Source organism: Saccopteryx bilineata, chromosome 5 (genome assembly GCF_036850765.1).
Source record: "Saccopteryx bilineata isolate mSacBil1 chromosome 5, mSacBil1_pri_phased_curated, whole genome shotgun sequence".
NCBI classification, from domain to species: domain Eukaryota; kingdom Metazoa; phylum Chordata; class Mammalia; order Chiroptera; family Emballonuridae; genus Saccopteryx; species Saccopteryx bilineata.
Window position 1 is genome coordinate 41,721,955 of NC_089494.1, and position 72,089 is coordinate 41,794,043.

Below are 72,089 nucleotides of genomic sequence, written 5' to 3' on the forward strand. Positions count from 1 at the left end.
CTTATGGCTAAGTAGTATTCCATATATATGTACTACATCTTATTTATCCAATCCTCTATTGAAGGGCTTTTTGGTTGTTTCCATGTATTGGCCATTGTGAACAATGCTGCAATGAACATGGGGCTGCATGTGTCTTTACGTACAAGTGTGTTTGAGTTTTGGGGGTATATACCAAGTAGAGGAATTGTTGGGTCATATGGTAGTCTATTTTTAATTTTTTGAGGAACCGCCATACTTTCTTCCATAATGGTTGTACTACTTTACATTCCCACCAACAGTGGATGAGGGTTTCTTTTTCTCCACAGCCTCTCCAACACTTATTATTACCTGTCTTGTTGATAATAGCTAATCTAACAGGTGAGGTGGTATTTCATTGTAGTTTTGATTTGCATTTCTCGAATAGCTAATAAAGATGAGCATCTTTTCATATCTGTTGGCCATTTGTATTTCTTCTTGGGAGAAGTGTCTGTTCATGTCCTTTTCCCATTTTTATTGGATTGTTTGCTTGTTTGTTGTTGAGTTTTATGAGTTCTTTGTATATTTTGGATATTCGGCCCTGTAAACTTTAAACCCTACAAAATGGAAAGAAAGAAAAGAACAAAATATTTTAAACTTCTTTAAAAGTGAAAGGGATAGTCAAAAGAAAAGTAGTGATAATATTGAAAGTAAGCCAAGTACTTGTGCTTCAAGTTTAAAAGAAGCAGTAAAAAAGAAATTGTTGAGATGTACAGGTTTGATAGGAGATCACACTGAGGTGGTATCTGTCCATTTCTTTGTTACTAAGGCATCAATCTGATTCTTGTCAATGAAACATTCTGATAATTCTAAGTGGGTCATGGTGATTTCCTCTGGCTTCCAGGGTCTTTTTTTCTATTTTTTATTTTTTTATTTAGATAATTAAATTTAACAGGGTGATGTTGGTCAACCCAAGTACATAGATTTTGAGAAAACATCTCCACCTCATTTGGACTGTTGATTATGCTGTATACCCACCCCTCAGTCAAATCACCTTCTGTTACCCTATATTTTATCTTTAAGCCCTTCCCCTCCCTTCTCCCCCTCCCTCTCCTCCATTCCTCTCCCCGTGGTAACTACTGTACTCTTGTCCATGTCCCTGAGTCTCATTTTTATGTCCCACCTAAGTATGGAATCATACAGTTTTTAACTTTTTCTGATTTACTTATTTCACTCAGTATAATGTTATCAAGGGCCATCCATGTTGTCATAAATGATACTATGTCATCATTTCTTATGATTGGGTAGTAATCCATTGTATATATGTACTACATCTTCTTTATCCAATCCTCTATGGAAGGGCATTTTGGCTGTTTTCATGTCTTGGCCACCTTGAACAATGCTGCAATGAACATGGAGGTACATGAGTCTTTTCATAACCATGTTTTCAAGTTGTGGGTGTATATACCTAGTAGAGGAATTGCTGGGTCATATGATAGTTCTATTATTAATTTAGTTTTGATTTGCATTTCTTGAAAAGCTAGTGATGGTGAGCATTTTTTCATATATCTGTTAGCCATTTTTATTTCTTCTTGGGAGAAGTGTATGTTCATGTTCTCTTCCCATTTTTTTTTATTGGATTGTTGCTTTGGCCCTTTTTAAAATCTCTTGATATTTTTAAATAAAAATAAATTCTGGCTTTAAAAACTTAAGAAAAAAGAAAACTACATACTACATGATCCAATTTTTAATGAAATTTCCAGAATATGCAAATCTGTATATGGAGAAAGCAGATTCCTAGTTGCCAGGGGCTGGGAGAAGAAAGGGATGGTGGGTGGGAATTACTGCTAATGGGTCCAGGGTTTCTCTTGGGAATGATGAAAATGTTCTGGATTTAGACAGTGATGATGGCTGCACCACTCTGTGACTAAACTACTGAGCTCTATTTTTGAAAGGGTGAATTTAGTGGCAGGTAAGTGTCAATAAAGCTTTTATTTAAAGTAAAAAAAAAATGAGTTGATAATTTCAAAAATGCACCAGAAAGTAAAAAACAAAAACAAAATTTGTTAGGCAGTGGTAAGAAGTATTTAAAACTTGATTTTACTGTAGCACCTGATAGTGAATTATCACCACAGACTTTGTGTCTAGTATATTTTGAAATTCTACAGTTTGACATTCTGTCAAATGATACAATAAAACCTTTTAAACATATTTATCATTTGCATTTGAAGCACAAAAATATTATTGAGAAGCCACTGGTTTTTTTGTTTTTTTTTTTCCTAAAGATTACACAACCAAATGAAAAATAAAAAAATTTCAATGTAAAAAGTGATGACTAAAGACAAATCACTGCTTTAAGTATTTTATTTCACTGCTCTTCAAATATTAAAAAAAATATATTCACTATTGATGAAGTATTACCAAAGCTCTGCAGCTTAGATGTCACTCAAGAAATATTGGGTCCTCAAGTCACACAGAAACTTGAGGTTTACTGCTTTTGGACAATACTATGCAGAGAAGAATTATTGATATGGCCAATTATATTAAAGAATGAATTATAGATGGGATAAAAAAATCAAAATGTTTTGCCATTTAACTTGATGAATTAACTGATGTGAATAACCGTGCTAGTCTATTTTGCTCCATGAGGTATATTGTTGATAAAGACGTTAGGAAAGAATTACTCTGTTGTCTTGATCCACTTGGTCAGACCACTAGGTCAGAGATATTTAATATTTTTAACGAGTACTTTCAAGCAGAGGGCTTAGACTAGGAGAAGTACATTGGAGTGTGTATGGACAATGCTGTGAGCATCATCTCAGCATTTAGTTGCAAAGATACTTTTTCCTTAATTAAACACAACAATGAACAATACAATGAAGATTGTTCATGTTATTCATAGAGTTTGAACTTCAGACTTTTCACTAGTTTATAAAAGCATGGATTCTCAATACAAACAACTCCATCTTTATATGAAAATGAGGTGTATTTCAAGAAAGGTTATGTTATTTCTTTTTAAACTGAGAGAAGTAATACAGTTCTGCAAGAGCAAAACTCTGCATTAGTAGAGATTTTTTTGGATGAAGAATGGATAAATAACCTTGCACATATAGCAGATATATTTAGCCTCTTTAATAAATTAAATATTTCTTTTCAGGGGTTTACCACAATCATTTTTCCATTATAAAATAGGATAAATTTATTCAAAAACAAACTTGATCTTTAGGAAAGTCACATACAGAAAGAAGATGTAGAAATGTTTTTACTTTTCCAATACTTTTTGATTGCTGCATATATGAATCAAAATTTATATTTAATGTAACAAGTCAACATTTAGGAGTATTAGTTAAAAACTTTGATCATTAGTACTCTGAAAATGAGGATCTCTGTAGAGGTAACCTCTGGATCAATAAGCCATTCATGGAAAATATCAACTCCTGCTCTCTTAATCATTATGGCAAAGAAAAACTGATACACTTATCCTCTGTTATCACTTTGGTGTCCAAACATAAAATGCAATTATTTCACAATTTTGGATATCACTGGAAGAATATCCTTCTCTTAGTTACAAACCTATTAAATGTTTGTTTGTTTTTTTTTGTATTTTTCTGAAGTTGGAAACGAGGAGGCAGTCAGACAGACTCCCGCATATGCCCGACCGGGATCCACCCAGCATGCCCACCAGGGGGCGATGCTCTGCCCATCTGGGGCATTGCTCTGTTGCAACCAGAGCCATTCTAGTGCCTGAGGCAGAGGTCATGGAGCCATCCTCAGCGCCCGGGGCCAATTTTGCTCCAATGGGGCCTCGGCTATGGGAGGGGAAGAGAGAGACAGAGAGGAAGGAGAGGGGAGGGGTGGAGAAGCAGATAGGCGCTTCTCCTGTGTGCCCTGTCCGGGAATCAAACCTGGGACTCCTGCACACCAGGCCGACACTCTAACACTGAGCCAACTGGCCAGGGCTTCTATTAAATTTTTAATCGTATTTTTACTGACTTGTGTGAGAAGACTTTTTTTGGCTCTAGCTCTAATATAGAACAGAAAAACTGAGTAGATGTCGATGCAGAGCTTTCTCTCTTAGAAACAAAACTGCAGCATCAGTTATCAAGTATTCTTGCAAAGAAGCAAGAGCTTATTTTGCACTAGCTTTACTTGAATTAAATATTGTTCTCTAGAAATTTTAGTTCTCTGCTATTTAAAATATATTTTTACTGTTCATCTGGTTATTTTAGAAATTTTTTTTTATTTTATAGTATCTTAATTAAAAGATAATGCACAAAATACTGATAATGGTTTTTATTTCAGTGTTAGTGGCCCCAGAAGTAATTCTGTTTTCACTGATGCTTGAATGTAAAAAGGTTTAAAACCAGTGTTTTAACCAACTGAATGACCCAGTCAGGACATAGTCCTTTGAATTTAAAGACATTATTCTTAAAAAGCACCTGTTAAGAAGCACCAGGGAAGACCCACCCTAGCAAGCCTCCCTGTGGATTTGTTATTATGACAGAATTTCCTTGGATGATTTAAAAATGTGTAACATATTGACTTTTATATATTGTTTTTGGTTTTGGTCTTGTTTAATAAAAGCTTTTGCCTAATCTGAGATTGTAATATTGGGGAATAAAATGGAGGTGAAAGGATTATATACTCAATATATTCAATAGCAAAAATGGAGGTAGAAAAATTCAAAAGTTGATACTGATTGTCTTTATATGAGAAGATTCTGGTCTGATATTGGCAGTAGTATTGATCATGAAGAAGAGAGCAGTTTGAAAAGTATATTTAACAAAGCTAATAGGACAGTATTTTCTTGCTATAGGTCAGAAAATGTTAACTAATTCAAATTGAGGCAATAATTATTTTGTGACTTGTAACAATTTACTTAGCAATTCTGTATCTAAGTTTTCTTATCTATAACATAAAAATGTTAAATTCAGTTTTTTATGAAGTCACTTTTATGTTTGAAATACTATAATTTTAAAAAAGTCTCTAAAGACTGAAAGTAATAAATCTATCCCTGTTTATTAAAAGGGAAAATATGAGAAAAAATGGGCAGACAAGTAAAAAAGGAGCACATAAATAAATAACCAGACATTACTTAATTGAAAACTCAGCTCTTTGGAATACAGACAAAATTTTAATTGAAATAAAAGTAAGGCTGAATAACCAAAATATATATTCTAATATGTATTGCATGCCACCCACAGTGGATAGTAAGTAATTAGTTGGATAAGATGAAGCATTTCCTGTCCATCAAAAGCTCTTAATCTCAGTTGTACCTGTGAACAACTTGAAATGAAAAACCCAGGGTTTGAGTTTTCTGAGAGGTGAGATTACATTCATTATTATGTTGCTCAGGAGCTATTTATTCCACAAATATACAGGCTTTCTGAATGTTTAAATTAGGGCTTTCCAGTGAATAAAGAGCTATCTTCCATTCAGCAAGTGGTGGCAGATCATATATGTCAAGGAAAGAGATGCAAAACTTTTCTCATTGCCGATACTCAATACTCAGATTTATTATTCTATCTATAATCCTCTATTTTATACTCTAAAGATTATTTCTTTTTAATAGCTATATTAGAATTAGGTGCTGAATGAATTTAGCTCTTTTATATGCTTTACCTTAACATTCAACTCATGAATATGTAAATGACTTTAGGATGGTTTCTCTGTAGATATTCCAATGAAAACTAATATGCATAAAAGTAGATAGATATTTTCTAAAAGTAAAATTAGTCTGTTAATGTTTTCATAAAATGAGAGATACTTTATTATATTATGTACTATAATGAACCAGGAAATGTGAGCTCTTATTGTGTGCTTTTCATGCATTGGAGAGTGTGCTAAGTACTTCACAGGCATTATCTCATTTTACTTGCACAGAAATTCAGTGAAACACTAGATAAGGTTATTAATACCAATTTAGAGATGTGGGACAGTCTATAAAATGGAGCAAAGAATTAAAGTTTAAAATAAGCATTTTATATTCATAGGTAGAGATAGCTCTCAAGAATTTGATTAAATATAAAGGAAAACCTAACAAAATTAACAAAATTATGATAGTGGCAATGCTTTAATTTCATTGAAAAATACTTTACTTTAGCAGAAATCTGAAAACTCATGTCAATATTAAAGAAAATCTGACCAAGTGTCATGCTTATAAAATAAAAATGAATCTATATCAATATCTGGTAAATTGTTCCACTTTTAAAATACCTATTTAATTATAATAGTCTATTTTTTCAGAGAAAAATTTGAAGTTTCATTTTTGGCAAAAAACGATTTTTATTGTCACATATTTCTTCAAAAGTATTAAGGTGAATGCTACTCTTAATCTTTTGATATTTGAATATTTTTCAAATTTCATTATGTTTCATGAAGAATACACATATATTATAAAGGTATATTTTTTCATGGAATAGTGAAGTCTCAAGTATACTTAGTACAAATTTCCACTTTATAATAATTTTAAACTATTATGGGATATTTGCTGAGCCTGTGGGCAATGAAAGGTACTAAATAAAATTACAAAATTAAGCATGTTATTCAGGACTTATCATTTGGAGCAATTTATATATAAAATGGAATGTATTTTTAGTTAAGATTGACTATTGTTTTAGATTATTTCATGCTCGTATTTTATTTTTCCTAAATATTATATTTTCTGATTTTTGTACACCATAATTTTATTAAAATTCTAAGTGACAGAAATTTATATGGAAGAATTAATTACAAGCATTCTTTAAAAATTAAAGAGCCAAAGTATATGACTGTCTTAAAAAAAAATCATTCTTAGTTCTGTTAATTCATTCTGTATTGTGAAAATATTAGACTTGGAAAACATATTTATCAAGAAGTACATAACATAACAGTGCATGCTTTTAATACAAAGGAGCTAAGAACACACAATGGAGAAAAGAAAGCCTCTTCAATTAATGGTGCTGGAAAAACTGGAAAGCTACATGCAAAAAAATGAAACTTGAATACAGTTTGTCCCTCTGTACAAAAATTAATTTAAATTGGATCAAAACCTAAATATAAGATCTGAAACAACAAATTACATAGAAAAAACCTAGTTACTAAACTCATGGATGTTGAAAGTAGAGAGTAGTTTATGAATTTGACCCATAAGAAAAGGGAAATAAAGGTAAAAATAAATGAATGGGACTATATCAAACTGAAAAGCTTCTGCACATGTAGGTAGAGCACAGAGAACATTCCTACAGCTGTGGCTGACGCAATGCTGTGGGAACACTCCAGACCTGAAACCCTCCTGGGCACACCCAGGAGGGAGCTCGCCCGCTGTAAGGAAGTGACTCAGCGCCAACCAGGCAACTCCCTGATCTTTTTATCCATTGGCTTTGAAAAACACGCTGTAACACCGTATAGGCTAAACCTGTGTATATAAGCTATCTTACTTCCTGAATAAATCAGATCTGCGTCACTGAACCTGGTCCCCAGAGTCGGGTCTCTGTGTCTCCATCATCCTCATCCCCGGTGGGCCTTGTGCACATTCTGGTGCCTCGAACAGGGACCTAACCGGCACCCAAGGGACAGATGAGTGAGCTTCTGCAATGGAAAATCTTTTCCCTTACTCCCGAGCCCCGCAAGCTCAAGCCCTCTGTGCCCTATTGCAGAGTAGGCAAGTTAGAGTTAGTGAAAAGGATCTTTGTACCTACTAAAGAATCCTCTCAGGTTTCAACCTTGGCTCCGGGATGCGCCTTTTGGGACCTCGATACTTGGGCCCAAGCTTTCCAGTGCATCTGTTCCGCCAAAGTACATGAAGGACAAACCTTCCCTCTCGGCCTCATTCCTGCCCTGTTAGTGATACATGCCTGCCTGACCAGTGCTCCTCCTGGGGACCCTCCGCCAGTGCCAAAGATATTACAGGCTACCCCTCTCTCTGGGGAGCCCCTACCTTCCTATTCACCCCCCTACACTGGGGAGGAAAGTAGTTTAGCTCCGAGTTTGATGGACTTGCAGCCAAGCATGCAGAAACGAAACTAGATATATTAGAAACCGCACCATCAGCTCTGCCACCTGAAGAAGCGGAAGTTGCTACTTCTGCATTCCCTGCCAGAGCTCAATGCCCCACCCCAGCCTCTACCCCAGCTTTAACTCTAACACATGTTCCTGCTGTAGACCCATGGGTCAGCCTATATGCCCCCATGTGTCTTTTTCTTTTCTCCCCTCATTTGTCTTTCTGTCTTGTCTATTTTTCTATATCTCTTGCTCTCTCTCTCTCCCCTTCCCTCTCTCTGAAATGACGCTGGAAGGACACAATGGCGGGGAGCACACCCTCTTCTAATGCAAGGGAGAAGTTATGCTTGTGTTTTTCAGCCAATTTGGATCCCAGGAACCCCCCAACCTGCTTGACAGGGTTTCTTAAGTGGTTCAGTCTTCACCCATCCAAAGCCACAGTCCTAGCCTCCTCCACACTGACTACGCTTGAGGGGAGGAGGTCTTCAGTGCTCCAGAAGAAGATCTTGCGGCCGGCATGCGCGCCCCATCACCTGGGGGGATGTGGAGGCTTTGGTGGAGCAGGCTCAGAGAATGGTCCCTGATGGGCCCCCAAGGCCCTGGTACTCTGTTTCTCCTCATGTGTGCCATTATCACCACAAACTCCCAGGTGCAAGGAGATCCTCACGTCTGGGCAGCTGTTCCCCACCCTGGCATAATTATGCCTGTTGAAGTTAATAGCCCAGAGTTTCCAGCAGTATATTCCAGTAACTGCTCCCTTAGTCTCCCTTGTGACAATAGTTGCCAGAAATCGCAACAGTGGAACGGCACTATATGGGGTAACCTCAGTGACCCAATGCTACTTAAGTTTACTCTGAATAATAACACCGTCCCCTCAGAGGGGTGGATCCTCCTTCGAAATCATACTACGGGAGACTTTGCTGAAAATGGTACTACCAACCAAGGCTCAGTACTTGGCCTACAAACCCTCCTCCCCCTAGCTACCAACAGCTGGGCCTGCCCCACTAACCTTGCCTTCCCAGGATCGCCTTTTGCCCGTTCCTGTATGACGAACATCTAAGAACACTCCTGACAGAAGGAATTCCCTGGAGAGACTGCCACATTGCCTCTGGCCCAGATGCGTGGACCGTCAACCTTGGAGTTTGGCCTCGGAAGCTGAAAGATGGAATACAACCATATGCAGTACGCAGCCCGCGGCAAGCCATTCGTTCTTTGTTTGGATGCTGGGACCTTTGTGAGAAGGAGGTGTGCATGGACCTACGTCAATTTGTTACAATGAAAATGGAACTGTGTTTAACAGCACCCGGAAGGTCTCTGTAACACAATGGGAGGGAAGTGACATCCCGACCCCTAGGAGGAATCCCCTGTTTAAGACCCCTGTTCTATTTCCTAACTAGTCAAACATTACAGAAGCTTGCCTCATTGTTTAATCCAGCTAATCTATTAGCATATAGTATAATAGGTATTATAGTTGTTTTAGTTCTACTAGGGTTCTGTTGCATAGTGCGTAGCATTCAGAAGGTACAACAGCAACAAGCAGTCATCAGGCAAATTCAACTGGCCTTAATTAAAAGAGAAGGAGAAGATGTAGATAGAGCACAGAACACATTCCTAGCAGCTGTGGCTGACGCAATGCTGTGAGAATACTCCAGAACTGAAACTGTCCTAGGCATACCATAGAGGGAGCTCACCCACTATAAGGAAGTAACTCAGTGCTAACCAGGCAGCTCCCTGACCTTTTTAGCCATTGACTTTGAAAAACACACTGTAACACCCTATAGGCTAAACCTGTGTATATAATCTAGCTTACTTCCTGAATAAATCAGATCTGCATCACTGAACCTGGTCCCCGGAGTCGGGTCTCTGCGTCTCCGTTGTCCTCACCCCTGGTGGGCCTTGTCCACATGCACAGCAAAAGAAACTGACATCAAAACAAATAGTCAATCAAATGAAAGATGATATTTGCAAGCAACAGCTCCCATAAGGGGTAAATATCCAAAATATATGAAGAACTCACAAAGCTCAGTAACAATCAAGCAAACAATCCATTTTAAAAATGGGGAGATGAACTGAAGAGACACTTCTCCCAAGAAGTCATACAAATGACCAACAGATATATGAAAAGATGCTCATCTTCACTAGCTATCAGAGAAATGCAAACCAAAACTACAACATGGTACCACCTCACACTAGTTAAGATTGGCTATTATCAACAAGATAGGTAATAACAAGTGTTGGAGAGGCTGTGGAAAAAAAGGAAACCCTCATTCACCACTCGTGAGAACGTAAACTAGTACAAGTATAACGATTATGTAAGAAAGTATAGTGGTTCCTTAAAAAAATTAATAATAAACTGCTATATAACCTAACAATCCCTCTAACTGGGTATCTGCCTCCAAAACTCAAAAACATTGATATGTAAAGACATTTACATCCCCAAAATATACACTAATTAAAAGTGATTTGACTTTGGGTGATGGGTATACAACATAATCAACAATTCAAATGCTATAGAAAAGTTTGGCTGAAATCTATTACTCTTATTGATCAATGTCACCCCATTAAATTTGATTTTCTAAAAATAAGCACTTAAAAAAGTAACTGTTTCTACCTATGTATTAAGTGACTTAAAAGGTTATTAGCATATGACCTCACTCATTTGAGAAATCCAATGAACAGTGTGAACTGAGCAATGAACAGAGGCAGAGGCTGGATCAAAGGGACCAGAGGGGAAGTGGACAGAGGGAAAGTGGAAGAGAAGATGGGATCAGAGAAGGGAAAGAGATTAATGAAATTATATATAGATAACACACCATTATAGTGAACAGGACAGCAAATTCTGGAGGGAATGGGGGAGGATATTAGGGGGAGGGGGTATGGGGGTGAGGGGAATGAAAGGATGGGGGAAGATATATTCAGCAGGACACTTGTATCTATGTATACACAAATTAAAATCATCAATACAAATAATCACAAGAAGTATCACATCTGTCAGAATGACTATTATCAATAAATCAACAAACAAGTGCTAGCAAAAAAAAAAAGGCTATTAACAAATACTTCAGTTGGAAAAAAAAAGCAGTGTTTTGATGACTTAATAATATCTTTTTTCAAATGACTGTAATCCAAAAATACTATTTAACATTCTACATCTGTTTTTCCAATAAAAGTAAATATGAATCACATATTAATTTAGATTTTCTACATGCTGCATTAGAAAAGTAAAATTTAATACCTTTTATTTTAACCCAATATATTAAAAATATAATCATTTCAATATTTATTCAATATAAAATTTAATGAGATATTTATCTTATAAGAGGGGACAAAGGCTTGAAATTTAATGAACATTTGACACTTACAACATACCTTAGTTGGAACTAGTCACATTTTAAGAGTTCAATAGTCCCATGTGGCTACTGCCTACCGTAAAAACTGTTCAGTTTTAGAAAACAGTCTGCAGAACCCAAATCCTCATTTGCTTTACTTTTAAGTAATAATATTATTTACACTAACAGTTTTCCTCTTAAACTTCTGCTTCATTATTTACTTTTTATAATTAATATTTATTTCAGTAGCTTGATGTGACAAAAGTATTCTCAGAGTGACATAAAAAATGAAGTGAATAAGATGTTTATTTTGTAAGGACATGATATAGAAAGGAAAGTAGGAGAGTTTGAAAGGGCAGGGGTCAATACTAGAGCTGGAGAACAATACAGAAAAATATTTCTCAATTATTTTATAAGATTATTCAGTATTGATACAAGATGAAGGGAGGAATGTAATAGTAATATTCATAAATGTTATACTTGAAAGTTTACTTGAAAATATAATTTCTTAATTATTTCACAAGAAAATAATTTATTAAGAATAAAATTTGTATTTTATTATTAGTGGTAATTATCACTGCATCATACAAATTAAAATTCAACTGATGCTTATATTGCCTAATTGGTGTTTAGTTACTGTATCTATTTTATTCATACTTTTCAAATCAATTTATTCAGACAATTAGTTTGACTAAGGTTTAAAGCTAACTAAAACAATTTGATAAATTTTTATTTTTGCTTCTAATAGACAGGAATAACATTTATCACTTTAAGTACCCAGAGTCTTTTTTTTCCCCTAATACTTGTAGAATCTTTGACATGAAATGAATTTTAGAGATAATTGAATTCAACAATTTTATTTAGTAGGTAAGAAAACTGAGAAACAGAGAGGTTAAGTGACTTGCCATAGGTCACAAAACTAATTAGTGCTCAGTTTAAACTAGTTTCTATTTTCTGTTTTACAGCTTACTGTACAACTTTGCTCCTTACGTTCTCTGCAAAGTACTCAATAAACCACAGTGAACTGTGACATCTTTCAAACACTAGTCTTGCATGATCTGTAGAAAGAAAATTTTCTAATATACAGATTAATTTTTTCTGTATTACTATATTTTACCCTATTACTCTCTGTCACATCTTGATTAAAATAAGGCCAATTCATCTAGCTGGTGTAATTCATATTTAAATAAGAAGTGACCTGAGAGAAAAATAGTCTTTAATTGGAAACTTGAGAATAAGCTATTTAAAAATGAAAGGTCCTTGCTAGAATAAGTATATAGAAAAAATATTTGGTTTTAGTCCAATAATACTTTTCTTCCACTTCTTACCATTACCACTCTATTCAGGCATGACTTCTGAAAGCTATAGGTCAGATACATATCATATAAAGGCACAAAGCATATAATATTGTGAAACAATACATATATCACATTGAGAGTTGGTATGCTATTTTCTGGGAGATACATGATATTTTGAAAGTAATTTAACCATTTGCTTTATATTTTTGGCTAATATTGTATCTTTTGAGTTATCCATCCTTTTATTCCTTTCTTAATTTAACAAATATTTTGTAAAGATTTACTATGTGCATGTTGGTAAAAATGTTTGTAATATATGCTTTTTATGTTTGCTCGCTTACATAAAAAGCGCCAGGTATATGTGGTCTGTGAAATTGCCAATTACCTTCTTGCTTGGGAAAGGCCATTGTTTTGCTAATGTTTGCTGGGGGAGGGATTTTTTTTTTTTTTTTTTTTTTTTGTATTTTTCTGAAGCTGGAAATGGGGAGAGACAGTCAGACAGACTCCCGCATGTGCCCGACTGGGATCCACCCGGCACGCCCACCAGGGGCAATGCTCTGCCCCTCCAGGGCGTCGCTCTGTCGCGACCAGAGCCACTCTAGCACCTGGGGCAGAGGCCAAGGAGCCATCCCCAGCGCCCAGGCCGTCTTTGCTCCAATGGAGCCTCGGCTGCGGGAGGGGAAGACAGAGACAGAGAGGAAGGAGAGGGGGAGAGGTGGAGAAGCAAATGGGCGCTTCTCCTGTGTGCCCTGGCCGGGAATCGAACCCGGGACTTCTGCACGCCAGGCCGAGGCTCTACCACTGAGCCAACCAGCCAGGGCCTGGGGGAGGGATTTTGATTGCGCCAGCCTTTTTCAAAAAGAGGCAGAAAAAAGCCATGTTTGCAGAGTGAGATCAGAGAGAACACAGAATGCTGTGGAAGAAGCCATGATGGCAGGGAAAGAGAAGGTCTACAAATGGGGAACCAGAGCTGAGGGGTTTTGCTAGCTCCACTAAGACTGGTGGGGCCTTTGAGTCTAGGAGAAACCGAAAAAGATTCTCCTGGCTGTGGAACCAGAGAATGTGTCAGGGCTTTGAGAGCCACTGAAAGAGAGGGAAGAGGTCTTCCCTGTGTGTTTGATTGTCAGCCGATGCGAGACTTTAATAAAGGAATGGCCCACCATTTTTCGGCTCCACTGTTTTTTTACCAAGTGTCTGAATTCAATGAGAACCTGCACCTGAATGGCCATGACGAAAGTGACCCCTGGCCCTTACAGTGCCGCACAAACATATGAGTTCCCGAAGGTGAATTTTAGTTACTGAAAAGAAACATAAATTACTAAATAAATATATTATTACCTGTGCGGTGAGAGTAAGGATTAGAGAGGAAAAGAAATGCATCAAATTACTTGATAAAGGTGGAGTTCTGTAAAAAATGAACAGATGCACAAAGGAAATGAGGGAGCAGACCATGCAGAACTTGTCTCCTGTTAAAGAACATGCTTTCCCTGCCGAAGGAAGGGGTGGAAGAAGAGCAGGGCAGAAATATATTGAGTGTGTGGGAAACTGATAGAATGAAAGATCAGATTTATTGAAATGTCCTCAGGTGTCATATGCTTTTATTTCTGTTTTAAAAGAATTCTTGTGGCACTCGGTTGAGATTGACAATGGATAGGAGAAGAGAGGGAGCAAAAAATTCTGGCAGTGAGCTGATGACTAGTACAGACGTGATGATGGAAGCTTGGCTAAGGCACTATCAGTGATGGAGGTGAGAAGTGGTTAGGTTTGGCATATGCTTAGGATGTTAAATATAACTCCAAATTTATGGCTGTAGTAGCTAGAAGGTCGGTGATATTCTTTGCTCATGATGGAATTCCTTGTGGTATATCATGTTCAAGGAGAAAAAGAAGTTAAGAATTAACACTTAAATGTGATAACCTTTTAATATATAGACATACAAGTGGAGAAGAAGGGTAAACAATTAAGCATGCAAGTCTGCAATACAAAAGAGATAACTGCTTAAAAGTTAGAAAAACTGTCACAGGACAACTTTCTTAGCAAAGCATTTATTTTCACCCCCATCCACAAGTTCTAACCTTGGTTCCTTTCTTGACATTATCTTTCATTATAAATAATTTATCATAAAAATGAGACCAAATTATTAGAATATCTGGTACAATAACTAAATCACTAGAAATAAAAATATGGGCATTATTAGAGGGTAATTTCTCTACTGCTTTACTTTTACATTCACTCAGAAATTCACATGTGAACTCTTTAAAGGAACTGGGACTATGAAATCTTGTATTTAAGGGTATGGTCAAATACTGAAGAATCTAACTGATAGCAGATGTTGCTAGAGGGACACTGCTACGGAAGAGCAAGCACCAATCCAGCCTGTTCCATCAACGTGAATGTACCCTTTTTCTCTCACTATTGCTCTTCCTCTTGCTCTCACTTGAACTCTCACTGTGTCACAGACATACAAATATACATGAACACAGTGGGACACATACAGTCATTAGAAAACACCACAGCTGGAGGAAAAAAGACAATTAAAATTAGCAGTTGCAACCTGGCTTTTTATTTTACACATTTAAATAAAGAAGCACTTTCAAAAACCTTCCAAAGATTAAGCAAATAAAAGCTTTCCTCACTTATTATCCATTATAAGAAGGTAATTCTTGAGTTAAACTCATAAAATTGAGCTTATGAAGGTATTTTTCTGGAAGACAGAAGGCAAAAGTCAAACTTATTTTTTAAAAACACTAGTATTTTAAGTATGAGGATTAAAAGTCTCAATCCTAAAAGAAGTTTATTTGTTTTAGTGTTCTTATTTAAACATTCAAGGGGTCTTGCTCTAGTTATTACATTTTTATATGAATGATGAGCAAATTTAGTTTATGAATGAGGCTAGCATAATTTCACTAAATGGGTTTGCATATGAGTTCTGTTTTGTACTGACATTTTCTCTAGAATCTGTGCAATTGAAATCCATACTTCCAACCGTTAAGGACTGGTTATATAACAGAATAGGCATCTTGACTTTCTAATTGTAACTGACATCTATAGAACCATAAATCCCTTGAGCACAAATGTCAAGACAGGAATGACATCCACAAAGTAAATTGCAACTTATTGTCTTATTGTCTAAGACCAAGTTCCACGTACTCATCTATTTTAATGGGTCATATAGATGTTGAATGAATTATATTTTTCTGATAAGGTATATTAAATTATTCTATTTATTTCTCATTTATATTCTGAGTTGTCAACATCAATATAAAGAACTCTACTTCCTTATGCATTCCGTATAATGTTCTAAAATAAGGTTTATTTCAAATTGCTCTGAAACATATATGTATCTTTACAATGCTATTTGGAAATCACTCATACATTATGAATAAAGCTTGTGAATGACTATATATATATATATATTTTTTTTTTTTGTATTTTTCTGAAGTTGAAGATGGGGAGGCATGCACACGACCAGGATCCACCTGGCACGCCCACCAGGGGGCGATGCTCTGCCCATCTGGGGCGTCATTCTGTTGCAACCAGAGCCATTCTAGCGCCTGAGACAGAGGCCATGGAGCCATCCTCAGCACCCAGGCCAACTTTGCTTCAATGGAGCCTTGGCTGTGGGAGGGGAAGAGAGAGACAGAGAGGAAGGAGAGGGGGAAGGATTCTTGGCCTGTGTGCCCTGGCCAAGAATCAAACCTGGGACTCCTGCACGCCAGGCCGATGCTCTACCGCTGAGCCAACCGGCTAGGGCCTTATATTTTATTTTTTTACCCAGCCAAATAATTTTTATTATTAGTTTTATTTAAAGTTAGATATCTCAGATTTTCTTAATGATGTAACATCTTATATGTATTATTTATAATATGTAACACACAAATATCTTAATGATATAACATGTTTTTCTTCCCCTTCACTCTCACTTTCCTTTTTCTTTTATCCCTCTTATCCTCTTTAAATTCATCCAACAAACACATATTTACTACTAGAAAGACTTCCTGAATATTAATCAGAGGGGTAAAGTTTTTAATAATTACTTGTTATTCTACTTTAAGAAGCATAAATAATAATTTTGGTAAATATTTATTTTTATGTTCTTATTTAAATGAAAGTCATGATATCCCCACTTTGGTTCTTCTGACAAAATCTCCCAGAAAGAATGTTGTGTGGAGGGTGAGGGGACTACCTGAAGACATTGGAGAATAAACAAAATGATCCTCTGGGCAGAAATGGCATTTAGAAGCGGAAGTACTGAGTGAATTTCCTGTTTTCATAATGTGTAGCCTGAGAACAAGCCTCAGTTTGCCTTTGTAAGGCAGTTAAATCTCTGAAAGAACATCTATGGTCTTGATGTTCTGAAGATCAGTAGGACAGGGTTTAGGACAATTACAAATAACAGAAAATGAAGGACAATATTTATGAAAGGAGAGACCAGACAAAAGTAGCCTGTATTTTTTTTATATATAAATTAACCCCTGAACCATGCATATGGGGCATGTATCAGGAAGTCATTAAGAGGCTAAGAGAAAAAGAATTCAATTGATACTTGAGCTATTTGTTCATCAGGCAGGATTACTATAGACAATTTACACCTAGACACATATAGCTGAAATCCAAAATAAGTAGATTTTTTAAAGAAGTCAGTGAAAAATAAAAGGCACATATCTTTTACAGAATGATAATTAGAATGATTACTGAATACTTATCAGACACAATGGATGTCAGAAAACAATGAAAAAATATACTGAAAACATTGAAAGAAAATAAAAACAACTCTTATGCCAGAATTTTATATTCAGCAAAGATATTCCTCAAGAATACAGTCAATTAAGACATTTTCTAATAATAAAAACTAAGAGAATTTGTCTCCAGCAGATTCAAATTTCTAAAACGTTAGAGGAAAATTAACCAAACAAAACTCAGAGCAGAAAGAAATGAAGTGCATTTGAAATTGAAATATTTGGCTAAATACAATTTTTTAAAATCCTCATTCATTTATAAAAGTATGTGAGAATTCAAAGAAAAGAATTATAACTTATTATGAACTGTAGGAGAATTTATATTTTTGGATTGTGGAATTTAAGCAAGATTTTAACATTATATTGTGGGATTATAACATAGTATATTTGTATTTGGCAATTCAAACAGTGAAATATGGACCTGAGAAATACTATGTCTATTATCTGAACACTAGACTGTGTAGAGCTGAGGATGTACATCATAGTTACTACAGTTGTGATCTCAACCTCAAAGAATATTTTGCAATGACTGAATATATTTTTTATTGTCACAACTGAGGGGAATGATGTCTTACTAACATTGAATGTGTAGAAAATAGGGATGCTGCTTATTTTCTTTTACAATACTCAAGAAAGCCCCACAATGGCCCAAATGTCAATCATGCCAAGATTGAGAAATCCTACTTTAAAGTAACTACTAAAATAGAAATAAAATGAAATAATGCAAAAAGGTTAAATAAGTAAAAATTGAATTATATTTTAAAAATTTAGTTATTCCAAAGGCAGACAAGGAAAGAGAAAATGACAAACATAAGAAAAAGGGCAGAATAACAGAAAACAGAAAATTATGGACATAAATCCAACCAGATAAATAATTACATTAAATATTAGTGACTGAACTCTCCAATTAAATAGGAGTTTTGAAAATTCTATGTCATCCTTATTTAACAATGTGAATGGGATTTGTATTATGTTGTGATGGGTAAATAGTGCAGGTTTATCATTTGTACTTGTGATATTTGTAGCATGTTATGTGAAGCAAACATCAGCATGTTAGACGTGTATTTGAGAAAAGAAAAATAAATATGTTTGCGAAGAAGTTAAAAATACTTACTGTTTCCTCCTCTTCTGAATTGTCCTTAGAGAAACTGCTTTAGCCATGTGATCCTGAATTTGGTCATAACTAATGGGCGCCATTAAATTCTTGATCTTAGAGGAATCAGTTTATATTTTGGATCATGCAGATCAGATAGTTTCACACAAAAATTTGAGCTAAATTCCAGAAACAGTGTGGGATTAGAACTAACTAATATTTTGTTAGAGAACTCATGAACTTGTTATTGTGTCAGGATATTCCTCCTTACTGGTTTGGGATTCTGCATCTTCATCCTTAAGTATTATCAGATTCTATTGACATACTTCTTTTAACTTGTGCTGTAATTGGTACACTTCAGATTCTTGTATGAAACATTAGAATGAGTTTCATAGTAGTTAAAAGTTGTGAATACAGGGGGTCTTTGGATTACAACAGTCTCAACATATGACATTTCAAGTTTACAATGCTCACTCACATAAAAAGGTAAAAATATTGAAACATGAGTGTTTGTTTTTTCAGAGACAGAGAGAGAGAGAGTCAGAGGGAGGGATAGACAGGGACAGACAGACAGGAATGGAGAGATGAGAAGCATCAATCAATAGTTTTCATTGCACGTTGCGACACCTTAGTTGTTCATTGATGGCTTTCTCATATGTGCCTTGACTGTGGGCTACAGCAGACTGAGTAACCCCTTGCTCAAGCCAGCGACCTTGGGTCCAAGCTGGTGAGCTTTTGCTCAAACCAGATGAGCCCACGCTCAAGCTGGTGACCTCGGGGTCTCGAACCTGAGTCCTCCGCATCCCAGTCCAATGCTCTATCCACTGTGCCACTGCCTGGTCAGGCAAAACATGAGTGTTTTAACTTATATCACTAGTGTTGTACTTACAGACTACGTGGGACAACTAGTTTGGTTGCACGCAGAGAAAGAATACAGAGTAACAGGACGTATGAGTGAGGGAGTTGGCATCCCCCAGTACACTTACCTATGCCATTTTGGACTGTTAAAAGCACAAGTGTTCCATTTGTGTTGCTTTGTTTGGTGAGATTTTGGCCCTTATCATGGCTCCTAAACAAAAGTCAGAGTCTTCAGATGGTAGTGCTTCGAAGAGGAAAGCCATCACGATGGATGTCACAAAGCTACTGGTATCACATGGAGAGGAGATGTCTGCTGAGGACTCATTCAGCTGGAGAAGTAGCTGATCAAAGAGAAAGAGACAAAAACCCCAGAACCCAAGTGATTTACTACCAAGGTTTGACAGAAGATTTTTTTCTATGGTAGAGGATGGGTTGGCAAAATTTCAGGCTGAGGACCTTAGTGATGACAGATTCAGTAAGGTCTACAGAACCATTATGGATGCCTTGCAATGCTATCAGTAGATTTTGGAAGAGAAGTCATCAACTTTCCAGACTAGCCTGGAAAAATTCTTTAAGAAGGTAGAGAGGCTTGCAACAGAACTGTACCCTCTACATCAGCTGCTTCTTGAGATGAAACACCTGTAAGTACAGGTAGAATCATCTCCAGCATCTTCTGCATGTTACTTAGGCAATCCTGATTCACCTAACCCAGTATCTCCAGCACCTTCTGCTGGTTTTCCTGCCTCTCCAGCTTCCTCCTCCCAATAAGTTACTTTCTCCCACTGCAATGCCCCTTCCAGAGTGCAAGGCAACCACGCAAATAAAGGTAAGAAATTTTTTTTGCATTCATTTTTTTTCTTTTACTACAGTACAGTGTACAGTACAATATATTTATGTCTTTTTCCTTTTTCTGTGGCTTAGTTATGTTTTAATGTTCTAGATTATAATTTTATAACTGTGTTAGAATAGGTAAGTGACTTAGGCTAAGGAGTGTTTTGACTTACACCAAAATTTGGGTTACGTCACTGTCATAGGAAGGGAACTGTGTTGTAACTTAAGGACCCCTGTATACTTTTTTATATAAAAAGTCAAAAAATGCCTTATTTTCTTGTCAAATAACTGAATGAACCACCATTAGGAAATAAGATGGATTTAAACAAAAACAACTGTGTCTTGATTCCTGAAAAACAAAATCTTTAAAATTCATATTGGAAATTATAAGCTATTGCCAATATTAAATGGGTTTACTTCTCAATATATTAAACAATTAAGCCATCTGATTTCTACAGAACGATTGTTACTTTAGTGACTTAAAAACTAGTTTATATAAAGCATATCTAGAATACAAGGGCTCTTGGTGACAATTTATTTCAAATCATCTTTTGCTGATTTGGGCTTGCAAACAGAAATGGTACTGCACTCACTGGAGAATTACACATCTTTATATAATCAATAAACTTTTTCTTAGTATACTTATTATTCTGAAAACACTCTCAGGTGGCTTTATTTTTATACCAGGGCCATGAGATAATCCTAAATTATTATAATTTGGGGGACAGATTTTCTCATGAGCTAAATATTCTAGACCAGGTGTTGTAAACTAATTTTGTTTATGCTGTTTCAACATGCAAAGGCTAAAAGAAGCCAACTTTACAAATAGAAAATTGACAAACAGTTGAGACAAGATAGAACCATCAGAGCTGTAAAACAATAACAAACACAATATTTTGTACCCTGGTGTTGTTTGCAAAATAAAACAAAAAGATTTTCATATGGTTTTATTGTTCATTAATCTAGCATAAATATAATGTATGAAATTAATTAAAATATTTGGAAGAGTTTCTTTGTTCATTTATGAGACTGAGATTTTTATCATAAGATACATATTTCAAATTGTTAGATATGTCAACTGAAGGCCATTGGTGTCCATTCAACACTAACAGGAGTCCCAATTTGAAACATGACGAAGATGGAAACTTTATTCTGTGCAAACAGCTCAATTATGATGCATCATGACTATGAATACAGCACAGCTGTTTCAAAGACCTGGGCCCAGGTGGCCCCGGCTGAAGCAAAGCCCTCTTTAAGCTAGACAGCTCTGCTCTTTGCTGGTCTGCTTGTTCTGATGAGTCATCTTCGATGTTGCTCCAGGTAGAGAAACAGTCCTCAATCTTCAGTGAAACAGAAAAGTGCTCTCTCAGAGCCAGAGGAAAGCTGACTTATATAGACAGCAGTCCCTACACCAGTCTCTGATTGCTTTGTCCTAGGCAAATGAGGACTCCAAATTATTGCAGATTTATTGGTCCAGAAGACACTGTCCTCATTGGTCAAAATAGAGTCACTCTGATTGGTCAGTGAAGAAGATGATGGCAATATAACTAGGCAGCTCCAATTGGATTGGGAAAACCTTGGTCCTATTTGTTAAAATAGGTATCCTGAAACGCTTTTGTAAGGAAAGGCTCAGATGGCAGGAACACAGTGCAGGCAGTCACAGTTCAGTGCAAAGGTAGCTAGATGAGTGCAGGCTTCTTCCTGAAATGCAGTTTGCATGAGAGGCCCTGTTGTTGTTTTCATTTGACCCCAGTTAGCCTCCATAAGCCCTTTTTAGTATGTATCTTTATTCTCAGGGTCCACAGATATATAGTTTAAATTATGAAATGTAATTGTTTTAAAATAACAATGAAGGTATTCAAATAATAGTGATTGTATGTTAAAGAAAAGTCTTAAAACTATTGTGGTCACATCTGTACCTCTCATATCATGTTGATTTATTCTTCTGTGAATTTGGAGTATTGAGTGAAAGAGATGAATGCATTCAGAAGTATGATTAGGAGTAACAGAAAAGTCATGAAGATGTAAGTACAACATAGAGAACATTGTCAATAATATTGTAATAACTATGTATGGTGCCAGGCGGGCCTGGAAATATCAGGGGAAACTTTATGAAGTATATGATTGTCTAACAGTTATTCTGTATACCTGAAACTAATATAAAATAATATTGAATGTAATCTGTTATTAAAAAATAAAATTTAAATTCAAAAAGAAACTTTTCTTTTTTTATCAAGTTGAAAATAATATTGTATTATTATCTCCTGTAATTAAACCATACTTCTTAGAGTTTATTTTGTAAGAATGATATTTTCAAAGTACGTATCACCAATAAATCATAAATGATTTTTAACCAATTATCCACCAACAGTTTTTTCCCCTCAGTTCAAATTTACAAAGCTGCTTTATGAGTATAAATTTAATAAATATGTAACTCTTTAGGGCTCATTTATAAAAGAAAATGTATTATGATTATGAGTGAAAATTAACGAATCAGTCAACAACTAAAACTAAACAACAACAACAATAAAATAAACAAAATCAAAAGAATAACAGCTTCTAGAATAGCATTAAAAAGGTGTTTCCATTGCATTCTGACATTTAGTTTAAGGTAAAACATGATTTTACACATAAAAAAATATCATTCTCATTCTAATTTCTCTTTATGCAACTAATTCTCCCAATTTGAATGTTAGCAACATTTTTAGTCTTCAACTTAGTATTTTTTTAAGTTATGATTATATTTTTATCTTTTTTCTTTCTCTGTCTCACTCTAATTCTAGCGCTAGCACTTTCTCCCTTTCCGATTAATTAACCTGGCCAGCAGGTTGGGAGTAGTAAATGGGTAATGTCTCCCATGGAAAACCACACTTCCACTGTGAGGTTATTTGGCTAGTTAATTTTAAACAGGCAAACATTAACCCTCTATTTTTTAGATAGTTTTTTATTTCTGTTACTCATATGATTATGTATTTTTACAATCTATGCCATCATCCCTTTTGTATATCCTATTATTTGTGTATGATATCTTTTGCTTCAGTCTCCATAGCATTCTTTTATACTTACAAGTACTTTTTGTTTTTGTTTTTATTAGGTCGGACTTCCTTTATTAAATATACCATATCATAAATGCGATTTTTAAGCGTGTCTTTTTTTTGTTTCCCTGTTACATTATAAATTATGGCAATTATAATTTATATTTCTAACATTTATCTATTCTATAATCAGTATTTGCAATTATATTTGCCTAATTAAATATCTTTGCATTTTTATTTTTTCTTTCAGTTGGGTCTCTCTTTACTAAGCTACCGGGTGATCTTCTACTGCCAACACACTTCAGTCAATCTCAATTCCCCCAGCTGTCACAGAACTCAGACCACTGAGAGCTACTGGCAATTATGAAATGACAGGCGATGAAAGGCAATTAAAGGTTGAGCCAAAGAAAACAGACTGGCAAGCTGTGAGTCCAGTGTTTTGAGAGAAGTGTTGGATTTCTCAGGATTCTACAGAGGTTGTGTACAGTACAGATTGGGGCACATGGACCCACAGATCTGAACTAAGTCAGCAATTTTTTCACAGATTCTAACACAGACGCTGTGCCCTTCTGGGCGTCCCTAGTATTATAATGCATGGTACACTGCTTGAAGTCTGTTGATGAAATGTTACTTCCTTTAGTTTTGAAAATAATGACTTTTTAGAAAAAGAAAAACTTTTATTAAAAAGTTAAGCAATATCTAAAGCTCAAAAACTGGAATGCTTAAAAAATTTCTTTATCATTTAGAAATATTCATTAGCATTTGATGATTATTATTATATTCAGGCCTTGCTTATGTATAGATATGATATGTATGTGTACATGTACATCTATACACACATATATGTATATATTATACATCATAAAAGTATATGAATGTATGCATGGAAATTAGGTTATGTCATTGTTAACCAACAACTCAAGAATACTAAGTTATTTCTTAGTTTACCCCTGAATCCTTACTATGGAACCAGGTTAGTTGATCAGGCTGTATCTTAACCTATTTAATTTGCTATATAAAGAAAAATATGATTATGAAATTCTCACCATTAATTTATAAAACTTGATAATTTCTTTTTGCAATTATTTATTCATTATAGACAGGGGAGAGAGAGAGAGAGAGAGAGAGAGAGAGAGAGAGAGAAGGGGGAGGAGCAGGAAGCATCAACTCCCATATGTGCCTTGACCAAGCAAGTACAGGGTTTTGAACCGGCAACCTCAGCATTTCCAGGTTGACACTTTATCCACTGCGCCACCACAGGTCAGGCCTCTTTTTGCAATTAATACAAAGGTAATTTTTCTCATTGAAGAGTCAACATTGTCTTTGATTTTTTATTATGATGTCTTAATGCAATATATATATATATATACATATATATATATATATATATATATATATATATATATATATATATCAGAAACATATTAGAGACAATCTTAGACTCATATGCCCCTGGCATTCTTTTTCTCCTTAGTTCTTCTTGTTGTTGTTGTTGTTGTTGGTAAAAGTAAGATTAAATGAAAAAGTTAAGTGATACATATTAATAAATACCAAATGGTTTTATTTACATATACAGTCATCTTGACATACATTGTCATTTTATGGAAAAGGTAAAATGGATGTCACCATGACCTTTCATTTTACATAGAAAAATGGAACTCACATTGCAAGTTGCTTTACCCCATGGCTAAATTATTATATCAGTGGAAAAGTGTATTCTGAAAAGTTTTGTAACAGGATTAACAGTTTGATGCCAGAATGTATTTGAATAATACAACTGACCAGAGGCGGATTTAACAGTAGGCACAACGGGCAGGCGCCCTGGGCCCTGACTTCTGAAGGGCCCCGAAAAATGCCAACTTTACACTTTTTTAATGAGAGCAGGTTTGGCTTCATATGTGCAATTTTAACATTAATAGAACATAATATGTTTTATTTATTTAAAAATATGGTTAACATGTATTTTTATTTTCCTTGTCTCTCTCTCTTTTTTTAAGGGCCCAATATTTTTTTCTGCTCCCAGGGCCTTAACCACCCTTAATCCACCTGTCTAACTGACTCACCTTGTTCTGATTTCATAAACAACAAATGACTTCCATATTATAACAATTTTCCTGGCAGTTTTTAATTTTTTTACTAATTCAGAGTATTTTTAGCTGAGGTTTCAATGTACTTTACTGTTGCATTGTAGATTGTGACAAAAAAATCTGACATTTTACTTCATATAATAATCTCTTTGAGTTATATACTTTCAAATCATTTCAAAGAGGTCTTTATTTACTTAACAAAAATGTTTCTGATAATGCAAAGCTAAAAGCATAACTTTAAATGATGTCCAACAAATTGTAAAAATCAACTTTGCCTGACATTTTCCTTCCTTGATGTAACCCCCTTAAACTCCTAACAATGAGAAGTAGTTTTAAATTATGATTGCTATTTACTGATTAAATAAATTAATATGGCAGTGAGAAAATTCCAGCTTAAAAAAAAAACATGGATTAGGAATTCTCTCATAATATGCATTACTGTTCACCTTATTCTTTTCATATGTTTAGATATAATTGACATATAAATTTCTACTAGTTTCAGGTGTAAAATATAGTGACTCAGTATTCATTCACTGTTATTCCTCTATGTGGAAGAGAAACTAAAATTTTGGTTGTAAGAATATCATAATCTCACATATGTTATCACCAATAGATAGCAGCCGAGCGTAGTAATGCATTCTTCATTTTTCAAATACATATCAATTGATAAGTGAAGATAATCTACATTATATTGCATAATGCACTAGGTTATGTCAGTAGTTTAAAAATAATATTTAATTGACTTCTAAAAGTATTATTTAATAAAACAAACAGGTCATTAATGGCTTCATTTCTTGCATCAAGATATTATAAAGAAAATGCAAACCTTAGTGTCATTTTTAAAGAAAAGGATATGGACCAAGAAACATTTTATTTTGCTTTGTTCAAAACAGACTTTTGGGCTATATATTTTATAATCTTCAGTAATCTTCCCTTTCTTTTACTTATGTAGTACAATTCTGCTAAAATTGACAATCTTTTCTGATAAAGAATACCAAGTGCTCCTTTCTTCCTATTTTTTTTAAGTTATGTTATGAAATATAAGCCAGATTTATAGTTGCTGATTATTTGATAGTTTGTCTGCATTAACAAATTGATTTGCCTTATTATAGGAAATCTATATGTACTTAGTTGCCTAATAAAAGTACTTCCCTCTGCTTCATTTTCCCATCAACTTTTCTGAAAAAAATATTTTAATTATGAAAATTCTCTTGCAAGAGAATATATTTCACATTTTAATGGTCATGGTACTACTGTTATAAATCTGTCAACCTGTGTTAAGTATCTAAAGGCAGAATTTAACATGAGTGAGTATTCTCTTTACAAACTCAATTTTAAACACATACATTTTATTGTGTGTGAAAATAATTTAAACAATAATTAGCCACCTGCCCATCATTTTACAAGTGAGGCTTACTGAACCTGCAATTTTCCAATTACACAAACAATTATATTGCTTGCATTTGTCAACAGTAAAACAAATTTAGGCAGATTTTTTTTTTTTATACTAAAGGAATGATATGTCAATGGCTTGTTTTTAGTTCGGTATATAAAACTCCATGTTTTATGTTTGTTACTTATTTTTTTTTACAGTAATTACTTTATAAAATAATTATTTGTTTTGTTACCATGCTTTTTGTTACCATACCCCTTAGCTGTGTATATAATGAATTTTGGTGTTATTTTTTTCTCTTTTGTTGTCTTTCCAGAGTGGAAGTTTGTCCTCTAACTCCAATTATGTAAAATAAAGATGTTATTTGTAAAAATATTTTATTTTTAGTTGATTAATAAGTATATGATAACAATTCCTTGATTTAAGAGCTCTTAAAAGGAATATATATATTTCAAATATATTTATTTCTCATTGAGTACATCAGGTGTAAAATTAAACAGTTTTCTTTAACTTTAGCTTAGAGAGCCAATTTGTTGAAAACTTAATTGTTATCCATTCTTTTAGACACACACCCTGAAGCAGGATAGCTGGATCATGTGTTAGTTCCATTTTTAGAACCTCCATAGTGTTTCCATAGCATATGTACCATCTGACATTCAATTTCTCCACATTATCATCAACATGTATTATTTGTTTAAATTTTTGTTGTTTCATAGTACTCATTTTAACAGATATAAGGTGATACGTCATTGCATTTTTAATTTTTTTATTGGTCTGACCTTTGGTGGTGCAGTGGATAAAGAGTCAACTTGGAATGCTGAGGTCACTGTGCTACTTCAAAACCCAGGGCTTGCCTGATCAGGCAGTGGCACAGCGGATAAGAGCATTGGACTGGGATGTGGAAGACCCAGGTTCGAGACCTCGAGGTTGCCAGCTTGAGCACGAGCTCATCTGGCTTGAGCAAAAAAAAAAAAAAAAAAAAAAAAAAAAAAGCTCACCAGCTTGGACCCAAAGCCCCTGGCTCGAGCAAGGGGTCACTCAGTCTGCTGAAGGCACACGGTCAAGGCACATATGATAAAGCAATCAATGAACAACTAAGGTGTCACAACGAGAAACTGATGATTGATGCTTCTCATCTCTCTCCGTTCCTGTCTGTCTGTCCCTGTCTATCCCTCTCTCTGACTCTCTCTCCGTCTCTGTAAAAAAAAAAACAAAAAACAAACAAACAAACAAAAAAACAACCCAGGGCTTGCTTGGTCATGGCACATATGAGTGTTGAAGCTTCCTGCTTCTTCCCCCATTCTTTCTCTCTCTCCTCTCTCTGTTTATCTATCTATCTATCTATCTATCTATCATCTATCATCTATCTAATCTCTTTGCTCTTCTCTAAAATGAACAAAATATTAAAAAAGAAAATAAAAAAAAGAAAATTTTAAAAAATTTATTGAAATTATTGAGGTGACACTGGTTAAAAATTTAATAGGTCTCAAGTGTACAGTTCTATAATACATCATCTGTATAAGATATTATGTGTTCATCACCCAGGGTCAAGTCTCCTTCTGGTCATTGTGGTTTTGATTTGCATTTCCCTACTAATTATGATGTTGAGCATCTTTTGATATACCTGTTGGACATTTAAGTTGTCTTTGGAAAAAATGTCTGTTAGAATCTCAGCACAGTCTTTAATTGGTTATTTGTGTTTTGCTATTGCATGATAGGAGTTTAAATATTTTTTATATTAATGTTATAAGATATATGATCAATCCCACTACTGAGTGTATATCCAAAAAAAAAATGAAATTAGAATCTCAAAGAGATACTTCACTTCCGTGTTCATTGCAGCATTTTTCAAAATAGGCACCATATGGAAACAACCCAAATAATTATCAACAGATGATAGGATAAATAAAACATAATATGTGTGCATATACTTACAATGAAATATTATTCAGCCTTAAAAAGTAGAAAATTCTGTTATTTTCAACATTTTTAATTAATTTTTAAAGATTTTATTTATTCATTTTAGAGAGAGGAAAGAGAGAGAGACAGAAAGAGAAAGGAGGGAGAAGCAGAAAGCATCAACTCCCATATGTGCCTTGACCAGGGAAGCCCGGGGTTTCGAACAGGCGACCTCAATGTTCCAGGTCGATGCTTTTACTCACTGCGCCACCGCAGGTCAGGCATTTTTCAACATTTTTGATGAACATGGAGGACGTTGTGCTAAATGAAATAAGCTGCTCAGAAAAGAACAAGTACTCCATATTCAACATTATATAAGGTATTTAAAATAGATTCAGCCCTGGCTGGTTGGCTCAGTGGTAGAACATCAGCCCAGCATGTGAAAATTCTGGGTTTGAGTCTTGGCCAGGGCACACAGGAGAAGTGTCCATCTGCTTCTCCACCCTTTCCTCTCTCCTTTCTCTCTCTCTCTCTCTCCTCTCTCTCTCTCTCTCTCTCTCTCTCTCTCTCTCTTCCCCTCCTGCACCCAAGGCTCCATTGGAACAAAGTTGGCCCAGCCACTGAGGATTTCTCCATGGCCTCTGCCTCAGGCACTAGAATGGCTTCAGTGGCAACAGAGCAATGCCCCAGATGGGCAGAGCATCATATCCTGGTGGGCATGCTGGGTGGATCCTGGTCGGGAGCATATGTGATTCTATTCTCTGCCTCCCTGCTTCTCACTTCAGAAAAATACCAAAATAATAATAATAATAATAAACAATAAAATAAAACAGATTCATAGAAGTAGAGAATAAAAAGTGTTGTTAGGGGCTGAAAGGAAAGGGAAGTGGGGGTTTATTATTCAATGGGATAAAGTTTCAGTTATACAAAAGAAGTAGGTTTTAGAGATTCAATGTACAATATAGAACTATATAGTTAACAATATTGGATTGCCCCTTTAAACTTTTGTTAAGAGGGTAGATCTCATATTATGTATTCATACCACAAACAAACACCTCTTGAAAGCCAAAGAGGCCAAAGAATTTGGAGAGGTGATGAATCTGTCTATTACTTTGATTGTGATGATGATTTCATGTTTGTATGCCTATGTCCAAACACATCAAATTGTACACATTAAGTATGTGTAGTTTTTTGGTATATCAATTATATCTCAAAAAAGCTGTTGTTGTTTTTAAAAAATATCAAACTGATCTGTACCAAGACCTGCCTCAATTTTTTTCCATCTTCTTCAAACCAACAGACAGAAACTTTGTCTGCAGCTTTTCAGAATTACAAAACTACATGACAATTTTAGAAATTTATATCTATTCAAGACAATGAAAAATCTGCTGGAGAGTATAAATTTATTTTCGTGAATATAATTCTCATTTTCATATATCATAATGTTCTTTTTAAAATGTTTTAAACTTTAAGCCTGACCAGGCGGTGGTGCAGTGATAGAGCGTCGGATTGGGATGTGAAGGACCCAGGTTTGAGACCCAGAAGGTTGCCAGCTTGAGCACGAGCTCATCTGGCTTGAGCAAAAAGCTCACCAGCTTGGACCCAAGGTCGCTGGCTCAAGCAAGGGGTTACTCGGTCTGCTGAAGGCCCACAGTCAAGGCACATATGAGAAAGCAATCAATGAACAACTAAGGTGTCCAACGAAAAACTGATGATTGATGCTTCTCATCTCTCTCTGTCCCTGTCTATTCCTCTCTCTGATTGTCTCTCTGTCCCTGTAAAAAAAATTATAAAAAAATGTTTTAAACTTGAAGTCAAATACTGTATTTTTAATACCTCAGCTCTACCTAGGCTATGTATAATGAGAAGGCTCAGTCCCTAACTGAATTTTGCTAACTTTCTTTAGTGTTAAAATCATTTTAATGAGAAAGCTGGCATTACACAAATCCATTGATATAAGAATAACTAATATGAAGAGTAAGTTGCAAATTTATAGTACCCACTCATTTTATTTTTGTGGGGAAATCATCAAATTTGCACTATTCCTATTAAAAATAAAAGCAAATGACAATAGAGAATATAGTGTTGACTTCAATATTATTTCCTGATATTATAACCTCTATCCTCTACTATCAGAAAAAATAAACTTTAAACATTTATATAAATTTCGCATATAAATTATGAACATGAAATTAAAATAAAAATAAAATTTGAAGTTTATTCATATGTTGTAGATAAATGTATATTTTTCATAGCAACATCTATTGAATATTGATATTTGAGACTTTTGAACTGTACTAAGCTAAGTTACTTTTCATTTGGGGTCTTTCTTAATCACAGGTGCAAAATATATTAAAGACAAGGAAGAATTCTCACTCTATTCTCAATAATACTTTTACATATAAACAGTAAAAACCTTGTTTGCTCTGTTTTGCTAATATTTTAAAATAACAAGAGTTACTTATTTTTTGTAAAAAGTAAAATATTTAAGTTAAATAACCGGAATGCATTTTTTTCCAATATGTCTTTTAGACAGGAGCTTTGGAAATATAAATCACATAGACATTAATTAACTAGTAATCAGTGTAATGTATTAAATTGATTACTGATCATATATGTTTGTAGTACTAAGTTTTCATTTCTACTTTTATTGTAACAGAAATACTTAATTATTTTAATTATATTAGTTGTATGCCATAGGGTGAAAAAATTAGAAAAGTAAAGCTATTTTCGAATGAGATACTAATTTATCTTGTTAAAACATTTTAGCAACAACATAAAAGTTTTATTGTTTAATTATGCATTAGGAATGGAAAATAAGGTTAAAATTATATTTGCCTTCATTAATTCATAGTACACAATAGCTAGTTGAGTTTCATCTGGAAGAGTATAAAGAAAGACACTGGAGAAGAACAGAGAAAACAAAAATTTATGAATACAAAATCATGCCTTAAATAGATCAATTCATATGCAATTAAAATATCAAAAGAGAATAACATGTGGTAAACAGAACCCAGAAACTGGAGCCTAAAAACTAAAGGGAATTGTTCTGATTTTAGTAAATTGATCCGGATAATCTCTGATCCTACTCAATATTTCTTTATTAAGTCACAAATATGAACCCTTAGAAAAAGATGAAATATTTTAATGAAATAATTTGTTTTGATGAGCCTGACAAGATGATGGTGCAGTGGATAGAATGTTGACCTGGGACTCTCTAAGGACCGAGGTTTGAAACCCAGAGGTCACTGGTTTGAGTATAAGATCATAGACATGACCACATGGCATTAGCTCAAAGATTGCTGTCTTGAATCCCAAAGGTTGCTGGCTTGTGCCCAAGGTCACTGGCTTGAGCAAGGGGTCACTGGTTCAACTGGATCTCCCCACCACGTGAAAGCACATATGAGGAATCAATCAATGAACAGCTAAAGTGCCGCTACCATGAGTAGATGCTTCTCATCTCTCTTCTTTCCTGTCTGTCTGTGCCTGTCTGCCCCTCTCTCATGCTTGCTTAAAAAAATTGTTTTGATGAAACAGTTAACTTATCAGTTATCAGTACATGTTTATGTTTTAAATACATTTTACAGTTTATATATTTAATCATTGATATTCTTTTTAATGTTTATTTAATTGCATGTTTATTTTATTTCTGTAGTTTTAATGTAATTCCAGTTAATTTCTAATATTTTTCTAATATCCAATGTATTTTAGCTGTGGAATATTATTTTAAAGAAAAATATACTATAATACTCAACATGTACTGAGCTATCTAAGGCACCACTCTTAATGATACTTCCTTAGGCCTTAAAACTCTGCCCACCAAGCCACCTCTCCTGCAGTGATGGCCCTTGAGTCAGCTTTAAAGAAATTAAAGCCTATAATTAGTATTATATTTCACACACATTTATCCCTCGTATGTTTTCTTTACTGTCAACAAGTTGGCAAGACTTCTTATCAGGGCCTGTAGTACTCAACAATAAAGGAGCTTCATAGGGAAATTCATGGTATGATTTAAAAAAAAAAAATCTGGAGAACTAGTTTTTAAATAATTCTATACTTTAATGTTAAATGTAGAATATTCCTTGGTTTGTAAGATTGTTACTATTTATTTTGCAAAACATGGATCCCCTAAAAATTTAGCACTTTCAGGCATAGGGGTATAAACAGGAAATGCTTTTGTTTTTTGCTTTTATTTTTCTCTTCCCACTGTCTTTTAACTCAGCCTTGGTAGCAGGTCCTTTTTGCCTGGTGACACATCAGTTGAAACTAATTTTCCAATTTAAACCCACAAGACTAATTTTCTTTCTCTTTTCTGCTTTATTGAGGTATAATTGAGAAATTCAAGTTATTTAAAATGTATAACATGATGATTTGATATACACGCACACAATTATGAAAGGATTCCCACCACTGTGTTAATTAATACATTCACTACCTTACATGTTTGTCTTTATTTTTTGGTAAGACATTTAAGTTCTACTCTCTCAGCAAATTTTAATTATACAAAACAGTGTTATCAACAATAGTCACCATGTTATATGTTAGATCCTCAGAATTATTTGTCTTGTAACTGAAAGGCTGTATTCTTTCCCAACTTTTCCCTATTTATTTCCTGCAATATTTGACTTTTTCTCTCTGGCTTATTTCACTTAACCAGATTTCCTCCAGGTTAATTGCATTTTTGTCGTTTCAAATGACAGAATTTCTTTCCTTTTAAGACTGAATAATGTTTTATATATTGTCTACATTTTTTTATCCATTCATCTTAGGTTGTTCGCATACCTTAGCTATTGGGAGTAATGCTGTAATGAATGTAGTAGTGCATAGTGCAGAAATTTCTTCAATATTCTCTTTCCATTTCCTTTCAATATATACGCAGAGGATAAATGCTAGATCAAATAGTAGTTCTATATTTAATTACTTCCATACTCTTTTCCATAGCAGATGCACCATTTATCATTTGCAACAACAGTGCATGAGGGTTTCCTTTTCTCCACATCCTTTTTAGCATTTAGCTCTTGTCTTTTGGCAATTGTCATCCAAACATATGTGAGGTGATGTGGCTTTGATTTGCATCTCCATGATAATTAGTGACATTAAGCACCTTTTCATGTACCTATTGGCCATTTGTATGTCTCTTTTGGAAAAATATCTATTCAGACCCTTTGCTTATTTTTTAATTGGAATTTTTTTCTATTGAGTTGTATGTGTTCCTTGTATATTTTGGATATCAACCCTTAATTGGATATGCAGTTCACAAATATACATTTTTTCTCATTTCATAGTTTGCCTTTTCTTTGATAGTTTCCTTTGTCATAACAACATTAATTTCTTATAGTTTGAAGCTTCTCCCCTCACCACATGTCAGGATTGACTTATGAACATGATGGCAGAACAAGAACTGTTGTTCATTTTGCTGTCTGCCTTTGCATCTTCAGCAAACCCTCTGGTGTTGGAAGGGTTGAAGGAGGGAACAGAAGAAAGAAGAGTAACAGGATACAATGATTTATCCTTACTTGATGCTATGTATTCCCTATTATAACAAGTACCTTAACACTAACTCTCCTGTTAAGGTAAGCATTCTCTTAGTGGGGCCTTGTCCCCGACACTTATGAGTCTTTTATATTTTGTGTGCCAGATAGTACACCTTCAGCTGTATTCTTCAGGCTGCCCCTGTCTGTCCCTATAGACAGCTTTCTTTCTTGCAGACTTTCAAGAACAACTTAATATTTATTTTCTTACAACCAAGGGTAAATTTGTGTTTCCTTTCTCTAACAGATGGCAAAGATAAACTGATGAATAACATTGAAATAGAGGCATGGACTCATGGAACAGACTGACAGCTGTCAGAGGGGAAGTGGTATATTAGATTTATGAAGGTGAAGGGATTAGCTAAAAAATATATATATATGTGTATATATATACACACATATATATACATATATATATACACATACACACAGACACACACACACATATATGTGAACACATAGACACAGACAATAGTGTGGTGAGAGCCAGAGAGAAAAGAGACTAAGGCTAGGTGGAGGCAGGAAGAGATGGGAGAAATGTGGACAGAAAGAGATTTGCTAGAAGCAGAGGGCACATTATGTGGTAGGAAGATGGTGGTTTGTTGAGTTGTGCACTTGAAACCTGTATGGTTTTACAAACCGATGTCATCGCAATAAATTCAATAAAGTAAATATAAATTATCTGACCAACGGCGCTATAATTTTTAGTTTTTAGTTTTTTGGGTTTTTTTAGTAAAAGGAGGGGAGGCAGAGAGACATACTCCCACTTGCTTACTCACCAAGATACACTCGGCAAACCCACTAGGAGGTTATGCTCTCTGCCCTTCTAGGGCCATTCCTCCCTTGCAAACAAAGTCAATTTTTTTCTTTTTTTAGTGCCTGAGGTAGAGGCAATGGAGCAATATTCAGTGTCCAAGGCCAACTCGCTCGAGCCAATGAGCCATGCCTGCAGGTAGGGGGCAGAAAGAATGAAAGAGAGAAAGAAAGAAAGGAGGAAGGGTAGGGGTATAGAAGCAGATGGTTGTTTCTCCTGAGTGTCCTGATTGGGAATAAACCCGGGACATCCACATCCACACACCGGGTGGATGCTCTACCACTGAGACAACTGGCCAGGGCTATAATTTCTTTAAAAATGTAATTGTTGCCCTGGCCCAGTAGCTCAGTTGATGAAGACATCATCCCAATACACCCAGGTTGTGAGTTCAATCTGTAGTCAGGATGCATAAGGAACAACCAGTGAATGCATGGATAAGTGGAACAACAAGTCCATGTTTCTCTTCCTCCTTCTCAAATCAATAAATTAAAAAATTATTCTTAAATTGGTAAATTACATAACTTCACTTTTTCCCCACACCCAGCTGAAATATAGCTAACGGTAACTGGGAAGATGGTAATTAAAAATGCACATATTTAACCATACCTTTTATCATTTTCTCAGCTTCCCTTGTTGCCAGTAATAACCCATCCACCATACACATAAAGATGTAGATAATGTATTTGAGTAAATTTGTAAGTAAAAATAATTAATATTTTGAAAAAAAACATAATAAATATACATTAATATAACAGTTATTTAACCACTACCTTCATTTTTTTTATTGCATGAAAGATTATTGCTTTATATTTAGAGAGAGGGATCACTGACTAAAATCCATTAAAATTATTGATGTGTCTTTTTTTTTTTTTACAAAGACAGAGAGAGGGATAGATAGGAACAGACAGACAGGTAAGAAGAGAGATGAGAAGCATTAATCATCAGTTTTTCATTGTGGCACTTTAGTTGTTCATCGATTGCTTTCTCCTATGTGCCTTGACCATGGGGCTACAGCAGACTGAGTAACCCCTTGCTCGAGCCAGAGACCTTGGGTCCAAGCTGGTGAGCTTTGCTCAAACCAGATGAGCCCATGCTCAAGCTTGCGACCTCGGGGTCTCAAACCTGGTTCCTCTGCATCCCAGTTCGACGCTCTATCTACTGTGCCACCACCTGGTCAGGCTTGATGTGTCTTTAAATACTTGTTTATTTAAGGTGCCAAAAGAACACCATAATTAGGTTAATGAGTTTTAGTATACTTGTTTTTAAGCAAACATTCTGATCTTATATTACCAAATGTTTATTTTTATATTCTGTTTAAAAATTTAAGGAGATATAAGTTCATTATGGTAGAAAAAAGTAATGAGAAGAAACTATAAATCAGTTTATATAATGGATAAGTAGATTGATAGATTCAGTTTTCTGAGGATTTTGGTAAAATTTGAAAGCAAAATGTAGTATTTCCCATAATTGAATGGTAGCAAATAAATCAAATAGAAGTGATAATATCTAATCAAATATTCAGTATATTGGCTAGAACTTTATCTAGTAACTATAATTATTCACATTTTCCTTTTGATTCTTCTTAATACCACTCATATCATTTACTAAGGATGATAAAGTTTCTTTAGTGGCTAAAATATAGAAAGCAAGTTTTATAGTGAAATATCTAAAAACAATTTAATTTTTTAGACTCTTCTAGGAAATAACAGATTCAAAGGAGATTATATATAAAGACATACATAAAACAGCAAGACAAGTATTTTTCTTACCTCTTTTTGTCAGCAACTACTATTTTATTATTCAAGTGTAGATCACTGCAGAAGAAATCCCATCAATGACATGACTTTAAAGCTTCAACATCATAGCAGGGTAGAAAAATAGTATTTCAACCCTGGAAAGAAATAATTCAATAATTCATGTAGTACTAAAAATTTTGTTACCAAACATTATATCATCCACACTAGTAAGTTGAGATGTAAGTATAGTTCATATACTTTACTTAAAATACTCATGAATATGACTTGCAGCCCACATTTTAAATTTATATTTCTTAAAACAGTAAAACATTCCAAAATAATCACTTGAATAACAAATTTGAAAATATTTTCAGCATGTATTTAATATTCTATCTAAAAAGTTTCACAGTCTTGATGAATCTGTCTTCAACTTTGCATTATATGAAAAAGCAGCACATTCTATCGTTTAACTTTATTTGCTACATATATTTTGTCCTTTCAACTGGAGTTTATATTTTTTCATGATGATGTTTTTAGTTTATACTTTTTTTTAATTATGTGAAAGCAGAAGTCCACCTTGCAAGCCCTCTATGGGGTGATGCTCTGCCCATCTGGGGCGTTGCTCGGCAACCAAGGTACACTGCTTGCAAAAATAAGGGGATAAGGAACATGCTGATTCTCTAGTACTTTGAATATTTTGTATAGTGCATTTTCACCAATGAAATAAAACTTGGTTTTGCATCTCCTTTGCATAAATCAAACAACTTTCTTTGACTTGTTGTTTGCTTTTCTGATGTTCTTGTTTAATAAAAAATATCAATTGCTTCTTTTTTTATTACTTCATATTCATTTTGTAATATCCCCTTATTTTTGTGAGCAGTATATTTTAGCACCTGAGGCAAAGGCCATGAAGCAATCATCAGCTCCCTTGTCCAACTCACTCCAATAGAACTTTGGCTGCAGGAGGAGAAGAGAGAGAGAAGGGAGGGAGGAGGTAAAGAAAAAGATGACAGCTTCTCTTGTATACCTTGATAGGAAATTGAGCCCAGGACATCCACACACCCAGCTTATGCTCTATCTACCACTGAGCCAATTGGCTAGGGCTTGGTTTGTACTGCTTTTGTGTAATTAATATTAAAATAAATAAAATTATTTTTAAAAAGTATATTGATAATAAATTTACTGATGATTTTCTCTATATACATAGGTTTCTTAATACTTTCATCAGTCTTAATAATATTAGGATAGGCTTAGTTTTATTGGAAAATAAAGATGTGCATATGACTATTACTCATTAGATCAATTGCTTCAAAACTAAGCACATATAAAGACAAAAAATTGAAAACTCACAACATTGTCATTTAAAATTTGCATTTTCATTTCCAGTCTACCTGAATCATTACCAGCTAGAAGCAGCGGTCATTGGGACTTGGACATGAGCTTCAAAGTATAGAATGGTGACAACAATTCCAATGCCATGCGGACTTTTCCTAGATGTGGACTTTTCCTGGACTCCTGCTCCCTGTGACAGCTCCTAACAGACTGAACTGTGGTTGGGTTGCATTTTTCAGGGATTTGGCATGGTGATGGGGCCAACTTGGACTTGGTGAACATGTTAAGGACACTACTCTTTTATGGATTCTTGCTGTATTGGCCAAGAGTTTGCTTAAAGGCTTTTAATCACTGTAAAAAAATAGAAAACTGGATAAAGAAGATGGGGCACATATACACCATAGTATACTATTCAGCTAGAAGAAATGATGACATCAGATCACTTACAGCAGAAAGATGGAATCTTGATAACATTATGCGGAGTGAAATAAGTGAATCAGAAAAAAACAGGAACTGCAGGATTCCATACATTGGTGGGACATAAAAGCGAGACTAAGGGACATGGACAGGAGTGTGGTGGTTATGGGGGGTGGGGGGAGGGAATGAAGGAGAGGGGGAAGGGGAGGGGTACAGAGAGAACTGGATAGAGGGTGATGGAGGATGATCTCTCTTTGGGTGATGGGTATGCAACAGAACTAAATGACAAGATAACCAGGAAATGTTTTCTTTGAATATATGTACCCTGATTTATTGATGTCACACCATTAAAATAAAAATTTATTAATAAAAAATAATAATAAATAAAATAAAATAAAATAAATAAAATTTTCATTTTTAGAATTAATACAAAATATTCACTAAATACAAACTACTTATAAAATCAGGTTCAAATATTCAATAAATCCAAGGGCAGTAATGTAACAAGGTTTCCCACAGGGGGAAAACAAAAGGAGGAAATTAAATACCTGAAAAAGTTTGTCAAAGTGATTTAATTTTTAGCTATTCTTTGCTCTGTGGTTTAACAATGGAAATTCTACTCTAAGCACAAAAATAGTTTAGTTACCACTGTGCTGGTTGTTTGTAAGGAAATTAGGTGTGATACCAATCTTTAAGATGGCCCTTAATAATCTCTTCTGACTAGTATTCACATCTATGTACAGTCTTCTTTTATAGTGAATATAAGGCTCATCTATGTAAAACATGGGTTATTGTAGAAATTATAGTATGTTAATCCCTAGTTTAGATCCTAAAAAAAAAAAACATTGCTACTTCCCTCTTGCTCTCTCTTGTATTACTAACTAATGGAAACACCAAGACATTATTTCAAGACTCCAGCAGCTCTATGGATGAATCCATATGTCAAAGGACTGAGACCTCCTGTCAACATGCAACAAAGGGGCAATGTGAGGGAAATGTCAGTCATATGACTGACCCATCCTGGAACTAGATCCTTCAGACATAGTAAGCCTTGAAATGACAGCACCCCTAACTAACATCTGGGCTATAAACTTAGGCAAGACCCTAAATAACAGCCAACCAACTAAGCTTCTGTCAAATTCCTGACCAACAGAAATTATGTAAAATAAATGTTTGTTACTGATTAAACCTGCATATTTGGTGGTGATTTTTGCATAGGAGAAGACTCATATGTTGTGATATTGCTCATCTCACTCTCCCAGAAAGTACATATCTTTCCTTTCTCCATCACAAAACAAAGGAAATAAGAAATAGAAGACTGTTAGTGGGTGGGTGTGGATTGGGGAAGTGATTTATGGACTTCATTTATAAAACAGTTTAGGGAAGGTACATAGACATCAAGTTCCATGATAACTCTATAGGCTGAAGAATGGAAATGTTCTGCATTTTATCAGTTAAAATAGTGAGTGTAATAAAAAACTATTTTGCTTTAGCTGAGGAAAACAACATAAATGAGTACCTATTAGACACAATAAGCCTGATTACAAGTGGTCTTTTGCAGTTATAGCTCTCAGAAATATCTTAGTAGATAAGGCCAAGATCCACACCATAACCTGTCTGTTGTAAAAGTATGGACAAAAATAGATCTCTATTCATAAAAAAAGAATGAAAATAGGCCAATAACAGTAATATAGGTAATATTATAAACTTTCCAGACAATAGAAATATAAAAGCTGGAAACAATTTCCAGTTCCAAAACAAAAATCAAATGTCTTATAAACTTACTCATTAATACTAAATGATAGAAGATAATTGAATACTATTTAAACTATGTTTCTTAAAAGATTGTAGGCCCTGGCCAGTTGGCTCAGTGGTAGAGTGTCGGCCTGGAGTGCAGGAGTCCTGGGTTCGATTCCCAGCCAGGGCACAAGAGGAAGTGCCCATCTGCTTCTCCACCTCTCCCACTCTCCTTCCTCTCTGTCTCTCTCTTCCCCTCCTGCAGCCAAGGCTCCATTGGAGCAAAGTTGGCCCGGGTGCTGAGGATGGCTCTGTGGCCTCTGCCTCAGGTGCTAGAATGGTTTTGATTGCAACAGAGCAATGCCCCAGATGGGTAGAGCATTGCCTCCTGGTGGGCATGCCGGGTGGATCCCAGTCAGGCACATGCGGGAATCTGTCTGACTGCCTCCCTGTTTCCAACTTCAGAAAAATACAAAAATAAAAAATAAATAAAATATTGTAGAGGGAATCCAAGATATCCACAGAGTAGGCAGACACTCCAACTCCCACTTCCCAGAACCAAGGTGGATTACAACTTAAATCTGAGAACATTCATTATGAAAGACAAATTTTGGACTAAACTAAGAGGATTCTACAGCCAAGAACCACCAAAAAACCCCATACTGAATCTGATAGAAAAGGCAGAGATTGGAAAAGGCTGCCCTGCTCCCAGGAGCGAGTGGAGCCTGGGAGTGACTTTCACCAGAGAGTTGTAGGTCCTTATGCCCAAAACTAGAATCCTAGCCTAGAGCCCTGGAGCCTGGAAGGAGCTTATAGACTATATATGTCTGAGAAAAAAGCCTAGACATGGTTTGGGAGAAGAAGGCAGGACTCTCAGACTCAGGCTCTGTATTAAAGTAACTTCATGCAGAGCCTTACTCACAGCCACTTTCCTGGAGCTCCAGGTGGACAGCCTAACCCCTGGGCTGAGTCACTCCCCAAACTTAAAGTGAACATTTTTCCTGGGAACAGCATCAACAGCAAAGAAAAGAAAGTGCCCTGTCGACCAGAGACTCCTCTACCCTAGCTAGAACAAACGTGCTTAGAGCCAGGCACCATGTTAGGGACACAAATAGGGAGTGCAGAGGTCTAAGCTATACCACCCACCACACTGCTAAGTGCTCACCTGGGGCAGGCAGGCCAGAGGCAGCAGGGCACAACTGTGGAAGTTTGAGTGAGCACACATAAGCCGTCCCTCAGAGCCGGGAACTGCCACTGCCTCTGTGGGAAGTCGAGGTTCACACACAGTCCTGCTCACTGAGTAGGCACACCCTTGGTTGGGGCAGAGTCTCAAGCATCTGTGTAGGGGGTACACGTAGGCATGCTTTAGCCCACCAGCATGGTGGCCGTGTCTGGGACCAGGGCTGGTGCACAAACCTGCTGGGGGTGGACCATGCCCTCCATGGTGATCTGAACAGGCATGTATGGCCCCTCCACTGTGCTACCGAGTCTGACCCAATACGCAGACCTCCAGAGATGAGGCAGCCCTGGAAGTGGTCCGAGTGGGTGTGCAAGGCCCCACCCACGGGGGTGAGGTCAGAGGCAGATGCCCAAGCCCATGAGAAGGGTTGCCTGTGGTGCACACCAGCTCTTGGGGGCAGCACAAGCTTGGGAGGCCACAGCAGCAGTCCAAACAGGCAAGCAGGCACACATGAGCCTGACCAGGGCAGCAGCAATCATGGAGGTGGGCTGGAGCCAGCAGCACCAGGGCCCAAATGCAGTGGGCAACAAAAGCGGTAGTGGCCTGGTAGACAGACCACACAACCAAAACACAGGGGCCACACCCACTAGACCCCTAAGACTATACCCTACTGAGTTCTGAAAAACAACAAAGAAAAAATAAAAAAATAATAAAATAAGTAAATAAAATGTCTAGATAGAATGACACCTGAGGCTAAGGAATAGGCCACATCAAATACTGTACCTAATTACTGAATTACAGTACAGAGCCCGACAAGTAGCCAGCAATAAGGGGCAACAGAGAGCAGATTTTAGGGGAACTTGAACTTTTAATGGAACTTCTTCCAGACCAAGAGTAGATAAAAGCAAACCTAGGGGTGCAGCTGATACTTACAACAGCACCTGAACCCAGCAGAGACAGCCACAGAATTTGGACCTGAAGCTCCCAAAGGTGGATAAGAACTAGTCATATGCAGTGACTGCCACTGATCTGCACCAGACCATGGCCAGGGAAGTCCAGGGCAACACAGACAAAACGGGAAGACAGAGAAGTGCAATCCAAATGAATCAATAAGAGAAACTCCCAGAAAATGAACCAAGTGAGACAGAAATAAGCAAATTACTGGATGCAGAGTTTAAAATACTGATTATTAGAATGCTGAAAGATCTTAGAACAACAGTGGATCAACCCAGTGAGTACATAAATAAAGAGATAACAAGCATCAAAAAGGACATTGAAATAATAAAGAAGAATCAGTCAGAAATGACAAATACTATATCAGAAATGAAGACTACACTAGAAGCGATTACAAGCAAGCTGGATGAAGCAGAGGATCAAATCAGCGATTTAGAAGACAGGATAAATGAAAACAAGGAAGTGGAGCAGCAAAAAGAAAAGGCTGAAAAAATCTGAGGAACCTCTAAGAGAGCTCTGTGACAACCTAAAGAGAAACAACATCCACATCATAGGAGTTCCTGAAAAAGAAGACAAAGAACAAGGGATAGAGACCTTGTTCAATCAAATCATTGCAGAAAACGTCCCTAAATTAATGCAGAAAAAAGTCACACAAGTTCAAGAAGCACAGGGAATTCCATTAAAGAGAAACCCAAAGAAATTCACACCAAGACACATCAAAATTAAAATATCAAAGCTAAGAGATAAAGAGAAAATATTAAAAGCTGATAGAGAAAAAAAAAAGACTATCACCTACAAAGGAGCCCCCATAAGGATGGTGTCCAACTTCTCAACAGAAACACTTGAGGCCAGAAGGGAATGGCAAGAAATATTCAAATGCAGAACAAGAGCCAACAACCAATATTACTTTATCTAGCAAGACTATTGTTTAAAATTGAAGGAGAAATAAAAAGCTTCCCAGACCAAAAAAAAAAACTCAAGGAATTCATTACAACCAAACCAATGATGCAATAAATGTTAAGGGGACTGTTGTAAACAGAACAAAGGGGGAAAAGTATATGCAGTGTGTCCATAAAGTAATGGTGCACTTTTTTTTTTTTTGTATTTTTCTGAAGTTGGAAACAGGGAGAGACAGTCAGACAGACTCCCACATGCGCCTGACCAGGATCCACCCAGCACGCCCGCCAGGGGCGATGCTCTGCCCACCAGGGGGCGACGCTCTGCCCCTCCGGGGCATCGCTCTGCCATGACCAGAGCCACTCTAGCGCCTGGGGCAGAGGCCAAGGAGCCATCCCCAGTGCCAGGCCATCTTTGCTCCAATGGAGCCTTGCTGCGGGAGGGGAAGAGAGAGACAGAGAGGAAGGGGGGGTGGAGAAGCAAATAGGTGCTTCTCCTATGTGCCCTGGCTGGGAATCGAACCCGGGTCCCCCACACATCAGGCCGACACTCTACCGCTGAGCCACATGGTGCACTTTTAACCGGTCACAGGAAAGCAACAAAAGATAATAGAAATGTGAAATCTGTACCAAATAAAAGGAAAACCTTTCCAGTTTCTGTTGGATGATGTAGCAGCATGTCCGCATGCACAGATGATGACATAACACCATGTATACAACGGAGCAGCTGACGGCCATGCCAGTCCAGATGTGGACGGTACAGAGGAAAGTTCAGTGTGTTCTGTGGCTCGCTAAATCTGAAACCATGACCAAAGTGCAATGTGAATATTGGCACATTTATAATGAAGCACCACTACATAGGAATAACATTACTTGGTGGGATAAGCAGTTGAAGGATACCAGCAGTTTGGTGGAGAAACCCTGTTCTGGTAGGCCATCAGTCAGTGACAAGTGTGTGGAGGCTATACAGAATAGCTACCTACGGAGTCCTAAAAAATCTGTGCATGAGCCCACATCAAACTGCACTGAATAAGTATGAAACTGGGAGAGCTTTCCTTTTATTTGGTGCAGATTTCACATTTCTATCATCTTTTGTTGCTTTCCTGTGACCAGTCAAAGTGCACCATGACTTTGCAGACACACTGTAGTTAGAGAGGAAGATAGCTTTAAAGAATAAAATGGCAATAAACAACTACATATCAATAATAAACTTAAATGTAAATGGATTAAATGAGACAATCAAAAGACATAGGGTAGCTGCGTGGATAAGAAAACAGGATCCATACACATGCTGTCTACAAGAGACATACCTCAAAACAAAAGATACACATAGACTAAGGTAAAAGGATGGAAAAAATATTTCATGCAAATGGAAATGAAAAGAAAGCTGGGGTAGCAATACTTACACAGTGATATCTTGAGATACGAGGTTAATTTATTCTGTAACCGAGCTCATAAGTCAGTCAAGTTGTATATCAAACAAATTTCTCCCATTTAAAATAACTAAAATAGATATAATCAGTTCCAGCCCTGTAAAACATTCCCAAACCATCCTAAATTATGAAAAAAGACATGTTTTTAATTAAGAAACACACATGCATACTTTACCAATGCATAAAAAAATATATGAAATAAAAAAAGAAGAGTTATTGAGTACTATATTTTTACCTGGAGACAGACAAGTGAGGCTAATGAAGGTGAATGGTGGAGGAGGAGGGAGGGAGGAAGAGATGCAGGCACTGTAGACATGTAAACTAAAACTGCACTTTCTTAACTCTAAATGTAAACTAAAACTGCATTTTCTTTTACTTTAAACAAACCTAAAACTACACTTTCTTTACTTAAAATGAAACCACAACAACTAGTGGCATCTTCCTGAATCACAACTCATATCTCAAAATTTTGCGTAGATTTTGAACAAAAATATGAACCGAATCGTAGCTCGTATCTTAAAAAAATTTGTATATTGGTCGGCTCATATCTCAAGGTACCACTGTATCAAACAAAATGGACTTTAAAACAAAGGCTATAGTAAGAGATGAAGAAGGTCACTACATAATGAAAAAGGGAGCAATCCAAAAAGAAGATAAAACCATTATAAATATCTACACACCTAATATAGGAGCATCTAAATATATAAAGCAGATTTTGATGGATATAAAGGACGAGATCAACAGCAATACTATAATAGTAGGGGATTTCAATACCCCTCTAACATCACTAGATAGATCCTCAAGAAAGAAATTAACAACAACAAAAAACTCAGCAGACTTACAGGACACACTAGATCAACTGGATTTAATAGATATTTTCAGATCCTTTCAGACTTAAAAAGCAGAATATACATTCTTTTCAAGTGCTCATGGTACAGTCTCTAAGATAGACCACATGTTAGTGCACAAAAGCAGTCTCAACAAATTTAAGAGGATTGAAATTATATCAAGCATTTTCTCTGATCACAATGGCATAAAACTAGAAATCAACCACAACAGAAAAACTGAAAAATACTCAAATACATGGTAACTAAGTAGCATGTTATTAAATAACAAATGAGTTAACAATGAGATCAAAGAAGAAATTTAAAAATTCCTAGAAACAAATGATAATGAGCATACAACATCTCAAAATTTACGGGACACAGCAAAAGCACTATTAAGAGGGAAGTTAATAACACTACAGACATACATAAGAAGCTAGAATAAGCTCAAATAAACAACCTAACCTAAAAGAACCTTAGTTCTCTTCATCTAAAAGAACTTGAAAAAGAACAGCAAGTAAAGCCCAGAGGTAGTAGAAGAAATAAATAATTTAATGACATAGAGGCTAAAGAAATAATACAGAGGATCAATGAAACCAAGAGCTGGTTCTTTGAAAGGGTAAACCAGATTGATAAACTTTTAACCAGACTCACTAAGAAAAAAAGAGAGAGAACTCAAATAAATAAAATTAGAAATGAGAGTAGAGAAATAACAACTGACACAAGAGAAATACAATAAATTATAAGAAAATACTATGAAAAACTGTATGCCAATAATTAAACAACCTGGGTGAAATGCACAAATATTTTGAAACATATAATCTTCCAAAAATCAATCTGGAAGAATCAGAAAATTGAAACTGACTGATTACAACAAATGAGATTGAAACAGTTATCAAAAAACTTCCAACAAACAAAAGCCCTGGGCCAGATGGCTTCGCTAGTGAATTCTACCAAATATTCAAAGAAGAACTAACTTCTATCCTTAAGCTATTTCAAACAATTCAAGAGAAAAAAAATACTTCCAAGCTTCTTATAAGAGGTGAACATAATTATGATTCCAAAACCAGGCAAATACAAAACAAAGCAAGAAAATTATAGGCCAATATCCCTGATGAATTTAGATGCTAAAATCCTCAACAAAATATTAGCAAACCTGATCCAGTAATACATGAAAAAAATTATACATCATGATCAAGTGGGAATTATTGTGGGGAGGCAAGGATAGTATAATATTTGTAAATCAATGTGATTCATCATACAAAAGGAAGAAGAAAAACCACATGATAATTTCAATAGATGCAGAAAAAGCATTTGATAAAATCCAGCACCCATTTATGATCAAAACTCTCAGCAAAGTGGGAATACAGGGAACATACCTCATCATGGTAAGGGCCATCTATGACAAACCCATAGCCAACATCATAATAAATGGGCAAAAATTAAAAGCAATCCCCTTAAGATCAGTAACAAGGCAGGGGTGCCCCCTTTCATCACTCTTATTTACCATAGTTCTGGAAGTCCTAGCTATAGCAATCAGACAACAAGAAGAAATAAAAGGCATCCAAATTGGAAAAGAAGAATTAAAACTATCATTATTTGTAGATGACATGATACTGTATATAGAAAACCCTAAAGTGTCAGTCAAAAAACTACTGGATCTGATAAATAAATTCATCAAGGTAGCAGGGTGTAAAATTAATACACAGAGTTTAGAGGCATTATTATATACCAACAATGAACTGCCAGAAAGAGAAATTAAGGAAACAATCCCCTTCACTATTGTAACAACAACAAAAAATGTACCTAGGAGTAAATTTAACCAAGGAGGTTAAAGACTTGTATTTGGAAAATTATAAAACATTGATAAAAGAAACCAAGGAAAATACAAACAAGTGGAAGCATATATCGTGTTCATAGATAGGAAAAATAAACATCATTAAAATGTCTGTATTACCCAAAGCAGTTTATATATTCAATGCAATACCAATTAAAATACCAATAACTTATTTCAAAGATATAGAACAAATATTTCAAAAATTTATATGGAGCCAAAAAGAATACGAATAGCCTCAGCTAGCTTGAAAAAGAAGAATAAAGTGGGAGGCATCACACACTTCCTGATATCAAGTTATACTACAGTGCCATTGTACTCAAAACAGCTTGGTACTGGCATAATAACAGGCATATAGATCAATGGAACAGAACATAGAATCCAGAAATAAACCCACATTTTTATGGACAATTGATATTTGACAAAGGATGAAAGACCATACAATGAAATAAAGACAGTCTCTTTAACAAATGGTCTTGGGAAAATTGAACAGCTACCTGCAAAAAAATAAAACTAGACCACCAACTTACACCATTCACAAAAATAAACTCAAAATGTATAAAAGACTTAATTGTTAGTTGTGAAACCATAAGCATCTTAGTAGAAAACTTAGGCAGTAAGCTTACCGACATCTCTCGCAGCAATATATTTGCTGATTTATCTCCACAGACAAGTGAAATAAAAGACAGGATAAACAAATGGGACTATATCAAACTAAAAAGATTTTATACAGCTAAAGACAATATGAACAGAATAAAAAGACAAACCATCCAATTGGAGAACATACATGACAATACATCTCATAAGGGGTTAATAACCAAAATTAATAAAGAACTTGTAAAACTCATCACCAGGAAGACAAAAATCCAATAAAAAATTGGGCACAAGAAATGAATAGACACTTCTCCAAAGAAGACATGTAGATGTCCAATAAACAAATAAAAAATGTTAAACATCATTAATCATTAGTGAAATTCAAATTAAAACCACAAGGAGATATCACCTCACATGAGTCAGAATGGCGCTCATCAACAGAACAACACATGATAGGTACTGGGGAGGATGTGGAGAAAGGTAAACCCTTCTGCACTGCTGGTGGGAATGAAGACTGTTGCAGCCACTGTGGAAAACAGTATGGAGATTCCTCAAAAAATTAAAAATGGAACTTCCCTTTGACCCAGCGATCCCACTTTTAGGAATATATCCCAAGAACACCATATCACTGATCAAAAAAAGAAATGCACCCCCAAGTTTACGGCAACATTGTTCACAACAGCAAAGATCTGGAAACAGCCCAAGTGTTGGTCAGTGGAAGAGTGGATTAAAAAGCAGTGGTACATATGTACAATGGAATACTATGGGGGCATGAAAAGGAAGGAAATATTTCCTTTTGCAACAACATGGATGGACCTAAAAACTATTATGTTAAGTGAAATAATCCTGGCAATAATCCTCACTCATTTCCAGAATCCAAGGAAAAATGTGAACTGAGGAATAGAATTGAACCTGAAGGGAAGGGGTCAGGGAGCTTTTGGGAGAGGGGTAAAGTAGATCTTGAGGGGAAAATGGGGAAGAGGAGGATGCATTCGTGGAGACACTAGAATCTATGTAAACACAATCAATCAATCAATCAATCAATCAATAAATAAAAAGATTCTCTAGAGACCAACAACATACACTTAGTCATATTGTTATTTGTTTTGGAAATTAATAATATATATATATATTTATGTATGCATTTTTGTAAGGATTCAGAAAGTATTCAGATCACCATCTTGAAATCAATAAGGACTAGTAAAATGAGCAAGAGAAACATTTAAGAACTGAAAAGCTATGACATAAAAGATTGGGAAATGAGTATTATAATCATAAAAATAAAAGTTAGTTTATATTGTATGTTTCAAATATATAACAAAATGATAGCACATGTTAAACAACCATTCTTTTAAAAGATAACATATGGTAAAAAAATAAGTTTAAAAAACTATGTCTTTAAATTATTTGCTTACATAATTGATACCGTTGATGCATGACTAAATGTCTACCAGGAAAATTGGAAGGTAGGAAAAGTGAAGAAAATTTCTTATGCTTTTGTATGTTTGTACATTGGACATGAATTTTACTAACCCTTACTTTTATTGCAACCTTCTGTTGGTAGATAGTGGTAAAGAATATTTTTAATTCCAATTTTCTCTAATCACTAAGGCAATGAATATGTATAAATATAAGTACAAATTTTGAATAGCCAAATTAGCTTAGATCATTATTTAAAGGGCCTAAGAGTTATTTTTATTTTTAAATATGTTCAGTACCAAATTGAACAAATGTCTGTTTTAGGGAGAAACTGACATACTACCTGTCTTAAAGCCTTTTTCTTTCTGTTTAAAATTATCTAGGACAATAATACCTCATCACAGCTCTACAGTTCACTTTGCATTGTGAATGATAGCCTTTTCCTAGTGATTCATTTTTTCATATTAAAAAATCAAATATTATTTAAAGTATTAATACTTTAAGTCTGGACAATGATCCTTTTACAGTGTTAAGGTTATTGAATAAAACCAACGCTTTCCCAATTGCAGGCTGGAAGAATGGGTCTTTTAATTAAATGGAAAAAAAGAAAGTATTATGAAGCAAATAACATGGACCTGGAGAGTAGATATTATTAGTGCCACTAGACATCCAGGTAATAACACACACCACAACTATATTCTTTACCAGACTGGCATTACCTTAGCATTATTCATTTATATTTTATTTTTAATTTAATTTATTATATTTTTTAATTATAGCTTACATTCAATATTATTTTGTATTTATTTCAGGTGTAAGCATAGTGGTTAGACAATTGTTTGAAGAGGGAAGACATAGAAAACTGACATATGGCAGAGTCAAATAAATTGCTTATACACTTTCATATTTTGCCATTTTAGTACTTTGAGATATATTAAAATTAAGCCTTGAAAAATTATTATTTATAAGACCATGAGCATACTTACTTCCACTTAAAACTTTGCTTTAGCAGTAACCATTAAGATTCATTTCATGATAAAAAATGTATTCACAAACCTTAAATATAGATGCATTTATCAACTCCAATGTTAAGTAACATTGCTTTTGCATAAATCTTTATGACTTATTTATAAATAATGTGAATATAAGCAAGCACAATTGAGCCACAGAAATAATCACTCTGTATGTTAATTAAAAAAAGTACCTATGCAATATTTTCTTTCTTTTTCTATTCTTAAATTTATCTTCTCAAAATTTTTACTTATACCTGTTTCTCTAATGTTTCTTATGAGAGAATCTATGAAATGCCTAGTTTGGATAAGCTTATATGATGAAAACTTGAAAATAAAGCTGAGGACTTGTTTTGAAATTTTACTTTTCTTTATTTTTAATTTTATTTAGAAAAGTAAATCTAAAGGTGTCACATTGACCAATGAGAGTACATAGGTTTCAGGTAAACATTTCTATAACATTTGAACTGTTAATTAAATTACATATCCATCACCCAAAGTCAAATAATTTTCCATCACTTTATATTTGTCCTTCTTTATTCCTTTTCTTCCACCCCTTCTTCACATTCCTCTATCCCTGGTTATTATTTCACTCTTCACTTTTATCTATGTCCATGAGTCTCAGTTTCATACCCCACCTATGTGTGAAATTGTACAGTTCTTATCTTTTTCTGATTTACTTGTTTCACTCAGTAAGATGTTTTCAAGTCCCATCTACGTTGTTGTTAATGGCAATATGTCATCATTTCTCATGGCTGAATAGTATTGAATTGTATAGATGTACCACATCTTCTTTATCCAATCCTTTATTGAAGGACACTTTGGTAGTTTCCATGTCTTGGCCACTGTAAATAATACTGCAATGTATGGGTGTGCATGTGTCTTTATGTACCAATGTTTTTGAGGGGTTTTTTTTTGGTAGATACCAAGTAGAGGAATTACTGGATCATATAGCAGTTTTCTTCTTAGTTTTGGAGGAACCATCATACTTTCTTACATAATGGTTGTACTAGTTTACATTTTCATCAGCAGTGCATAAGAGTTCCTTTTTCTCCACAGCCTCTCTAACACTTGTTACTACCTGTCTTATTGATAATATCCAATCTAACATGTGTGAGGTGATATCTTATTATTGTTTTGATTTGCATTTCTCTAATAGCTGGTGAAGATGAGCATATTTTTATATAAATATATCTGTTGGCTATTTATATTTGTTCTTGGGAGATGTGTCCACTGTTATGCAACATAGTTCTGAAAGTTTTAGCCAGAGTAATCAGGCAAGACAAAGATATAAGAGGCATCTATATCGGGAAAGAAGTAAAAATATCACATTTTGCAGATAGCATGATCCTGTATATAAAAAACCCCAAAGACTCCAAAAAAAAAAAACCTTTTAGAAACAATAAACAAATACAGTAAAGTTGCAGGATAATAAATCAATATTCAAAATTCTATTGCTATTCTATATGCCAATGGTGAAACTCCAGAAAATGAACTGAAATAAAGAATTCTTTATACAATTGCAAAAAAAATATTAATACCTATCAATAAACTTAACAAAGGATATGAAAGGCCTATATACTGAAAATCACAAAGCATTATTGAAAGAAATGAAATAAAAAATATTCCATGTTTATGGATTGGAAGAATCAACATAAATAAAATGGCCATATTATGCAAAGCAATACACAAAAATTTAATGCAATCTCCATCAAAATCCCTATGTCATTTCTTAAAAAAAATAGAACAAAAAAACCCACCAAGTTTGCATAGAACCATATAAACCCTAAAGAGCCAAAGCAATCCTGAGGAGAAAGAATGTAGCCAGAAGTATCACACTACCTAACTTCAAATTATACTACAAAGTCATGATAACCATAACTGCATGGTATTGGCAGAAAAACAAACAGACAGACCAATGGAACAGAATCAAATTCCCAGAAATAAAACCACATTTATATGAACAAGTAATCTTCAACAAAGCAGCCAAAAATACACAATGGAGAAAAGGAAGCCTCTTCAATAAATGGTGGTGGGAAAATTGGAAAGCCACATGCCAATGAATAAAACTTTACTAGGCCCCTGCACAACAATTAATTCAAAATGGATCAAAGACATAAATATAAGATCAGAAACAATAAATTATATAAAACAAAACATAGATACTAAACTCTTAGAATATAGAGGGCTGACAGATGTTCATTTCTGTCCTCTTTGAGAGACCTTAACAAACTACTGAGTATTCCTTGCACACCAAAGAGTTCACATATTAGTACTGAGTTTAAACTAGCCCTGGTATTTCCTAAACTCATCATCAGAAAGAATGAAACAAAAGTTAAATAATCAAATTGATCAGAAAGAAACTTAAATTAGTGCAAAATACAAATGTCAAATTCTTCAAAAATGGAAAACAATATTTAAACACTCTATAATGTAATTCATATTGTCCATGAACAAGCCCAAAAATTTTTATGTGAAAAAACAAAACAGGAGAGTTGAACAATATGATGAAAAACAGAGAGGGAAAAAATTATGATGGATTTTATAATCAGCATAAAAATATTTCAAAATCAAGAGGTAATAAAAATATTAAAAAAATAAAGCTAAAGTCATTGCCAGAAGATATTTTCAATAAGAAATACATAAATGAAAGTTCTTAAAATTAAAGATAGGTGACGTCACGGAAATGGCACCGTGAGAAGTGCGTCCGACAGTTCTCCCCTAAATCACAACAAATTTATCAACTAGAAACAGAAAAATTTATCCTCGGAGCATTCCGGAGTTCCACACAAACTGAAAGCAAAAGGACTGTTATCACTTGAATCTGAGAGACGAGGGTGTGGAGGAAGCTACCGCAGCGACGCTCATTCAAGCCGTGAGGGAGTGCGCCTGCGTGCTATCAATAAGACCACCCTCAGATGCTGATAAGAAAGAGGAAATCGAATATTATGGGTACAAAAGAAAGAGAAGTAACACAAATAGATGTGGAAAAATCTATGGAGAAAAGACTTAACATATTGGAAGCCTTGGAGCTAAATGACAAAGAATTTAAAATAGAAATCTTAAAAATACTCAGAGATATACAAGAAAACACAGAAAGGCAATATAGGGAGATCAGAAAACAACTCAATGAACACAAAGAATATATTACCAAGGAAATTGAAACTATAAAAACAAATCAAACAGAAATGAAAAACTCAATTCACGAGCTGAAAAACGAGGTAACAAGCTTAGCTAACAGAACAGCCCAGATTGAAGATAGGATTAGTGAAATAGAAGACAAACAACTTGAGGCACAACAGAGAGAAGAAGAAAGAGACTCAAAAATAATAAAAAAATGAGAAAGCCCTACAGGAATTGTCTGACTCCATCAGAAAGAATAACATAAGAATAATAGGTATATCAGAGGGAGAAGAGAAAGAAAATGGAATGGAGAATATACTCAAACAAATAATAGACGAGAACTTCCCAAGCCTGTGGAAGGAACTAAAGCCTCAAATTCAAGAAGCAAACAGAACACCAAGTTTTCTTAACCCCAACAAACCCACTCCAAGGCACATCATAATAAAGATGACACAAACCAATGACAAAGAAAAAATTCTCAAGGCAGCCAGGGAAAAGAAGAGTACAACATATAAAGGAAGGCCTATTAGATTATCATCAGATTTCTCAGCAGAAACTCTACAAGCTAGAAGAGAGTGGACCCCAATATTTAAAGCCCTGAAAGAGAGGAACTTTCAGCCAAGAATACTATACCCATCAAAGCTATCCTTCAAGTATGAAGGAGATATAAAAACATTCACAAATACAGAAAAGATGAGAGAATTTATCAACAGAAAGCCCCTACTCCAGGAAATACTAAGGGGGGTTTTCCAACCAGATTCAAAGAACAAAAGAAAACAACACCACAAGTAACAGCTCCACCAAGAACACAATAAAACCAAACTTAAACTGTGACAACAAAGGAAAAAAAGGGGGGAGAGGATGGAGATTAACAGTAGCAAAGGATGATGAAGTGCAGAAATACTTATAAGATAGGGTACTACAATGAATATGGTAGGTACCCTTTTCATTACTTAATGGTAACCACCCTTAAAAAAACCACCACAAAAACACTTGACTTAAAAAAGGTAGCAACAGAGGAAAGAAGTATGGAACACAAACAAACAAAAACAAATGATAGAAAAACAAAAGAGAAGAATCAAACTAGATACAAAACTAACAGAAAGCAATTTATAAAATGGCAGTAGGGAACCCACAAGTGTCAATAATGACACTAAATGTAAATGGATTAAACTTACCAATAAAAAGACACAGAGTAGCAGAATGGATTAAAAAAGAAAATCCAACTATATGCTGCCTACAAGAAACACATGTAAGCAACAAGGATAAAAACAAATTCAAAGTGAAAGGCTGGAAAACAATACTCCAAGCAAACAACACCCAAAAAAAAGCAGGCGTAGCAATACTCATATCTAATAATGCTGACTACAAGACAGAAAAAGTACTCAGAGACAAAAATGGTCATTTCATAATGATTAAGGGGAAGTTGAATCAAGAAGACATAACAATCCTTAATATATATGCACCAAACCAAGGAGCACCAAAATATATAAGACAGCTACTTATTGACCTTAAAACAAAAACTAACAAAAATACAATCATACCTGGAGACCTCAATACACTGCTGACGGCTCTAGATCGGTCATCCAAACAGAGAATCAATAAAGATATAGTGGCCTTAAACGAAATACTAGAACACCTGGATATGATAGACATCTACAGGACACTTCATCCCAAAGCGACAGAGTATACATTTTTCTCTAGTGTACATGGAACATTCTCAAGAATTGACCATATGTTGGGCCACAAAGACAATATCAGCAAATTTAGAAAAATTGAAATTGTACCAAGCATATTTTCTGATCATAAAGCCTTGAAACTAGAATTCAACTGCAAAAAAGAGGGGAAAAAACCCACAAAAATGTGGAAACTAAACAACATACTTCTAAAAAATGAATGGGTCAAAGAAGAAATAAGCGCAGAAATCAAAAGATATATACAGACAAATGAAAATGAAAATACGACATATCAGAATCTCTGGGATGCAGCAAAAGCAGTAATAAGAGGAAAGTTCATATCACTTCAGGCCTATATGAACAAACAAGAGAGAGCCGAAGTAAACCACTTAACTTCACACCTTAAGGAACTAGTAAAAGAAGAACAAAGACAACCCAAAACCAGCCGAAGAAAGGAGATAATAAAAATCAGAGCAGAAATAAATGAAATAGAGAACAGAAAAACTATAGAAAAAATCAATAAAACAAGGAGCTGGTTCTTTGAAAAGATCAACAAAATTGACAAACCCTTGGCAAGACTCACCAAGGAAAAAAGACACAGGACTCAAATAAATAAAATACAAAATGAAAGAGGAGAGATCACCACAGACATCATAGAAATACAAAGAATTATTGTAGAATACTATGAAAAATTATATGCCACCAAATACAACAATCTAGAAGAAATGGATAAATTCCTAGAACAATACAACCTTCCTAGACTGAGTCATGAAGAAGCAGAAAGCCTAAACAGACCAATCAGCAGGGAGGAAATAGAAAAAACTATTAAAAATCTCCCCAAAAATAAAAGTCCAGGCCCAGACGGTTATACTAGTGAATTCTATCAAACATTCAAAGAAGACTTGGTTCCTATTCTACTCAAAGTCTTCCAAAAAATTGAAGAAGAAGCAATACTTCCAAACACATTTTATGAGGCCAACATAACCCTCATACCAAAACCTGGCAAGGATGGTACAAAGAAAAAAAACTACAGACCAATATCTCTAATGAATACAGATGCTAAAATACTAAACAAAATACTGGCAAACCGAATACAACAACATATTAAAAAAATAATACATCATGATCAAGTGGGATTCATCCCAGAATCTCAAGGATGGTTCAACATACGCAAAACGGTTAACGTAATACACCATATCAACAAAACAAAGAACAAAAACCACATGATCTTATCAATAGATGCAGAAAAGGCTTTTGATAAAATACAACACAATTTTATGTTTAAGACTCTCAACAAAATGGGTATAGAAGAAAAATATCTCAACATGATAAAGGCCATATATGATAAACCATCAGCCAACATCCTATTAAACGGCATAAAACTGAGGACTTTCTACCTTAAATCAGGAACAAGACAGGGTTGTCCACTCTCTCCACTCTTATTCAACGTGGTGCTAGAAGTTCTGGCCAGAGCAATCAGACAAGACAAAGAAATAAAAGGCATCCATATCGGAAAAGAAGAAGTAAAGCTATCACTTTTTGCTGATGATATGATCCTATACATCGAAAACCCCAAGGACTCCACAAAAAGATTATTAGAAACAATAAACCAATACAGTAAGGTCGCAGGATACAAAATTAACATACAAAAGTCCATAGCCTTTCTATATGCCAACAATGAAATATTAGAAAACGAACTCAAAAAAATAATCCCCTTCACGATTGCAACAAAAAAAATAAAATACCTAGGAATAAACATAACAAAGAACGTAAAGGACCTATATAATGAAAATTACAAAGCATTGTTAAGGGAAATCGAAAAAGATACAATGAGATGGAAAAATATCCCTTGTTCTTGGATAGGAAGAATAAATATAATCAAAATGGCCATATTACCCAAAGCAATATACAAATTTAATGCAATTCCCATCAAAATCCCTATGAGATTTTTTAAAGAAATGGAACAAAAAATCATCAGATTTATATGGAACTATAAAAAACCCCGAATAGCCAAAACAATCCTAAGGAAAAAGAATGAAGCTGGGGGCATTACAATACCTGACTTTAAACTATATTATAGGGCCACGATAATCAAAACAGCATGGTATTGGCAAAAAAATAGACACTCAGACCAATGGAACAGAATAGAAAGCCCAGAAATAAAACCACATATATATGGTCAAATAATCTTTGATAAAGGGGCCAACAACACACAATGGAGAAAAGAAAGCCTCTTCAACAAATGGTGCTGGGAAAACTGGAAAGCCACATGTAAAAGAATGAAACTCAACTACAGCCTGTCCCCGTGTACTAAAATTAATTCAAAATGGATCAAAGACCTAAATATAAGACCTGAAACAATAAAGTACATAGAAGAAGACATAGGTACTAAACTCATGGACCTGGGTTTTAAAGAACATTTTATGAACTTGACTCCAATGGCAAGAGAAGTGAAAGCAAAGATAAATGAATGGGACTACATCAGAATTAAAAGTTTTTGCTCAGCAAGAGAAACTGATATCAAAATAAACAGACAGCCAACTATATGGGAACTGATATTTTCAAACGACAGCTCAGATAAGGGCCTAATATCCAAAATTTACAAAGAACTCATAAAACTCAACAACAAACAAACAAACAATCCAATAAGAAAATGGGAAGAGGACATGAACAGACACTTCTCCCAGGAAGAGATACAAATGGCCAACAGATATATGAAAAGATGCTCAGCTTCATTAGTTATTAGAGAAATGCAAATCAAAACTACAATGAGATACCACCTCACTCCTGTTAGATTAGCTATTATCAACAAGACAGGTAATAGCAAATGTTGGAGAGGCTGTGGAGAAAAATGAGTCCCACCTCATTCACTGTTGGTGGGACTGTGTGAATGAGTCCCACCTCATTCACTGTTGGTGGGACTGTAAAGTAGTACAACCATTATGGAGGAAAGTATGGTGGTTCCTCAAAAAACTGCAAATAGAACTACCTTATGACCCAGCAATCCCTCTACTGTGTATATACCCCAAAACCTCAGAAACATTGATACGTGAAGACACGTGTAGCCCCATGTTCATTGCAGCATTGTTCACAGTGGCCAAGACATGGAAACAACCAAAAAGCCCTTCAATAGAAGACTGGATAAAGAAGATGTGGCACATATACACTATGGAATACTACTCAGCCATAAGAAATGATGACATCAGATCATTTACAGCAAAATGGTGGGTTCTTGATAACATTATAAGGAGTGAAATAAGTAAATCAGAAAAAAACAAGAACTACATGATTCCATACATTGGTGGAACATAAAAATGAGACTAAGAGACATGGACAAGAGTGTGGTGGTTACCAAGGGTGGGGGGGGAGGGAGGACATTGGAGGGAGGGAGGGAGAGAGTTAGGGGGAGGGGGAGGGGCACAGAGAACTAGATAGAGGGTGACGGAGGACAATCTGACTTTGGGCGAGGGGTTTGCAACATAATTTGATGACAAAATAACCTAGACATGTTTTCTTTGAATATATGTACCCTGATTTATTAATGTCATCCCATTACCATTAATAAAAATTTATTACAAAAAAAAAATTAAAGATAAATGATACATAATAAAACATAAAATTTTAAAAAGAATGAACTTTCTAAAATTTTTTAAAGTAATAATTATATTGTCCAATTGGTACATATTTTGACATATTACAAAAAACATATTTTTAATATTCTATATGATAATTCTTCAAAATAAATAATGTATTGACTTAAAATATATAAAAGTAAGATATATGGCAAATATATAAAAAGTATGAGAAAAATATTAATTACTTTTGTATATTTTTGCATGAAGTGGTTAAATATTTTAGCAAAGGTGTGATAAGTTAAAGGTCTAAAATTTAGAACAACAATATACACACATGCATCTCCACAAATCAAAAAGTTTTACCCAATAATTTAATAAGATAAAATTGAATATCTAGAAAATAAACTTTTTTAAAAGAATGAGGTTAGGACAAAAAGAAGCACTTATGAATTAAATAGAGAACAAATATCGTAATAATAGAATGCTCTCCACTAAGTCAATAATTATAATAAACCAAATGGTCAAAACATCCCAATATAAAGACACCTATTTTCAGATAGAACAAAAATTAAAGATAACAAATTCAACTAAATGGTATTAAAAAAAATATATGCTCATAACACATCAAAAGCATACACAACAAAAACAATACTAAACAATTGGGATTATATCAGAGTACAAAGCTTCTTCTTAGCATAAGATACAGTCATTAAAATGAAAAGGCAATCTGCAGGATAGAAGAAAATGTTTGCAAACCATATATCTGGTAACAGGTTAATGTCTAAAAGGCATAAAGAACACATAACTCAATGGCAAAAAAAATCGGATTTAAAAATGGAAAAATAATGAAAACATGCTCAACATCACTAATCATGAGGGAAATGAAAATCAAACCCACAATGAAATATCAGTAATAAGAATGTGTATTATCAAATTAATTAATATAAATATTGGCGAGAATGTTTAGAAAAAGGAGTCCTTAAACTTTATAGGTAGGAATGTAAATTAGTACAATTATTATGGACGTCAGTATAGAAGTTCCTCAAAATATTAAAAATAGAAATACCATATGATTCAGCAATTCCACTTCAGGGTAAATATCTAAAGGAAATGAAAACAAGATACAAAAGTGATAACTGCACTTTATTGGTTATTATAGTTACTTAGAATAGCCAAGATATGGAAACAACCAAAGTGCTCATCAATAAATGAATGGATAAAGAAGATGTGGTATATATACATGTGTGTATTGAAATATTCAGCCATGAAAAAAAAGGAAATCTTATCATTTTCTCTAAAATGGTTGAACCTGGAGGAAATTAAGTGAAATAAGCCAGAGAAGATTAAAATTGTATGTTCTCACTTATATGTGTAATCTATAAAAGCTAAACTCACAAAAATCAAGAGTAGATCGGTGGTTGATGAGCTACGTTATGGGGAAAACACAGGGAGACGTTGAAAGGTAGATGTTCAACAAAGAATGTAAAGGACTTATATAATGAAAACTATAAACCACTGTTAAGGGAAATCAAAAAAGATATAATGAGATGGAAGAATATTCCTTGTTCTTGGTTAGGAAGAATAAATATAATCAAATGGCCATATTACCCAAAGCAATATACAAATTTAATGCAATTCCCATCAAAATTCCAATGACATTTTTTAAAGAAATGGAACAAAAAATCATCAGATTTATATGGAACTATTAAAAACCCCGAATAGCCAAACAATCCTAAAGAAAAAGAATGAAGCTGGGGGCATTACAATATCTGAATTCAAACTATATTATAGGGCCACGACAATCAAAACAGCATGGTATTGGCAGAAAAATAGACATTCAGACCAATGGAACAGAATAGAAAACCCAGAAATAAAACCACATATATATAGTCAAATAATTTTTGATAAAGGGGCCAACAACACACAATGGAGAAAAGAAAGCCTCTTCAATAAATGGTGCTGGGAAAACTGGAAAGCCACATGCAAAAGAATGAAACTTGACTACAGTCTGTCCCCCTGTACTAAAATTAACTCAAAATGGATCAAAGATCTAAACATAAGACCTGAAACAATTAAGTACATAGAAGAAGACATAGGTACTAAACTCATGGACCTGGGTTTTAAAGAGCATTTTATGAATTTGACTCCACAGGCAAGAGAAGTGAAGGCAAAAATTAATGAATGGGACTACATCAGACTAAGAAGTTTTTGCTCAGCAAGAGAAACTGATAACAAAATAAACAGACAGCCAACTAAATGGGAAATGATATTTTCAAACAGCAGCTCAAATAAGGGCCTAATATCCAAAATATACAAAGAACTCATAAAACTCAACAACAAACAAACAAACAATCCAATAAGAAAATGGGAAGAGGACATGAACAGACACTTCTCCCAGGAAGAGATACAAATGGCCAACAGATATATGAAAAGATGCTCATCTTCTTTAGTTATTAGAGAAATGCAAATCAAAACTGCAATGAGATACCACCTCACACCTGTTAGATTAGCTATTATTAACAAGACAGGTAATAGCAAATGTTGGAGAGGCTGTGGAGAAAAAGGAACCCTCATCCACTGTTGGTGGGAATGTAAAGTAGTACAACCATTATGGAGGAAAGTATGGTGGTTCCTCAAAAAACTGAAAATAGAACTACCTTATGGCCCAGCAATCCCTCTACTGGGTATATACCCCAAAAACTCAGAAACATTGATACGCAAAGACACATGCGGCCCCATGTTCATTGCAGCATTGTTCACAGTGGCCAGGACATGGAAACAACCAAAAAGCCCATCAATAGATGACTTGATAAAGAAGATGTGGCACATATACACTATGGAATACTACTCAGCCATAAGAAATGATGACATCGGAACATTTACAGCAAAATGGTGGGATCTTGATAACATTATATGAAGTGAAATAAGTAAATCAGAAAAAACCAGGAACTGCATTATTCCATACGTAAGTGGGACATAAAAGTGAGACTAAGAGACATTGATAAGAGTGTGGTGGTTACGGGGGGAGGGGGGAGAGGGAAAGGGGGAGGGGGAGGGGCACAAAGAAAACTAGATAGAAGGTGATAGAGGACAATCTGACTTTGGGTGATGGGTATGCAACATAATTGAACGACAATATAACCTGGACATGTTATCTTTGAATATATGTATCCTGATTTGTTGATGTCACCTCATTAAAAAAATAAAATTATAATTAAAAAAAAAGAAGAAAGGTAGATGTTCAATACAAGATGAAGCTCTGATGATCTCATATACAGCATGGCGGCTAGAGGTAATAATACTGAACTGTATATTTAAAATTTGCTAAGACAGTAAATCTTTAGCTTTCACCACACACACAAACAACAGTGGTAAGTGTGTGAGGTAACAGATGTGTTATCATAATTTTAATAATCATTTTACAATGTATATCCACCATCAAATCATCACATTATCTACTTTAACTATTAATAATATTGTCAGTTATACTGCAATAAAGCTAGAAAAAATAAAAGGATAAAGACATATAAAAGTCCAAAGCATTATTTGGCTTTTAATTGGTTCAAAAATACAAAAGTATGTAATATATTGGTGAACAATTGAAAAGACATAAATATGGGCTGAATATTGATTAATATTATTAATTAATCTTACTCTTCTCAGAAGCAATAATAAAATTATGGTTTAGTAAAAACAACTTACACTTCTAAATTCATGATTACCTAAGTCATACACTCTTGTGCTTGTTAGTTTCTTTTATCTCTTAAGACAATTCAAATGACTTACTCAAGTAAGTTTTCTCATATGCATCCAAGCTATGTCAGGGATTCTTGGCATAAATTCTCACCATCTCCCCCTTCTTTCAGATTATTATCACAATTTAGATAACATGTTTTAATGTCCTTATAAGTGTTCAAAATTGATCTCTGCACTAGGATATAAACTGTCAAAGGGAAGGTAATGCATGTTTTAGTCATCATAATGTCCCAAGAAAATATGTCACTTACATATTATATGTACTCAACATATCCTAAAGAAATAAAAAAATAGAAAAGCAGTATTATAAAGTATAGTTTTAAAGAAAATAGATTTGCCTTTATGTTTTAATTTATATAATTGATAAATTTGAAAGTCACCTTCAACTTTAAACTCCAAAACAATTAAGTAGCATGGTCTCCCATTCTTTTGTAGAGTCATTGCGAAGGATAAGATTGTGGAGTTTGGAGTAGAGAAACAATCAATTGTAAATCCTCAAATGAGGCAAACATCCAATACAGGATTGTTCCAACTGGTAAAATTCTGATGTGTTTGTTTATCTTCTTAATACCTTTAAACATACAATGCAAAGGTCTGTTGATTATATTGATCATAAAGCATCCTGTGGAGTTTTGTGTTACTCCTTACCAAATAATAGGCTCACCTTGAAAATGTAAAGGTCAAGACATGGTAAAGGTTAAAACTTCTTGACTGACAAGCATTTATTTCTTTCATGAGATTAAGGTCCCAGTAAGCCATTTTCACTGATTTTCTTCTGCTAAAAGCTATAAAACTTTTCCCAAAACCATAGCTAATAAATAAAAAATAAGGAATAGAAATAAATCAAACCAAATCATTTTAGAATTGTTAATCAAACTTCTACTAAAGGAATATTGCATGTTATGTTGGTTTTGAGAATTTTTTTACTAGACTTTTATACATTTTAACAACAATACAATAGTTAAAATGGCTTTTTTACAGTGACGTAAAATCATATAAAAACAAAAAATATATTTTGAGCATTGATTTTCTCAGTTAATTTCCCAAAGACGTTCTGGAATATGATTGTTAGATGAGCATTGACATCATTTGGAAGATTAAGAAGAGGTTTGCATCATGTGTATTTTAAGAAACTTTAATGGATATCTCTTTTATTTATGTCCTCAATTGATATTAAGAATGTCGGCCCTAACTGGTTGGCTCAGAGGATAGAGCATTGGCCCAGCATATGAAAGTCTTTGGTTTAATTCCCGGTCAGGGCACACAAGAGAAAGGATCATCTACTTCTCTCCTCCTTCTTCTTTATGCTGCAGATGACTCAGTTGATTCAAGCATTGGCCCCAGACAGAGGTTGCCGGATAGATCCCAGTCAGGGCACATGTGGCAGTCTGCCTCACTATCTCCCTCTTACTTAAAAAAAAAAAAAAGAATAAGTCAATAAAGTATAAATTAAACATGGTAATAATAAACCACAGAACTTGATTTCCATTGGAGATCCATGTAAACTGTTTTTGTTTGTTTGCTCTAATCTTTGTTGCTTTTTTTTTTTAAGATTTAGTAAATATGCTTTTTCATTATGATTTTCACTACAAATAGAATAATACATTCATGTGGCTAATTTCTATGTTCAAAGCAGACAGGACTGTGGCTCACTTCCAAAACAAATGATACTGTACATCTATTTTAACTTGATAGTTGTCATTATGGAGAAAATATATGTTTATATGTTTAGTTTATTTTGCTACAGAAGAAATGTGATTTGAAAGTATATACAAAAACATTCAACTTAATATTATGTTCCAAAGGGGCTGATTAAAGTAGTTACTTTAAAATGCAATAAACACTTCAATAACAAATATTTTGAAAGTCACAATTTCAGAAACTCAGTTGAACTATTGAAATTAAATTAATTTCAACATTGGTCAAATTAATTGACCTTAGCAAAAGGCAGCTAAATATTTAGAGGAAAATAGAAAATCATAATCTGTTTTCTTATGTATACAATTTGGCAGCTTAGTCTATTTTCTTCACATTTAAAATGGGTAATGAGAGCCTGACCTGTGGTGGCAGTGGGTAAAAGCATCATCCTGGAATGCTGAGGTTGCTGGTTCAAAACCTTGGGATTGCCCAGTCAAGGCACATATGGGAGTTGCTGCTTTCTGCTCCTCCCCCTTCTCTCTCTCTCTCTCTGTCTCTCTCTATCTTCTCTCTCTGAAATGTATAAATAAAATCTAAAAAAATAATAATAGAAATAAAATAATAAAAAAATAAAAAGGAAGATGATTTGCCCAACCTGTAGTGGCGCAGTGCATAAAGCATCAACCTGGAACATTGGGGTCGCCAGTTCAAAACCTGCACTTGTTGGATCAAGGCACATATGGGAGTTGATGCTTCCTGCTCCTCCTCCTTTTTCTCTTTCTATTTCTCCTCCCTAAAATGAATAAATAATTTTTTAAAAAAATTTTAAATAAACTAGAAAAAAATTAAAAGGGTGATGATTTTAATTCAACTCTTAAAATTAAAATATTTATGCTTACTGAATTGTATGAGATTGGTCTGTCTTATTTTAATGTAGCAATAACTTCAACATAATTTTTTTTACTAATAATTTAATGTATACTATATGGATACAGTATATTTGAATGAACCTGAGTGACTTTATGTGAGGCATTCTCATTTCTACATAATTGAACAAGGATTAATTTGACTCTGCTTCTATTGATTCATTCACTCATTCATTTATTCTTGTATGGCAAATTCCCTCAAACCAGTCAGTCTGTCTAATCTAAATTTGAAGTTTGAATTTAATTAAGTCCAGACAAGGATTTACATTTCAGAAAGATTGGCAAGAGGTACGTTAATTTTTATTTTCCCCTACTAAGTCATGGATAAGCGATTTCTCCAAAGGTTTGAGGATCAGAAAATACAAAAATCCAGGTGATGACTTGAACCCATGCAACTCCATTCTTAACCAAAAACCCATGAACAAAATTTAGAATACATAAAATAAGAATAATGTATACATATTATAAATCCATAAGCGGTATGGTGTTAAATATCTTGAATGTTATAATTAGACAGAACTAAGTTTGAAACCAGCTCTACCATTTTAACAGCCATGTCATTTCACATAAGATCCTTTATTTCTCTAGCCCCAGTTTTCCAAGTTATAAATGTAATTTTAAGTACCTTTATCACTGGGCTGTTTCAAGACCTCAAATTGATTATAGAGGCAAAAAATAAAATAGAACATTGTATCTGATATATACTAATTAATGTATCTATATTAGATGATGATAAAGATAGTGCTAATGATAATAATTGACTGATCAGAAATTTTTAAGGAAATCTGGAAAATATAAACAGAGACACAATTAAAAAAAAAACATAAGAGGAAAATTATGAAAAATGAACCTGATAGTATTTCAATTAGAATCCAGGACAGCTCCTTATTTTAGAGCAGCAGAAACTGGGGCAAGAAGGCACCACCTGACAGTCTTATTTAACACAGAATTTTTACATTTTAAAAGAATGAAGAATTTTTTTTTTTGTGCAGCTCTCAATATATATGTTAAAAATACAGATACATTCCTGACCTGTGGTGGCTCAGTGGATAAAGCGTCGACCTGGAAATGCTGAGGTTACTGGTTCAAAACCCTGGGCTTGCCTGGTCAAGGCACATATGGGAGTTGATGCTTCCAGCTCCTCCCCACCTTCTCTCTCTCTCTCCTCTCTCTCTCCCTCTCTGTCTCTCTCTCTCTCCCTTTCTCTCTCCTCTCTAAAATGAATTAAAAAATTTAAAAAAAATACAGATACACAAGAAATTTGAAAATGTTCTAAACTGATATATTAAAGTAAATGTCCTCATTACATAGTTAATTCAAACATTGAATACAACTTAAAATATCTTAATTAGAATTCTCAGTATGAATTAATAAAATGAAACTTATGCAAGCTAGAAAAATAAATATTAAGAGGTAAAATAATCAAATTAAACTTATATGCAACAAAAACACCCCATCCCATCTCCTCTTCCAAAGATTTACAAGCAGTTTTACAGTTCAAGGCACTATTTTGCAGATGAGACATTGCCTAACATTGGAATTAGTAAATTATAACATATTACCCTGTATTACCAGTATCAATATCTAATATAGTAATGTTTTTTCATTTATTCATATATTTATTTTAACAGCTTTATGAAGATAGTATTCTCCATACAAGATTCACTTTTTTTGTGTCCAGTTAATGGTTTTAGTATAGTCACAGACACATGTAACAATCAAAAGAATATAAAACTAATGCATAAATGACAGACAAAATCCATTTATAGCAATAACATTAAATATATCATATTAAGCAATTAAATAAAAAGTCAGAGATATATTCACATTTCATGTTGTTATTGATAGGGTTGTGTTTATAGCTGCCATTTTAATACTTGAATATTTCCTTTAACTGCCTCTCTGTTTATTCTTGTAGACTTGAATTATTGTCGTGTCAGTTCTTTACCTAAAGAACTTTTGTTAGTGTTTCTGTAAGATGAATTCTTCTGACAATGAATTCTGTTTATTTATCTGAGAATCTTTATTTTGCCATCAATTTTGAAAGATAATTTTTGTGAAAATAAGATTTGCAGTTCTTACTTTGTTTTATTCCCTGAATTTTCTGAGAATCTGTACAAAAGTTGGTTAAAGTGTCAAAAAGCTAAGATTATGTACAATTTACCTAAATAAATAGATGGAGTAAAAAACATTTTAATTCAAGAAAAAATATTTCCATATCAACAGATTAACTCAAATGTTTTAAAATTTATAATAATATTGAAACAAAGTAATAAAGATAAACCGTTTAGCTATAAAATCTATAGCTATAAATATATTTGGGTTCTAAAAGATTATGTCCTTCAGAATTTCAAATTATAAAAGTTGAAACTCTAAAAGATCAAAGGAAATTTTAGAAGAAATTTAAAACACTATGTAAAGAAAGCATTTCAAAGAAGCTGCTATCTTTCATACACTGTAAAACTGATTATGGCGATTGCTAAGGTACATTGTTTCCAAATCCTATGAAATAAATAGTTTTATTCATAATCTCATTTAATTTTCCAGAACTTTGACAAACACTATTTCAAATAGGTGAATATTTGAGCCATATAGAATTTGAAGAAGTTGTACAAAATCAGAAAGTACTAAATGAGGGAACTACCATCACACTCAAGAAACACATATACACTTACACACACAAAAATAACATTCAAATCTCAATAGAAAATCTATAATAAGAAAATACAGTATCTGGTATGTTTAATAAGTTTTGTTGATAATAATATTAACTAAAACCAGAAAATGGGTTAGAACACAAATAATATTCTTGAGTCTTCACCTTTAGAAGGTAATAACTTTGTGGTTCACACTCTTAAAAAAAAGCCAAGTGATAAAATTTTTTTATATCTGTCTATCTATGTATCCATCTGTGTATCTATGTATCTATGTTTGTATATATCTCTATGAATCATCTATCTATCATCTATCTATCTATCTATCTATCTATCTATCTATCTATCTATCTATCTATCTATCTATCTAATCTATCTATCTATCCACCTACTTATTCTTTCCCAAGTAAGGAAAAAAATATCTTGGCAAAGCACTCCTTTTCAATTACATTAATGTCATTATGAATTCTGGGCTTCCAATGTGAACTTTTGACAAATAAAATGTTTTAGAAAAATTTACAAGTAGCTGAATTTATCACAAATCTCAGCTGTATCTTTATAAGTCATGGAAATTATGTTAGATGATGCAACAAGTTACTTTTTTATCTTATTTGAAACTGTTGAAAGTAGCTCCTTTTACAGTATCCAAAACAAACTTTCACTGCAAGGCAATAGTTGGATTTAATATTTCTTTACTGACATCTTTCAAATACATATAAAAATATGTTGAGAGGAAAAAGGGTATTTCAATATAGTCAATCTATTTTTGCCAAAACCATCAAAATAATACCAGTAAATGTGACTTTTTATGTGAGATTGTTATAATATTGACAATTTAAATGCAAAATTATTTTTGCTGATGTTTCCCAAAGAATGTAACAGATACTGTACCATAATAATTTTGAATCACTGATTATGTGATAAATATTTTGATGCATGATTTATTCTGTGTTGTTATTTGTTACTATGTTAAAAAATCAAACCATTAGAGGGATTAGACATTTTGTTGTTTTTATCTTCCAAAAATTTTGTTGTTTCTTGTTAAAAAGTTTAACTAAAACATCCCTGTTCATCTGAAATATACGGTCCAATAGTATATTTACTTTTTGCTTCTGTTGTGCTTATTTGTGCTGCAGAGAAGAATTATTATATTTGTCTTACAAAGGCCTTAGAATGGAAATTCATCAGTGAAATTATAGTAAGCAGTTAGACAGACATGAGCAAGGACTATAGGCCAGGCACAGAAGACCGCCAAGTAGAAAAGCCCCAGGTGCTTAGCAATGGGCAAAACTGGAGAAGCAAGAACCTTACCCTCAGGGTGACTTTACTGCCTTAGCTGGTCATGTGATTTAGACCTTCTGATTTTATATTGCTGATTATGGGATATGGACCCTCCCTTGACTTTTCCTCCCCTGGCCTATCTCTAGTCATGTGGTTTTAGACTCCCTTAGAGGAGAAATTAAAAAGATAACCAGAGAATAGTGCTTAAGCATTATCCTCTAAGGATGACATCTAGGCCTCAGTTGAGTTTTTTAGCCTCAGGCCCAGAAAAGCAGGAAAATTGGACACAAAAAAAGCCAGGCTGACCTCAGGTCCAGCTGCATTGACTAATGACACCCTGCCTTGGCACTGACCAATCAGTGGAAAAAACTGTTGTAAAGTACCATACCCCAGATGCTGAAAAGTACCATACCTCACTTCTGCTGGTTTACATAAAGACACCAAGTCCAGATGAATTTTGAAGGATTTTATTAAAGGAGGAGTTTTATAAAATATGCTGGCTGCATATGGCTGACAAGGGGCATTTGCACACCCAAATCATGTACCCCAAATACATCTAAGGGGCTGATTATATACCCTTGATCACACATGGGCTGGGAAAGCATGACATCATGGCACAAGCTTACAATATTTGTTTAGGGCAGCGGTTCTCAACCTGTGGGTCGCGACTCCGGTGGGGGTCGAATGACCAAAACACAGGGTATTTCCGATGGCTTTAGGTGACCCCTGTGTTTTGGTCGTTAGACCCCTGCCGGGGTCGCGACCCAGATGTTGAGAACCACTGGTTTAGAGGATACACAAAAACATTAAGACTTTCAAGTAACACAGTCAAAGATATTTACAATCTTTCAGGGTTCATCTTCCCTCCTTTGCCTAGAAGTATGATACTCTCAGGATTCCAGGAAGGGGGAGGAACTACAATCAATGCAGGGTGGTATGTAAATTGTCTCCCATTGAAAGAAAAGAAGTTTCTCAGTTAAATTTTATTTTAGTTTTGAAGCTAAATGACCCATTTTCTTGCAAGCCAGAAACTTCTACATTCTTCTCCCTCCCCTTCCCAAATGAAGGACGGGACAGGAAAACCTGACTTTTCCTCCTAGAATATCAATATTAATTTTGCAGCTTTTTGGTACCTTGCTACAAAACAACCCTGAAAAACACACCTGGCATGTTAATGCATATTATATTAAGATCCACCCCGGACCTCCCCTGAAATCTTCACCCTTAAAATTCCTTAGGATGCAGGTCCCAGTGCCATCTCCCTTCCCGGAACACACCCGCACCTTTCTCCTTTCTCTCCATCTCTTCTTCCTCCTAGCTGCTTTTTTCTTTGCCCCTCTCTTTCTCTTCAGCTATAAGGGACCCCCCAGGTCTTGCACCAGGGGAGCAGTAGGCAGCAGCAACTCGTCCGGGGCTAATCACTTGAATCTATCTGCAAATGCTCCCTTTTCTCTAACATTTTTCATTCATGGCCAATAAATTATTTCTTTGCTTGCTGCACTTTGTCTCTTGATTGAATTTTTTCTCTCAAGAAGATAAGAATAGAGGTCTCAGCACTTCCCTTGTGACAAAATCACATTGGATGATATAATGAAAATCCTGCATATGCAGAAAATGGGACCTGAAGATCATTCTTAAATTGGCATTATGTTTACCAATATGCCGAGATTATATAAACTAGGTTATGCAAAAATATACTTCAGAACATTTAATAAGAATGAATAAAACTCCTTTTAGCCCTGGCCGGTTTGCTCAGTGGTAGAGTGTCGGCCTGGCGTGCAGAAGTCCCGGGTTCAATTCCCGGCCAGGGCACACAGGAGAGGCGCCCATCTGCTTCTCCACCCCTCCCCCTCTCCTTTCTCTCTGTCTCTCTCTTCCCCTCCCGCAGCCGAGGCTCCATTGGAGCAAAGATGGCCCGGGCGCTGGGGATGGCTCCTTGGCCTCTGCCCCAGGCGCTAGAGTGGCTCTGGTCACAACAGAGCGACGCCCCGGAAGGGCAGAGCATTGCCCCCTGGTGGGCAGAGCGTCGCCCCCTGGTGGGCGTGCCGGGTGGATCCCGGTCGGGCACATGCGGGAGTCTGTCTGACTGTCTCTCCCCGTTTCCAGCTTCAGAGAAATAAAAAAAAAACAAAAAAAAAACCCCTCCTTTTAATTATATGAAATTAAAAAGTATTTAAGGATCCTTGACTGAGTAGCTCAGTAGGTTGGAGCACTGATCTGCTGCACCAGAGTTGCCGATTTGGTCCCAGTCGAGCATCATGAAAGTCAACCAGGGAGTGTATGAATGAGTAGAATAGCAAATTGATGTTTCTCTCTCTCTTTCTCTCTTTCCCTTCCTCTTTCTCTAGAATCAATCCATAAATAAATACAATTTTTAAAGTATTTAAGGAAAAAATGAGGAACTTTAATAATGAACCCATAAATCATGAAAGATATGTCATAAAAAGGTACCACCTTTGCAAAGTTATACACAACATTTTATTATTTATCACAGAGTGTGAACAATGTTATATGCTAAGGGACAAATATCAATAATGTATGGTCTTCATCACCAAGAAATACATAATGCAATGTTTTATGTCTTCTGAATTTATAGTTGCTATCTGGGCAGTTTTCTCCATTTATATTAGTCCACGCTAGCACAAACCAGAGGGTAAGTTAAGATCAACAGCAAAACAAACCAATAGAACTCCAGGTAGTCTCAGGCTCACTGAATTGCTTCTCAGAGCTGAAAGTTTATTGGAGTATTCAACTAAGTTAGAACTCGTCACTTATTTGTTCAACAATATACTGTCTAATTTTAAGGAAACATTAATATAACTACCAAACCTGAAAGTACTCAAACTTATGTTAAAATATATCTTTAGTAGAAAAAAACACAGTCTTATCACTGGGAAGGGATAAGTTTTTATGTTATTATTTTACACTAATTAGCAAATATATTTTAGCACACATATGGAAGTGTTAGCTTATTAATAGTAATAGTAATAATAATAATAGTTAACACTTTCTGTATTCAATATTTTAGATACTTTGCAAATTACCTTTCATTCATTATGCTTAATTTTTCACAACAAACTATGGGTCAAGTATATTTGTTGAAATTGATGAATGAAACATGGCATTCATGTTTTATACAAACCCTTTACTTTTTCTTAATTGACCTACTGCTTCTTAATCTAGGTTAGGTTATTGTCTGTACTTCTTTGACACACACTATTCCTTTGTTTTTGGTTATCCTAGAAATTTGCT